This window comes from Narcine bancroftii, chromosome 3 (assembly GCF_036971445.1).
Source record: "Narcine bancroftii isolate sNarBan1 chromosome 3, sNarBan1.hap1, whole genome shotgun sequence".
In the NCBI taxonomy this organism is placed as follows: domain Eukaryota; kingdom Metazoa; phylum Chordata; class Chondrichthyes; order Torpediniformes; family Narcinidae; genus Narcine; species Narcine bancroftii.
The window spans coordinates 187,168,282-187,240,370 of NC_091471.1; the positions used below are offsets into that span (position 1 = coordinate 187,168,282).

At 43.2% G+C, this 72,089-nt stretch overlaps 2 protein-coding genes across 4 annotated transcripts in view; both read left to right on the forward strand.

The window, feature by feature from the left end:
• srp72 (signal recognition particle 72) overlaps positions 1-11,973 on the forward strand; it is a 137,918-nt gene extending 125,945 nt beyond the window's left edge. For all 3 annotated transcript variants that reach the window (XM_069926132.1, XM_069926131.1, XM_069926133.1), the window contains 3 exons: positions 1,936-1,973; positions 2,839-2,998; positions 11,633-11,973. In XM_069926132.1, coding sequence (XP_069782233.1) covers positions 1,936-1,973; positions 2,839-2,998; positions 11,633-11,801 — 367 coding nt within the window. In that variant the 3' untranslated portion in view covers positions 11,802-11,973. The remainder of the gene's footprint in view (positions 1-1,935; positions 1,974-2,838; positions 2,999-11,632) is intronic.
• Positions 11,974-21,370: 9,397 nt separating this feature from the next.
• Positions 21,371-54,700, forward strand: arl9 (ADP-ribosylation factor-like 9). Its single transcript, XM_069926138.1, has 4 exons — positions 21,371-21,591; positions 29,278-29,446; positions 50,454-50,629; positions 54,425-54,700. Exons 1-4 carry the CDS (start codon positions 21,466-21,468, stop codon positions 54,596-54,598), a joined length of 645 nt encoding a protein of 214 aa, XP_069782239.1. The 5' UTR covers positions 21,371-21,465; the 3' UTR covers positions 54,599-54,700.
• Positions 54,701-72,089: the final 17,389 nt, after the last annotated feature.

Below are 72,089 nucleotides of genomic sequence, written 5' to 3' on the forward strand. Positions count from 1 at the left end.
CAGGTAGATGGTGTGGTGAAGAAGGCATTTGGAATGTTGGCCTTCATAAATCGGAGTATTGAATTCAAGAGTAGGGAGGTTATGATGAAATTGTACAAGGCATTGGTGAGGCCAAATTTGGAGTACTGTGTACAGTTTTGGTCACCAAATTATAGGAAAGATATAAACAAAATAGAGAGAGTGCAGAGAAGGTTCACGAGAATGTTGACAGGATTTCAGGGTCTGAGTTACAGGGAAAGGTTGTGCAGACTGGGGCTTTTTTCTCTGGAGCATAGAAGATTGAGAGGGGACTTGATAGAGGTGTTTAAGATTTTAAAAAGGACAGACAGAGTAAATGTGGATAGGCTTTTTCAATTAAGAAAGGGGGAGGTTCAAACTAGAGGACATGGTTTAAGATTGAAGGGGGAAAATTATAAGGGGAACATGAGGGGAAATTTCTTTACGCAGAGGGTGGTGGGGATGTGGAATGAGCTTCCGGCAGACGTGGTCGAGGCGGGATCATTGGTTACATTTAAGGAAAGACTGGATCGTTACATGGATAGGAGGGTACTAGAGGGGTATGGACCGGGTGCTGGTCAGTGGGACTAGTAGGGTGGGGATTTGCTACGGCATGGACTAGTAGGGCCGAACTGGCCTGTTCTGCGCTGTAATGTGGTTATATGGTTAATAGGCACATGATGTAATAAAAATTGAGGGTTATGAACTGTGAGAGAGGGAAGGATTAGATTATTTGTGGAGTAGGTTTTTATAGATTGACGTAACATCGTAGTTCTAAGGACCCACACGGTGTTGTACTGTTTGATGTTCTTTTGGATTTAATATGAATTTTCATGGTTACCTGCAGTCAAATATCAATTAATTTTAATGGCGAGAACGGTCTATTGAATTGAACAGCTCTGCTTCCTTTAACTTCTCAAAGGACAATTGCTTTGTGATGAACTCACTGAATTCCTTAAGCATTGTATGAAATACCCTCTGATCATTGAGTTGTAAATTTAAATTTAAAATTTAAATTTAGACATACAATACAGTAACAGGCCATTTTAGCCCACGAGTCCATGCCATACACTTTACACCCAATTAACCTACACCCCCTGTATGTTTTGAAAGGTGTGAGGAAACCAGAATAACTGGGGAAAACCCATGGGGAGAACAAACAAAGTCCTTACAGACAGCGTGGGATTTGAACCCTGGTCCCAATCGTTGGCACTGTAAAGGCGTTGCACTATCAGCTACGCCAACCTTGCCACCCAACCCGTGTGGTTGACTTTATATTTGAGTGACTGATTTGACAACTGCTAGGTGTAAGGAACAAATTTGATCTGCACCATCTCTGAAAACCTGGCTCTGCAAATTCCACATAAATACCATGTATACGTGTGTAATAGTCAATATTGTGTAAAAGTCAACCCCCTATTTTTGGCCCAAAAATCTGGTATTTTCCAGATCTCGCATGTAAAAGTTGACTCCCCCCCCCCCCTCCAATATTTGGACCCAGCTGCCCCCCTCAGGAGATACCCTGCCTCTGCCACCCGCCTATACAAGCTCTTGACGCCCCGACCGTGGACCCTTGCCTTGGCCACCCGCCCATCAGAGCATCTTACTCTCAAACCACAGACCTTCACTTCACTCGTCTCCCATCCGAGCTCTCAACGTCTCAATCGCGGACCCTCGCTTTGGCTGCCTGCCAATTTGAGCTCCCAAAGCTCTAAACATAGACTTAACAGCTGGTCCTGGCCACCCGCCCATGCATCCGCGCTCCCAAAGCCTCAGTTGACGCCTGGACAAAAGTAGTATGTGTGGAATAGTTGACCCTCTAAATTTTAACATAAAATTTGTCCATAAAAATCAACTATTACTCGCATCTATACTGTAGTTTATTTTTTCTGCTTTGGTATCATTGGACCTTATGGTACTTTTTTTTATATTTTACAGACAAGGTGATACAAAGAAAAAGAAGAAGAAAAAGAGAGGTTTTAAAAGATTTTTTTCAGTCATATTTCGTCAGTGTATTTATTTTGTGATAGATTTTAGAGTTTATTTAATGTTATTTTATTGCTTGATACCCAAACTTAATTTCACTTGATCCTTAAGCAGCATGATCAATAACTTTGTGGAAGTATTAAATAGGAGTATTTTTCAAATGCACCTCCACCTTCCACCCAGCAAGACAATTTATGTCCTCTCACCTACTTAGACATGCAGCTGAGGTGAGAGAAACTCACCCACACCACATGTTTCTGTTTTATTACTGGCCCACCCCCTCCAAACTTCAGAAAGTGGAAACACAATGAGCTCTGTGGAGGCGTGAACTCAAGTGGCTGGATTGCCACTGTGCAAACCAGTTACCAAGTGAGTGCCATATTCATTTCCATATTTAATAATGAGGGCTTAAGATTGTACAATAAGTAGAGTTACTGCCTCGCAGTTCCAGAGGTATTGGTTCAATCCTGACATCCAGTGCTATCTGTGTGATAGTCACACATTCTCCCTCGAACCACATGGTGAAACACTGGGTTCTCAGGTTTCCTCTCATATCCCAGTGCTGTGCTGTTTTGGGAAATGGGTTAGACTTGATGAGTGATAAAGGGGAGGTGTGGGGGGTGGAATTTAATCAGTGGGATTTCTCTCAAAGCAAGATTGGAATTGCAGGGTGGAATTACCTCATATGTCATAACAAATAATGAGAAGTTTATTTATCAGAGCTTTTCAAAAGGATAACAATTTACCTTTTCATGAGAAAGTAGCTAATTTAGATAATCTTGATCTTATTGATTTAGTTAAACCATTGAATGTAAGTTAAGACCATCATGTGCAATTATTTCACTCTTCATATAGGAAAACTACCCAAAAATTATGATCCAAAAGTGCCTCCAGATCCAGAGCGATGGATTCCCATGCGAGAACGCTCATATTATCGTGGGAGAAAGAAGGGGAAGAAGAAAGAACCCATTGGGAAAGGAACTCAAGGTGCAACGTCATCTGGAGCAAGTGAACTGTGAGTCTTTGTTGCGTGTGTCTGTTCTTGCAATGTACCAGTGATCAATACTACAAGTTACCATGGTTAACATAGTGATTAGCACAACGGTATGACAGCGTCAGCAACCTGGGTTCAAATCCAGTGGTGTCTAAAGAATTTATACATTCTTCCCATGTCTGCATGGGTTGTTCCGGTGCTCTGGTGTCAGGTGGGATGCCCTCTTTTGTGACCAAGATCCAGGCTCTTGGATGGTAAAAGACAGTTGACATTTTGGGCCTGAGCCCTCCATCAGGAATGTCAAAAATCATGCAAGTGTCTGAATAAAAAGGTGTGTTGGGGGGGTGGGGGAGGGGGGAAGAGGGCCAGAGTTGGAAAATCTATTTGCAGAATGGGTACGTGAACAGGCTACCAAGTAATAGGTAATAATAGATGGATACAGGTTAAAGAAATAAAGAAAAGGTTCAGAAGGATAGCTCTCTGATTGGAGAAAAGGAATGGGTGGGGAAATAGAGGAAGGGGGACAGAGGAGATGGCTAAATGATATTGAAGGTAGATATTGATGATATCTGGATGGCGTCTGCTGACACAGAATGTTGCAATTTGGCAGTACGAGGCCATGGACAGGCATGTCGGTGTGGCATTGGGGTGTGGAATTAAAGTGGTTGGCCTCTGGGAGGTCCTTAATTTGCAACAGACAGAGCAAAGGTGCTCAACGAAATGATCTCCTGGTCTGCCCAAAGCAGAGGAGGCCTCATTGGGAACACCAGATGCAGTAAAATACTCCTACAGATTCATTGGTATTGGTTCATTGGTATTCAGAAGTATTGGTTCACTTGAAAGGTCTTTTTGGAGCCCCAGATAGTGGTGAGGGAGGAAGTATGGGCACAAGTGCAGCACGTGGTCACAAGGTAGGTACCAAGGGACCATTTGGTAGGAAGAGATGAATGGTTGAGTGGATTGTGGAGGAGCAAGAGGGGAAGGTATGTCCCTGTTACAGAGGCAGACAGCTTTGAGGAAATCCCTTGAGGAATGCAGGAGTATAATGAAGAGGAAAATAAAGGAGGACTAAAAGAGATTTTGACATGATATTGGCAGAGAATGTAAAGGAGAATTCAAAAAGATTTTATGTTTATTAAGAACAATGGAGTCATGAGGGACTGAATAGGTCCCCTCAGTACAATAGGGGAGCTGATACAGTAAGGACATTCAAAATACTCTTTAATAGGCACATAGATGTAAGGAAAATAGAGAGTTATTGGCGAGAGGTAAGGAAAAATTGAATGGTTGAGTAGATTTACAAACGTTGGCACAACATCGTGGGCTGAAGGGCCTGTACTGTGATGTATGGATTTTGACCCCATGGTCCCTCTGTTCATCCACGCTCCAAAGTAACCAACCTTTATCCTTCCAAAATGCATCACCTCACATTTAGCCGGATTGATCTCCATCTGCCACTTTTCCATCCAACTCTGCATCCTGTCTACCGTATATTTCGGCATATGTCAACCCCCTTTTTTAGCCTAATTTTAAGGGTTTTATGGTATATCTGACGTACAAGTCGACCCAAATTTTCTGGTTGCCTGAGGTGCACTGTTGGCTGGTGTACAAGTTGAATCCAAAGCTCGTGATGCCTGAGATGGCCTGTTAACCAGCGTATACGTCAACCCCCACAGATAGCGCAGATTGATCAGCTGAGTGTTGGCTGGAGGTGATTGCTATCATGGAGGGTCCATCGACACAACGCAGCACATGACAAAAATATAGTGAGCTTTAAGTTGGAAGTGATAGAAATGGCCAAGAAAACGAACAACTGTGGTGCTGCAAGAAATTTTGATGGGCATGAGAAGTTGGTAAGAGATTGGAAGAAGAAAGAAGAGACTTTAAGAAAAATACCAAAAAGGCAATGTTCTTTGAGAAAAGGAATCACTCGTTGGCCAGAGTTGGAAAATCTATTTGCAGAATGGGTACGTGAACAGAGGCAAGATTGCTACATAGACACCCAAAATAAAAGAAGAACATTTGCACTGCAGAGGGCCAAGTTGCATCCAGACCCCAGTGATGATTTTGAGGCAACATTGGGCTGGTGGAATTTCATGAACAGGAAAAAAAATCTGGTATTACGATAAAAAACAAAAATTGCACAGAAACTACCAAAAGATCTTGATCATTAAGTTGTACGTTTTCACCAGTTTATTGTACATAACTGTCAGAAACACCAGTTTGCATTGGCAAATATTGGAAACGTGGAATAAACCTCCATGAATTTCGACATGATAGGCAATAGAACAGTGGAATGGAAAGGAGTTAAAACTGTGCAAACCAGAGGTACAGGCCACAAAAAGACCAGGTTTACCCTGATGTTATCGTGCATGGCCAACAGGACAAAGTTAAGACCCATGGTAATCTTTAAATGCAAAATTAAACCGAAAATGAAATTCCTTGCAGGTATTTTTGTACATTTTTATGAAAGAAGGATGGATGGATGAAAATGGTGTAAAACTATGGATAGACCAGTAGTTCTCTACCTTTTACTTCCCATTCATATACCTCTTTAGGTATTCCCTATGCCATAGATGCTCTGATTAGTAAGGGATTGCTTAAGGTGGGTGGGAAGAAAAAGTTTGAAAACCACTGTTTTAATCGTACCTAATTGACTCGTTATGTGCTTGGTTTCATAACTCCAAAGGAAATGGGCCAATGACAATTTTTCTCAAGCAAAACATTTCCATAACAATTGGGTCTAGAGCAGTGATTTTCAACCTTTCCTTCCCACTCATATACCACCTTAAGCAATCCCTTACTAATCACAGAGCACTGATGGGATAGGGATTACTTAAAGTAGCATGTGAGTGGAAAGAAAAAGACTTAGAACCACTGGGATAGACAATGTGTGGAGCAGGCGGCCAGGCAGTTTACGCAAAGAATGGAGTTTGCTGGTTTTGTATTCACTTAACTGAGAAGACTAAAAGTAGATTGCCACTACATAATACTTGCATGACGGTAATCCCGGGTAGTTTGATGTCTATTTTGCAACCTCTCGACGTCTGCTTGAACAAGCCATTCAAAGACCACATGCAAGAGGAATGAAATACATGGATGTCGAGAGCAGAAAAATGATTTACAAAAGGCGGGGCAATGTGTGCTGCATCTCTTGATACACTGTGTAACTTAGTGCTCAAGGCATGGGACAAAGTTAAAATAGAGACTGTGATAAAATCATTTAAAAAATGAGGTATCTCTTGTGCAATTGATGGCACAGAAGATGATTTATTGTGGGACACTGATGACGAAGTTGAAACCTCCTCATCAGATACAGACTGGGACCCATATGATGACTGTTTAAAGAGTAAGAGTATGGATGTGCTTGCCGCCATCTTTGCTTCAGACAACGATAGTTACAATGATTTTGAAAGGTTCCAAATGTGTTGTTTTTTTCAGAAAATGATAGTGATTTTGAAGGGTCGTAATTGTGTTGTTGTTTTCAATAAAAAGCTCAATGAAAATCTGTCGCAGTCAGGTTTTTTTTTGTTTTTCAAGGATGGACATACACAGGATCAGCGCAGATTAGATTTTGAGCTCAATTTAAGGTCTCAAAAGTATATCCAGCATAAAAGCTGACCCCCATTTTTGAGAGTTATTTTTGGTTTCACGACTCAACTTATACAAAAGGTATATCCTTTTGTAATCTATGACAACCTTCAGCGCCTTCCACAACTCCTTCAATCTTCATATCACCTAAAAACTTACTGATCCATCCTTCCAATTCTTCATCCAGGACATTTATAGAAACCACAAAGAGCAGGGGTCCCAGAACTGATCCTTGTGGAACTTCAGTAGTCACTGACCTCCAGGCAGAATACTTTCCTTCCTCTACTACTCTCAGCTTTTGACATGCAAGCCAATTTTTTATCCAGGCAGCCTCATGACTCTTATGAGGGACCTTGTCAAATGCCTATACTAAAATCCATATAGACCACAGATACCACCCTAACCTCATCAATTTCCTTTATTACCTCCTAAAAAATCTCAATTAAACTCGTGAAACATGATCTTCCCTTCACAAATCCATGCTGCCTATCCTTGAGTGGACTATACTTCTCCAAATGCTTATAGATTCTATCCTTAAGAATCCTCTCAAATAGTTTGCACATCACTGATGAAAAACTCAACAGTCAATAATTCCCAGGATTCTCCCTGTTACCTTTTTGAAACAAGGGGACCACATTTGCCATTCTCCAATCCTCGAGCACCTGCCCTGTGCCCAAAGAGAACTTGTAGATCTTAGCCACTACCCCAGCTATCTCTTCCCTCACTTCCCATAGTAGACTGGGGTATGTCTGTTTGGCCCCGGACACTTACCAAACTTGGTGTTTTTAGGAAGATTCAACACTTCCTCTTCCTTAATCTCAATATTGTGCAGCACACAAGCCTGTTCTATTCCGATCTCGTCCTGATTGAGATCCTTTTCTCTTGTGAATACCAAAGCAGAATATTTATTTACTAAGGCTTTATCTATAAACTTGGGGAAGCGGGGTGGGGGGGGGGGGGGTTAATTATCTGTAAAGTTATTGTTCATCTTTTGGGCCATTTTGTGGAGGGGGAGGTACCTGCCCATGCAGCAATAGTTAAATATTTCTGAAAATAAAATAAAATACTTTAAGGTTTATATATTCACACAAGTGAATTTTGTTCAGTGTAAATACAGGAGAGTATTTTTGTCTTTTAAACTGTTTATTCTTAATGCAGATATATTAGTTAAGCATTGTCAGAGTGAGTCTCAAGCAACCAGAAAACCCACTTATCCGGCATTTACAAATCCCATAGATGCTGGATACCATGTGTTTTACTGTATAATATATTCTGAACAAACAATGATAAGGTGGAAAGACTCAGCATTCATGGAGAGAAATTATCAATATGTCCTTTACTTGCTCCCATTCTCACTTTTCTTGCAAATCTTCAAACCCGCTCTTTTCCCATGTCTCTCCACTTATCCCTTTCTTTGACCAATTTCCTATCACCTCGCCCTCTCCAAGCCCTCTCCCCTCCCCCCTTTTATACTCTGCATCCCTTTCCAACTTTATTCTCAACAGAGGGCCCTACACCAAAGCGATGATGACTATTTCCCTCCATGCCAGCTGAGTCCCTTCAGCTTTTCTTTGTTCGCTCAAGATTCCAGCTTCAACATTTTTTGTTCCCTTTTTTTTAAATTTAGACATTCACCACCGTAATAGATGATTTCAGCCCACAAGTCTGTACTGCCCAATTTACGCCCAATTAGCCTACACCCCCTGTATGTTTTGAACGGTGGGAGGAAATGGGAGCCTCCAGGGAAAACCCATGCAGACACAGGGAGAACGTACAAACTCCTTACAAACAGCACAGGATTCGAACCCCGGTCTCGTTCGCTGGTGTTGTAAAGGAGTTGCGCAAACTGCTATGCCAACCATTCCTTAATTGATTATAGTTGGTAAAAATATGATTCTTGTGATTTAAGTTGCAACACTTACTGTATTGTCAGTTCTGTTGAAGGATATGAACTCAAATATTGTCTTTGTATTTTTCCAATCATTCCTGTATTGAGTATTTAATTTTGTTTTAAATGTAGACTTACAGCACAGTGACAGGCCCTTCCGGCCTATGAGCCTCTCTTGCCCAATACACAAGTTACCCTACATCCTATATATTTTTGAAGGGTTGGAGGAAACACACACAGACATGGGGAGAACATACAAACTCCTTACAGACAGCGCCAGATTGGAACCCGGTTCAGTGGCATTGTAATAGCGTTGTGCTAACTATCATAACAAAACAGTTCCTGATTATGAACCATCTGGTGTTTTCAGTCTGTATAATCATGCTGTAAAACAGGTAAGTAGTAAAAACACACAGAGGCTGGAGGAACTCAGCATGTCTTGCGCGTTCGTAGGAAGTAAAGATATATTACTGACTTTTTGGGCCTGATCCCGATCCCTTTCTCCTTGAGATATTGGAAAACCTGCTGAGTTCCTCCAACATTTCTGTGTTTTGTGTAATCATACTGTTGGGTCAAGAGCTGAAGCAACTGGTCCACCTGCAGATTCAGACACATGTTCATCAAAGAAAGACAATTCCGAGCTCTCCATTGACTTGGAATTGGCTTACCTGCAGAAATCAGAAGTTAGTGGTATATGGAACGGGTAGATAGAGTTGAATATAGGACTGAAACCAGAAAGTCAGCAGATGCTATGATGTCTCTTCTTTCTTTGTCTTTGGCTTGGCTTCGCGGACAAAGATTTATGGAGGGGTAATGTCCATGTCAGCTGCAGGCTCGTTTGTGGCTGACAAGTCCGATGCGGGACAGGCAGACACGGTTGCAGCGGTTACAAGGGAAAATTGGTTGGTTGGGGTTGGGTGTTGGGTTTTTCCTCCTTTGTCTTTTGTCAGTGAGGTGGGCTCTGCGGTCTTCTTCAAAGGAGAAGTGCCGAACTGTGAGGTGCCAAGATGCACGGTTTGAGGTGATATCAGCCCACTGGCGGTGGTCAATGTGGCAGGCACCAAGAGATTTCTTTAGGCAGTCCTTGTACCTCTTCTTTGGTGCACCTCTGTCTCGGTGGCCAGTGGAGAGCTCGGTGGCCAGTGGAGAGCTCGCCATATAACACGATCTTGGGACGGCAATGGTCCTCTATTCTGGAGACGTGACCTACCCAATTTTCTGCCATCTCAAGTACTTCGATGTTGGTGATGAAGTTGCTCCAATGAATGTTGAGGATGGAGTGGAGACAACGCTGGTGGAAGTGTTCTAGGAGCCGTAGGTGATGCCGGTAGAGGACCCATGATTTGGAGCCGAACAGGAGTGTGGGTATGACAACGGCTCTGTATACGCTAATCTTTGTGAGGTTTTTCAGTTGGTTGTTTTTCCAGTCTCTTTTGTGTAGTCTTCCAAAGGCTCTATTTGCCATGGCGAGTCTGTTGTCTATCTCGTTGTCGATCCTTGCATCTGATGATATGGTGCAGCCGAGATAGGTAAACTGGTTGACCGTTTTGAGTTTTGTGTGCCCGATGGAGATGTGGGGGGGCTGGTAGTCATGGTGGGGAGCTGGCTGATGGAGGACCTCAGTTTTCTTCAGGCTGACTTCCAGGCCAAACACAAAAATGCTGAAGAAACTCAGCAGGACTCACAGCGTCTGGAGGCAGGTATGTAACTGTTTCAGGCCTGAGCCCTTTGTCATTGTATGAGCAAAAAGCACCAGGTGCCAGAATAAAAAGGCTGGGGAAGGAAGGAAGGAAGGATGAAGGGGTAAGAGGAGTACCGCAAGCCAACAGCCAAGTGACCATGGGTGGACATGGATAGGAGAGCAGGAGGGAAAAGCTGAGAAATGGCTGTGGGAGAGGCGTAGCTCTGTGAATGGAGAGCTGGAAGAAAGGAAACCAGAATAGGAAAAGATGTTGGTGACATCAGAAACCAAGAGTTGATGTTAATGCCATCTGGTTGCACAGTACCCATATAGAATATGAGGTGTTTTTCTTTCTTTTTATTTGTTTTTATGATAAATATAGCACAATGAAGAAAAGGAACGAAACTGAAAATACAATGTCACAGATGTATCAAGATAATGATTCAAGATAAAACTTCAAACAGTATAAACTTGGTCCCCCCCTCCACTGCACTGGATAAAAACAGAAAAGGCATCAAAAATATTATAAAATAAAAAAAACCTACCTAACCTACTCTTTTGGGAAAAAAAAGAAAACTAACCAAAAAAGAATCTGAGCAGCTTATCCTGAGGGTTACATATATTTTGTAGCTTTTGATTCATACCATGAATCAGACTATATCTCATCTGGAGCTCAGACTATATCTCATCTGGAAGAGTGAGTGCATCTAATTACATTAAAAACATTTACATCAAATGAAAATAAGACATAAAACGTTGCAATGTATCTTCAAATTTCATTGATGAATCAAGTACATAATATCTAATCTTTTCTAAACTTAAGCAGGACATAATATGAGAGAACCATTGAAACACTGTTGGAGGTCTAGAGTCTTTCTATTTGAATATGATGACTCTTCCAGCCAACAATGTAGAGACGGCCACAACCCAGGTACAGAAAAACTCCTTATGTCTGTTTCAATAACCTCAAAAAGAGCAGTTACTGGATTGGGTTGTAGCTCCACCTGAAATACAGTTGAAAAGATATTAAAAATTTCTTTCCAATAGATTTCTAAGGATGGATAAGACAAACTAGTATCTACTTACCTAGTTTCTGTTTTGTTCCCCTGGTTCAGTATACATCTATGATACTTCACATGGCCTCCATCACTTCAATAACTTCCAATTCCCTGAACTCAACTGCCTAATCTTTACAATGCACGTCCAATGCACCTCCAAACCCCACACCAAAGGCCTCTGTTCTGGGACACCTGCTGTTTGTGATGTTTATAAATAATTTGGATGAAGAAGTGGGGGGGGGGGTGTCATTAAGTTTGCAGATGCAAAGGATGGAGGTATTGTGAATACTGCCTTGTGTAACTCCATTTGTTATGTTTAGTTTTTTAAAAGATTATAACCTTCATTTAATTAGATTGATGTTGTCTCTGTCTTTACACCTTGTATGTTTAACAGTTGTACTTAGCCCAGGATAATGATGACTCTGCTTTTTATCCAGTGATGCAAGCAAGACTGTGAACAGCCCACCCACATCCCCAAGGCCTGGAACTGCAACAACTATGGTGCCTTCCAGCAACATTGTGCCCCCTCGGCAACAAAAACCTTCAGCAGCTTCCAAGAAAAAACAGCAACAAAAAAAGAAAAAAGGTGGAAAGGGTGGATGGTGACACAGTTTGATTGCATGAAAATATTCCACACATTCAGAAACTTTAAACAATCAATATAAACACAGTATGATGTTCAAGGAGCATTAGTAATAAAAATGTGACAACCTTTCAAGTGCTCAGATATACAGTATTTTGATGATTCTTGAATAAAAAGAAATATATGGGCCATCTACTACTTTGGCAGTCCATGTTTGAGCTCACTTCAAATTGGAAAAACTCACTGTGGTGAGAGGGTGGGACAAGGGATGGGAGGAGGTGAAAAATCTGAAGATATGGTGGATGTTGTGTCCCTTTTGTAATTGGTAGGACAAAATAAAGCACTCGGGAGACGTGATTTATAGCTAACTTTCTTGTTGTGATTACACCATGTTTACTGCCATGTGTAACAATACATTAATGCGTCTGTGCACATGCACCGCTCATAAGTCTGATATGGTCATTACAGTATTCATGCTCCTAGCAACAAAATAGTCACGGGTTTCTTGAGTACACAACATCCCTCCTTTTCAAAAAAAAATTGTGTTTCTTTACTTAAAATGTGAATTAAACATTTTAACTATAAAAATAAAATGTCCTAATTTCACATATTTTCATCAAAATCACACTAGTGGCAGGATGTTGCTTCTCCACTTTGTACATTTTGTTGCAATTGTTGAACTCTGTGATGCTGGTGTTTCTCTCCGTGTTTCACCTGCTTTCTGTGTTGATTACATTTCACTATGTGTTGCCATACTAGTTGTTGATGTGGCAGAAGTTGCTGGTGTTTCTAGTGATGTCGCTCATGTTGCGGCTCTCTGCTTTGCCAGATTTGGTGTCGGGCGGATGTGGTCCCTGTTCCGTCTTAGCCGTCTGCCAGATTATGTCTCGATGATGTAAAACCTTGGTGTCTCAGCTTTACTGATAACCTTTGCTGGGCTCCAGATTTTTATCACTGGCTCTTGAACATGCACATGCTGCTCTCTGAAGAGTTCTGGTAAGGACTGATCATATCTGTTATAGTACTGACGTCCTCCCTCCTGTACATCAGCCAGCTTTTCTCTGGTTTCCTCCTGATTGTTTGGAGGATAGATTTTGCTTGGCAGGGTTGTTTTGTATTTCCTACCATTCAAAATCTCTGCCAGGAATTTCACGTCAGCCCTCAAGGATGTTGCCCGTAGTGACAGAAAAGGAAGGTTAGGGTACTCCTTTATCTCTGCACTTGGTGAGTGTGCATTTGACTGTCTGCACATGTCTTTCGATTAACCCATGGCCCTTAGGGTAGTGTGGGGATGATGTTGTGATAGTGAACCCATATTCTGCAACCAGCTCTCTGAATTCATGTGTTGTGAATTGGGTCCCATTATCACTTGCTCAGGTATCCCCTGTTCTACAGAGTGCCCATCCCACTGAAGTGATGGGAGATGCTTTCAGGTCCTTCACTCTCCTGATGAATGGTAACTGGCCACAATCTGATACCACTCTTGGTTCTCAGTGAACAAGTCTGCTCCCATTGTGTGCCGTGACCTGGCAGTTATTTCAGTGGGAATCTTCTCCTTCTGTTGTGTGTTCCTGTACTTCTGGCAAATGTGACTGACTGTACTCGAAGTTTGCATTTCTCCATTCCCATGTAGCCTTTTATATTATTTTCTGTTCTTATCAATTCTGCTAGTGGTTCTATAGCTAATGCGAAGAATAAGGGTGATAGTGGGCATCCCTGCCTTGTTGATCTGCTTAAGTTAAATTGCTTTGATATCTCTCCATTTACTGTCACTTTCGCCAATGGCCCCTTATATAATGCATTAATCCAATTAATATACTTCTCTGCTAAACTGAATTTTTGCAATACTTTGAATAAATAATTCCATTCTACTCTGTCAAAGGCCTTCTCTGCGTCTAAAGCAACTGCTACTGTTGGCGCTTTACTCCCTTCTACTGCATGAATTAAGTTAATAAATTTACAAATATTGTCTGTGTGCGTCTTTTTTTTAATAAATCCAGTTTGGTCTAGATTTACCATTTTAGATACATAATCTGCTAATCTGTTTGCTAATAGTTTAGCTATTATCTTATAATCTGTGTTAAGTAATGATATTGGTCTATATGACGCTGGTGCGAGTGGATCTTTCCCTTGCTTTGGTATTACTGTAATTATTGCTGTTTTACATGAATCTGGTAAGCTTTGTGTTTTGTCAATCTGGTTGATTACTTCCAGGAGGGGAGGAATTAATAAATCTTTAAATGTTTTATAGAATTCTATTAGGAATCCATCCTGTATTATTATTTGGTAGTTTTTTTATTATCTCTTGTATTTCTACTATTTCAAATGGTTCTGTTAATTTATTTTGTTCCTCTATTTGTAATTTTGGTAGTTCAATTTTAGTTAAAAATTCATCTATTTTGCCTTCTTTCCCTTCGTTTTCAGTTTGGTATAATTGTTCATGGAATTCTCTAAAGTTTTCATTGATCTCCGTAGGATTATATGTGATTTGTTTGTCTTTTTTCCTTGATGCCAATACCATTTTCTTAGCTTGTTCTGTCTTAAGCTGCCATGCTAGAATTTTGTGCGTTTTTTCCCCTAGTTCATAATATTTCTGTTTTGTCTTCATTATGTTCTTCTCCACCTTATATGTTTGTAGTGTTTCATATTTTATTTTTTTATCTGCCAATTTTCTTCTTTTAGTTGTATCTTCCTTTATTGCTAATTCTTTTTCTATATTTACTATTTCCCTTTCCAACTGCTGTTTCCTGATTATAGTCCTTCTTCATCTTGGTTACATAACTTATTATTTGCCCTCTAATGAACGCTTTCATTGCATCCCATAGTATAAACTTATCTTTCACTGATTCCGTATTTATTTCAAAGTACATTTTAATTTGTCTTTCAATGAATTCTCTAAAATCCTGCCTTTTAAGTAGCATGGTGTTTAATCTCCATCTATACATTCTTGGAGGGATGTCCTCTAACTCTATTGTCAATATCAAGGGTGAATGGTCTGATAATATTGTAGCTTTATATTCTGTTTTTCTTACTCTATCTTGCATACGAGCTGATAACAGAAATAGGTCTATTCTTGAGTATGTTTTATGTCTACCCGAATAATATGAATATTCCTTTTCCTTTGGGTGTTGTTTCCTCCATATATTCAAAAGTTGCATTTCTTGCATTGATTTAATTATAAATTTGGTTACTTTGTTCTTTCTGTTAATTTTTTTCCCAGTTTTATCCATATTTGAAACCAAATTAAGGTTGAAATCCCCTCCTATTAATATGTTCCCTTGCGTATCTGCTATCTTCAAAAAAATATCTTGCATAAACTTTTGATCTTCTTCGTTAGGTGAATATACATTAAGTAGATTCCAAAACTCCGAATATATCTGACATTTTATCATTACATATCTCCCTGCTGGATCTATTATTTTCTCTTCTATTTTAATTGGTACATTTTTACTGATTAATATAGCTACACCTCTTGCTTTTGAATTATACGACGCTGCTGTTACATGTCCTACCCAATCTCTCTTTAATTTCTTGTGCTCCAATTCAGTTAAATGTGTTTCTTGCACAAATGCTATATCAATTTTTTTCTTTTTTCAGTAAATTTAGCAGTTTCTTCCTTTTGATTTGGTTATGTATTCTGTTAATATTTAAAGTCATATAGTTCAACGTAGCCATTTCATACTTTGTTTATCTTCCCTTTCCGTTTCTCCATCATCACCTTTCCTTCTTATCCATTTCTGCTTTCTTGTTTTGAACACTTTATAAGACAACATTTCTAAAACATCAAACATTTTCCTTATTCTCCTATTTAAAACTTCTTTAACCCCATTCTCTCCTCCCCCTCCTGAGTTGCCCTTTATCCCTTGTCGGGCAACCACATCTCCCCTCTCCATTTGGATTTGCGAATTCACTCGCAAACGTCAACTGGTTTTGCAGTGACCGTAACTCCTCCCCACCCAGCCCCCCCGAAAAAGATTTCAATTTTCATATATAACAAAGGTCACTCTTTTAATTCCCTCCTTATTCCCTCTATTCCCTTTCATTCCCTTATTAATTCTTATCTATACTCTATATATTTTCCTCTAAATACGGACACATTCATGTATACACACATATACATACACATCTACACACATACATATAGTTCGTGGTCATTTTTACTCTCATTACATGTCTTCATCTCTCTGCTTGTTTTGTAGTTGTTCTGCAAATTTTCGTGCTTCCTCTGGATCCGAGAATAGTCTGTTTTGTTGCCCTGGAATAACTATTTTAAGTACCGCTGGGTACTTTAACATAAATTTATATCCTTTTTTCCATAAGATCGTTTTTGCTGTATTGAACTCCTTCCTCTTCTTCAGGAGTTCAAAACTTATGTCTGGATAGAAAAAAATTTTTTGACCTTTGTATTCCAGTGGCTTTTTGTCTTCTCTTATTTTCTTCATTGCTTTCTCCAATATATTTTCTCTTGTTGTATATCTTAAGAATTTTACTAAAATGGATCTTGGTTTTTGCTGTGGTTGTGGTTTCGGGGCTAATGTTCTATGTGCCCTCTCTATTTCCATTTCTTCCTGTAATTCTGGTCTTCCTAGGACCCTGGGGATCCAATCTTTTATAAATTCTCTCATATTCTTGCCTTCTTCATCTTCCTTAAGGCCAACTATCTTTATATTATTTATTCTATTATAGTTTTCCATTATATCTATCTTCTGAGCTAACAGCTCATGTGCCTCTTTAACTTTTTTATTAGATTCTTCTAATTTCTCTTTTGTCCTCTACTTCCATTTCTGCAATTATTTCTCGTTCTTCCACATTATCCACTCTTTTTCCTATCTCTGATATGATAATTTCTATTTTATTCATTTTTTCTTCTGCACTCTTAATTCTTCTTTTTATCTCATTAAATTCTTGTAATTCCAATTCTTTCACTGATTCCATATATTCTTTAAAAAAAGATATATCCATTGTCTTGCCTTTCTCTTCTTCTTCCATTTCTTTCTGTTCTTCTTCTTCTTCTTCCTCTGGGTTGACCATCTGTTGTTTCCTTGTTTTCTTTTTACCCTCTTCTTTCTTGTTGTCATTATTTTCTCTGTTCTTCTGCACCTGTTGCTGTGTTGCAGGTGTCTCTCTCGGCTGTGGAGATCGACTCTGCAGCTGTTCCCCCATCCCGTCAGTGTGTTTTTTTTCATGCGCATCGCGCATGCGCGACTCCTCGCGCATGCACGGTTGCGCACTTTTACTTGGCTCCTCGAGCCATTTTTGTAGTCCCGAGCTCGGGACTTCCACTGACCTGAGGGAGCGGGCTTCTCTCTCCGCGGCGGGCCTTCTCGGACAGGTAAGGCCTTCACCTTCTTCTTCCGACGTTCTTTCTTTTCTTCCTGTTGTTTTCGACTTTTCTCTCTTCGCTGCCATTTTCTTCTCATCTTTATTTTTACTTTGTTTTAATTTTTACTCTTGTACCTTTGTGTTTTGTGCGTTTTTTTTAACTTTTCCGGAGAGGGCTGGAATTCCCTGACCGGCCACTACTCCATCCCGTGACTCCTCATTCCCATGTAGCCTTGATGTATTTTCTGGAGAATGTCTTTTTGTATTGCCTCGGGTATGATCAGTCGTGACCCTGCCAGCAAAACACCATTCTCCAGCGATACCATCTCTGACAATCCAATGCTGACGTGTTGAAGGCTGGACCTGTGGTCTCTTCTCTGGCCATCCCTGTACCACCTGTTGGGAGAGCAGCTGCAACTCATCATTCTTAGTGGTTTCTTCCCAGTTTCTTGCTGGTCACACTGACAAGGTGATGTACCTTGATCTCCATGTCCTTCATCTCATACTTTTCATTTGGGGAAAGGTATGACAAGGCTTCAGCAAGCACCATTTTGTTTCTTGGTTTGTACTTCAAGGTGAAGTCGTAGCATTGGAGTCGGAGGAGAACCCTTTGCAGTTTAGCTGGTGCCTTGCTTAGGTTCTTTTTCTGGATGTGTTCCAGCGGGCGATGACCACTCTCCACCACAAACTGTCTCCCTTAGAGGAATTTGTGGAATGTTTTACATCCATACATGACTGTCTGCAGCTCCCTCTCGATATTGGCATATCCGATTTCTGCTGTTGTCAGGGCTTTTGAGGTGAAAGCTATTGGTTTTCCTTCCTGCACTAACGCTGCCCAAGGCCTATGGTAGAAGCGTCTACTTGTAATGTGATGGGTTTTTTCTGTCATAATAGTTCAGTCCAACTTCTCTGCAGGTTACGCCTTTGAGCAGGTCAAAACTTCTCTAATGTGATGGTGACCACTGAAACTCCACATCATCTTTCAGCAGCTCTCTGAGGTTGGCTGTGTAGTCTGACGTGGGATGGAGTTCATGTACTGGACCAAACCAAGGAAACTTTTTAGTTCCTCTTTGTCCTTTAGGTGTTCCATCTTGGCAATGGCTTGACCCTGTCAGGTGTGTACACCATTTTGAAGAATTGGCACTCCTTCTTCTTGATGATGCATTTGTTTTCACTGAATTTGATGCTAGCCCCTCTTGTTCTGTCCATTGCTTTGTATAGGTGAGGATCGTGAGTTTTCTCATCCCTACCTTAGACGTGGATGTCATCTGCGATGCCATCAGCACCCTTGCATCCCCTATAGGTCTCATTGATCTTCTTTTGAAACTCGCCTTGGCTCACCGTGAGGCCAAAAGGTAGTCGCAGGAACTTATAACGACCATATAGAGTATTGAATGTTGTGAGCAGTGTTGATTCGTCGTCCAGCTTCACGTTCTAATATCCACTGTTAGCTTCTAACTTGCTGAAGATTTTGGATCCTGCTAGTTCTGTTGTGATGTCTTCAAGCATTGGTGTTGAGTAGTGACCCTTCTTGATGGCCTGATTTAAGTCTTTAGGGTCCAGGTATATCCTTAGTTGGCCATTTGGTTTTTCCTTTACTACTATGGAATTTACCAAATCAGTCTCCTCTATTACTTTTGCTGTCACTTGTGTCTCCCCCATTTCCTTCAGATCTTGTTCTAGCTTATTTTTTAAGCTCTATCAGCATTTTCTTTGCAGCATGGACTACTGGTTTACAATCTGGGTCTATGGTGTGGTATTTGAAGTCTGCAAAGCACCTGACTGTATCATTGAAGCATTCAGGATGCATGTTCATGAGCTTGGCCTTGTTTGTGATGGGGTGGGGGTGGGGAGGGCATGCTCAAGCAGGGTGTCACTGTTGATTCTCTTGGACATTTTCTTCTCATGGTTAATGGAGATTAACTGTAACTCCTGACAGCTATTTGAACCTAGAATTGCTGTTCCGACAGCATCTGCCATGAAGAATATATGTTCTTTCCTTTATGACAGCCTCTGATTTTGGTTTTTCCTAGCTGTTTGATCATGGGTCCACCATAAGCTGTGAGTGTGATGTTTGCACCTTCTAGTACACCTTCCTTTGGGTATTGGTTCGTTAAGTTTTCAGGGAACATCTGGCAGTAGAGTTTGAGTGGAAGGACATTGCGATCGAGTGTCCAGCTTTACTTTCAGGTTGAATATTGTCGGCCTGTTTCTGATCATTCTCTTTACTTGCAACTCATTTCTCTCTCCATTTTCACTCTTTGACATCTCGTAAAGGTGTATTGTTTCTTTGCCTATTGTCATTGCGTTAGAATCCATCGTTGTCATTTCCATCTACGTAATGTATTTTCTGCTTGTATCCTTTATTCATTGGTATTTACGTTTTTTTCATTCCAGACCTGCACATCTTTTCCCAGAGATTGGCCTTCCCACAGGTCCTGCATTTAGAACCATATGCAGGGCATTTTTTGCGGTCATCAAGGGGATGTAGTCTGCTGCAGCTCCTGCAGGTCTTGGGGGTTTATGGCTTTCTTGGTGTGTGCTTTATAGCATCGACCCTTCCATCTCTTTGTTGTGTGTCGGTTTGTTCGGAGAGGACTGCATTTGCCTCTTGGTGGCCTCAAAGACCCGAGTTGTGTCTTACTGCATCTGCCAGCTTGAAGCTATCCTTCCCTATAAGAGCCTTTTGTACATCAGGATGGGCACCTCCCCAAATCAGTTGGTCAACTAGGATTTTCTTCAATGTGCAATTTGTGGCAACGTTCTTCAGTCCTGAGGAAATTATCCACTGTCTCATTGGGCTCTTGCTTTAGGCTCTGGAATTCATATTGTTTGATTCTGTGGTTAGATCTAGGTTCCCGGTGAGAGGAGATTTTCTCAAATATATACTCCAGATAGGCAAGCTCCCAGCTGTTGAATAGGTCTAGCCCTTGTTTCCCCCATCCAGAGAGGGATATACCTAACCTTTTCCACCTGTGTGGACTCTTTGAGGAAGTTTTTGAAGGCCAGTTGCATCTACCAAAATTCCTTGAAGGTTTCTATGACATCATTAGCTTCCCAGTCTATTACCAGGTGCAACGCTGCTTCTGCAGCGATAGCCATTCCTTTCTGCACTGGTGATCAGGTGATTAATTTGTTTTTCTTTGAGCGGATTTCTAGTGTTTGTAGGGATCCAAAATCACCTGTATGGCATGGTTTTTGACATCAGTCACCGCTGCCACCATGTTGTGTCCCAAATCTGACTGCCCAAGGGACAGGAGCCGCAGTGCGCTCAGATGCGCATCCTGGTCCAGCTGTCCCTGAACGACAATTCAAAGGGCCACTTCCTCTTCTTCAGGTGCATCCTTAGCGGAGAATGCACCTGAAGCAGCCTAGTGATTGATTGAAGATCAGTTTGTGTCCAACAAACAACGAATATCTCTCTGAAACTAACAAAGACCTTCCTGAGAATTAACAATTTAACTTAAAGCACCAAGGCCTGGTGAAGATCATAAATATTTAATTCTGTGCACAGTATGAAAATTGCCTGATACTAGTGAACTTAGAGAAGTGAAAAATGAATGATTGGACAGTGAAAAAGAACTTTCCTGAACACAGAAACATTACATTTACGTGCACTTAAAATTAGAAGGGGGTTAATAGGAATGTTAAATATTGATGATATTATGTATTTTTAAAAAAACATTTTTGTTTAAGTAACCATTGAATTTCTGTGCTATTGGTTTTTGAGTCCTTGGGGCTCGTAACAACATGCAGTCCACAACCCATGCAGGTCAGGGCTGTTCAAGTACAGGAAAGGTGATGAGAATTGGCCCATGTCACCCGTTCAGGCAGTGAGTCCTGGACCCTTCTCGACTCCATTCTGGGGAAATAAAATCGGCCATTTGGCTCCTTACACCTGCTCTTCCATTCCAAAATTAAACTGTTTCGAGTTCTGCCCCATGTACTATCACCCATAACAAATGCAAATCGTCTTTATATTTTATTTTGGTCTGTCAGCGGCACCTGGTTATCACGTGTCCGCTTTGCTCACAGAGGGCGTATCGACGCTCGGGGCGGCCGGGGAAGGAGGAGAAGAAGAAGAGCAGGCGGGGCGGCCCGAGGAGGAGGAGGCGAAGAGCAGGCGGGGCGGCCCGAGGAGGAGGAGGCGGCGAAGAGCAGGCGGGGCGGCCCGAGGAGGAGGAGGAGGCGGCGAAGAGCAGGCGGGGCGGCCCGAGGAGGAGGAGGAGGAGGAGGCGAAGAGCAGGCGGGGCGGCCCGAGGAGGAGGAGGAGGAGGCGAAGAGCAGGCGGGGCGGCCCGAGGAGGAGGAGAAGAGCAGGCGGAGCGGCGCGCCCTTCCTATCGTCTTGTAGCTCAACAGGTCTAATGCTGGACCAAGTTTACCGGGCTGGCCTGCTCGGCTTCGCGGCGGCGCTGGGCGGAGGCTTTATTTACGCTGCTTGGTCCAGGTGGTCCAGCGGTGCAGGACCGTTGGTCGAGGTGGAGCCGGAGGTGAGACATGGAGAGCCGGGGCTGCCGGCAGCATTCTATACTTAGTTCTCTGGTTTTGCTTCCTTGGTGCTGAGCTTTGCTGCCATTGGATCAGACAATTCCATGGGCTCTCTATATCTGTGTCCTTGCGCACAGACCGAAATCCTTCAAAACAAGTTTAATTGATGGCCACCAAATATTTTTTGGATTTTTATGTACCATAATTGGTCGGAAAGAAGTATGGAGGAAACCAAAACTTGACTCCTTCACAGGAAAGGGGGACTACAAACTTTAAGCAATCCTAAGGGGCCACAACCAAAACAAAAAGGCTGAGAATGGCTGATGGAGACAATCATTTAAATTGCCTTGGCAGAGGAAACAATGGTTCAAGTCCTGAAAGGTGGGATTAGTGCAGGTGAATGCTCATTAGTCAGCAAGGAAATGGTGGGCTGAATGGCCTGCTTTCAGACTCAATGACCCTTACTCTGGAGGGGAAAGATAGATCCATGGAATATGACAGCACAGAAAACGCCATTAGGCCCTTCTCAGTGTCAAAATATTATTCCGCGAGTCCCATTGACCTACACCTCCAGACCTCTCCCATCCATGTATCTATCCAATTCTTAAAAATTAAGAGTGAGCCTGCATTTACCACATCAGATGGCAGCTCATTCCCGCCACTCAGTGAAGTTCCCCCTAATGTTTCGTCTGAAACTTTCACCCTAAAGCCATGTCCTCTCATTTATCTCTCCTCTTTCTTCTTTGGCTTGGCTTCGCGGATGAAGATTTATGGAGGGGTATGTCCACGTCTGCTGCAGGCTCGTTGGTGACTGACAAATCCGATGCGGGACAGGCAGGCACGGTTGCAAGGGAAAATTGGTTGGTTAGGGCTGGGTGTTGGGTTTTTCCTCCTTTGTCTTTTGTCAGTGAGTTGGGCTCTGCGGTCTTCTTCAAAGGAGGTTGCTGCCCGCCGAACTGTGAGGTGCCAAGATGCACGGTTGGAGGCGATATCAGCCCACTGGCAGTGGACAATGTGGCAGGCACCAAGAGGTTTCTTTAAGCAGTCCTTGTACCTCTTCTTTGGTGCACCTGTCTCGGTGGCCAGTGGAGAGCTCGCCATATAACACGATCTTGGGAAGGCGATGGTCCTCCATTCTGGAGATGTGACCCACCCAGCGCAGTTGGGTCTACTCTCTCCTAATTTACTCTCTCCTAATCTAAGTGGAAAGAGCCTACTCACATTTTCTGTCTATCCCTCTCATAATTTTGTAAACCTCTATCAAATCTTCCCTCATCCTTCTACGCTCCAAGAAATAAAATTCTAATCTGTTTAACCTCAACTCCTGAATACCCAGCATCTTCCTAGTAAATATTCTCTGTCCTCTTTCAATCTTACTGATATCCTTCCTGTAGTTTGGCGACCAGAACTACACACAGTACTCCAAATTTGGCCTCACCAGTGTCTTGTACAACCTCGCCATAACATCCCGACTCCTGTACTCAATACTTTGATTTATGAAAGCCAAGATGCCAAAAGCTTTCTTTGCAACCCTACCTATTTGTGACGCCACTTTCAAGGAATTATGTAACCATATTCCCAGATTCCTTTGCTCCTCTACACTTCTCAGGGCCCTACCATTTACCGTGCATGTCCTATCCTGGTTTATCCTTCCAAAATACAACACCTCAGACTTGACTGTATTAAATTCCATCTGCCATATTCTGGTCCATTTTTCCCATTTGGTCCAGATCCCTCTGCAAGCTTTGAAAGCCTTCCTTGCTGTCCATAACCTCTCCAATCTTCGTGTCATCAGCCAACTTGATGATCCATTTTACTACATTATCATCCAGATCATTGATATAGACAACAAACAATGGTCCCAGCTCCAATCCTTGAGGCACACCACTAGTCACAGGCCTTCATTCTGAGAAGCAATTATCCACCACCACTCAAAGTATTCCCAGCATCAGCCCAGCGAAACTTAGGCCTGCTTCCAACATTTTCCTTCAACAAGGAGACTCACCCTGTGCATGGCAATCAAGTTTTGGCTTTTACACTATTTCCAATATTTCCATATTATAAAATAGAAAAATGCTTTAAAATATTCATGACACTTAAAATTTAATTAAAATATTAATTTGCATTCCATCTTGAAGCTTTTATAATATCCATTATGTTATCATTTTCTCATGTCATATCATTTATTAGCAAATGTTAATGATTACTACCAAAACTATTATTTCTTCAGTTGCACAAGTGAGACAGTTATCAGCTTATACTGAATATGGTATCAAGTTCTATCCAAAGCATTACCATGAATGTGCAGTCAGTGAGGAATGGTGAAGCCAATTATGAAATGGCAAAGATTAACCATGGCAGCATAACTGATGTATAGGAAATTAATTCAAGGATGCAAGTAAATGCAATTGTTTATTAAAATGTCATTCTTTCTGACCAGAAAAAATATTTTTTTACTGTTATTTCTCATCTTGCTACACAAAACCAGGTATCAATTTACTCTGACCTATTACAGATATTGACTAGATTTTGAAAAACGATAGGACTTCAGAATGTTGCTGTCTTTGTTTAAATTCAGGTTCATCTTCATGACCATCTGACTGTACGTAGAGAATACAGGCAGACAAAACAGTGTTTCTCTGGACCATGGTGCACACACAATGCACAGTACATAATAATCACATAGTGTTTATATAAGGATATAATCTAATATATGTGCATGTTTGTCTGTCTGTTTCTGATCTCCATATGGAGCACTAGAAATGTCCAGGGAGATTCAGTAGGGGTAACATTTGATGCTGAAAGTCATGACCACATTGAATTTAACCTTTAAGGTCATTTGAAATTCAAAAGTGTTTTTTGACCAGCTTGCATTACTGTTTATTGTACAAGTATTTACTAACTGTTTACTATAATTGTGGTAACATTTGATGCTGAATGTCATGACCACATTGAATTTAACCTTTAAGGTCATTTGAAATTCAAAAGTGTTTTTTGACCAGCTTGCATTACTGTTTATTGTACAAGTATTTACTAACTGTTTACTATAATTGTGGTAACATTTGATGCTGAATGTCATAACCACATTGAATTTAACCTTTAAGGTCATATGAAGTTCAAAAAAAAATTGAAATTGAGGACACCTCAATTAGTTACAGTGCTATGCCCAGTAAATAGGGGCCCAAAAAAGTGAAGCAACATTTGTAGAAGTTCTTCATAGAGTTAGACAAAGGAGAAAGCAGAGGAAAATCTCAGTCTCGCCTCACTGATAATGCTTCCAGACATGCAACGACCAGACAGCAGGAAACAGCACAGTGCTCAGGCCTCCAGACAGGCAAAGGACAGGGAGCGGGAAACAGAGCAGTAACACCAGGCCTGCCTCAGTGCTCAGGCCTCCAGACAGGCAAAGGACAGGGAGCGGGAAACAGAGCAGTAACACCAGGCCTGCCTCAGTGCTCAGGCCTCCAGACAGGCAAAGGACAGGGAGCGGGAAACAGAGCAGTAACACCTGGCCTGCCTCAGTGCTCAGGCCTCCAGACAGGCAAAGGACAGGGAGCGGGAAACAGAGCAGTAACACCAGGCCTGCCTCAGTGCTCAGGCCTCCAGACAGGCAAAGGACAGGGAGCGGGAAACAGAGCAGTAACACCAGGCCTGCCTCAGTGCTCAGGCCTCCAGACAGGCAAAGGACAGGGAGCGAGAAACAGAGCAGTAACACCAGGCCTGCCTCAGTGCTCAGGCCTCCAGACAGGCAAAGGACAGGGAGCGGGAAACAGAGCAGTAACACCAGGCCTGCCTCAGTGCTCAGGACTCCAGACAGGCAAAGGACAGGGAGCGGGAAACAGAGCAGTAACATCAGGCCTGCCTCAGTGCTCAGGCCTCCAGACAGGCAAAGGACAGGGAGCGGGAAACAGAGCAGTAACACCAGGCCTGCCTCAGTGCTCAGGCCTCCAGACAGGCAAAGGACAGGGAGCGGGAAACAGAGCAGTAACACCAGGCCTGCCTCAGTGCTCAGGCCTCCAGACAGGCAAAGGACAGGGAGCGGGAAACAGAGCAGTAACACCAGGCCTGCCTCAGTGCTCAGGCCTCCAGACAGGCAAAGGACAGGGAGCGAGAAACAGAGCAGTAACACCAGGCCTGCCTCAGTGCTCAGGCCTCCAGACAGGCAAAGGACAGGGAGCGGGAAACAGAGCAGTAACACCAGGCCTGCCTCAGTGCTCAGGCCTCCAGACAGGCAAAGGACAGGGAGCGGGAAACAGAGCAGTAACACCTGGCCTGCCTCAGTGCTCAGGCCTCCAGACAGGCAAAGGACAGGGAGCGGGAAACAGAGCAGTAACACCAGGCCTGCCTCAGTGCTCAGGCCTCCAGACAGGCAAAGGACAGGGAGCGGGAAACAGAGCAGTAACACCAGGCCTGCCTCAGTGCTCAGGCCTCCAGACAGGCAAAGGACAGGGAGCGGGAAACAGAGCAGTAACACCAGGCCTGCCTCAGTGCTCAGGCCTCCAGACAGGCAAAGGACAGGGAGCAGAAAATAGAGCAGTAACACCAGGCCTGCCTCAGTGCTCAGGCCTCCAGACAGGCAAAGGACAGGGAGCGGGAAACAGAGCAGTAACACCAGGCCTGCCTCAGTGCTCAGGCCTCCAGACAGGCAAAGGACAGGGAGCGGGAAACAGAGCAGTAACACCTGGCCTGCCTCAGTGCTCAGGCCTCCAGACAGGCAAAGGACAGGGAGCGGGAAACAGAGCAGTAACACCAGGCCTGCCTCAGTGCTCAGGCCTCCAGACAGGCAAAGGACAGGGAGCGGGAAACAGAGCAGTAACACCTGGCCTGCCTCAGTGCTCAGGCCTCCAGACAGGCAAAGGACAGGGAGAGGGAAACAGAGCAGTAACACCAGGCCTGCCTCAGTGCTCAGGCCTCCAGACAGGCAAAGGACAGGGAGCGGGAAACAGAGCAGTAACACCAGGCCTGCCTCAGTGCTCAGGCCTCCAGACAGGCAAAGGACAGGGAGCGGGAAACAGAGCAGTAACACCTGGCCTGCCTCAGTGCTCAGGCCTCCAGACAGGCAAAGGACAGGGAGCGGGAAACAGAGCAGTAACACCAGGCCTGCCTCAGTGCTCAGGCCTCCAGACAGGCAAAGGACAGGGAGCGGGAAACAGAGCAGTAACACCAGGCCTGCCTCAGTGCTCAGGCCTCCAGACAGGCAAAGGACAGGGAGCGAGAAACAGAGCAGTAACACCAGGCCTGCCTCAGTGCTCAGGCCTCCAGACAGGCAAAGGACAGGGAGCGGGAAACAGAGCAGTAACACCAGGCCTGCCTCAGTGCTCAGGACTCCAGACAGGCAAAGGACAGGGAGCGGGAAACAGAGCAGTAACACCAGGCCTGCCTCAGTGCTCAGGCCTCCAGACAGGCAAAGGACAGGGAGCGGGAAACAGAGCAGTAACACCAGGCCTGCCTCAGTGCTCAGGCCTCCAGACAGGCAAAGGACAGGGAGCGGGAAACAGAGCAGTAACACCAGGCCTGCCTCAGTGCTCAGGCCTCCAGACAGGCAAAGGACAGGGAGCGGGAAACAGAGCAGTAACACCAGGCCTGCCTCAGTGCTCAGGCCTCCAGACAGGCGAAGGACAGGGAGCGAGAAACAGAGCAGTAACACCAGGCCTGCCTCAGTGCTCAGGCCTCCAGACAGGCAAAGGACAGGGAGCGGGAAACAGAGCAGTAACACCAGGCCTGCCTCAGTGCTCAGGCCTCCAGACAGGCAAAGGACAGGGAGCGGGAAACAGAGCAGTAACACCTGGCCTGCCTCAGTGCTCAGGCCTCCAGACAGGCAAAGGACAGGGAGCCGGAAACAGAGCAGTAACACCAGGCCTGCCTCAGTGCTCAGGCCTCCAGACAGGCAAAGGACAGGGAGCGGGAAACAGAGCAGTAACACCAGGCCTGCCTCAGTGCTCAGGCCTCCAGACAGGCAAAGGACAGGGAGCGGGAAACAGAGCAGTAACACCAGGCCTGCCTCAGTGCTCAGGCCTCCAGACAAATCAGGAGCAGAGAGCCGGAAACAGAAAAAAATATATTTATACAGAATTACCATGTAGCTTTTTGGGTATTTTGGTTCAACCATGTAGTCAACAACTGAGTATTTTATTTTGCAGGCAATGACTGGTATCTTTCTAGTTTAAAATAAATGAATATAAAGAAATATTTTGGGATGATTTACTTCGTTACAGGATACTGTTCATCAAACTTACAGCCTGTGGGATGATGCTATTTCCCAGCCTGACTCCTGATCTTAATGCTCCTGCACCACCTCCCTGTTGATAGTGGGTCAAAGAGACTGTGCACTGGATGCAAAGGGTCCTCTATAATTATTTGAGCTCTAATTAGGCAATTCTCCCAGTAAATTTCTTCAGTAGAGGAAAGGGAGACCCCAGTGATCTTCTTGGCCATTTTGATGATACTCTGTATTGACTTCTGGTTTGAGGCTTTGCAGCTACCGTAGGACACTCTCAGTTGTGCTCCTGTAAAATATTGTCAAGATGGGGCCGATTGTCTTGCTTTAGGAAGTGTTGGTGCTATTACACCTTCATGACTTAATGAGGAGGTGTGGGTCTAGGATGGGTCGTCTTTCATATGCACACCAAGGAACTTTGTGCATATAAATTTCAGTCTAGGTGATATCACTCAGACTGCACTGAACTGTTTTTTAAAGAGCTGATCTGTCAGCATATGCTAAACTAAGGAATGTGATGGAAAATAATTTTGTGATTTTTAAAATTTATATTCTGTAAAGACCAAGCTCTAACTATCTAGATCTAGACCATTAAAACATAGGAGCAGAATTAGGCCATTCTACCCATTGAGTCAGCTGTACTTTTCCTTTCAACCCCATTCTCTTGCCTGCTTCCCATAACATTTGATCCCTTACTAATCACATGCTTATCAACCTCTGCTTTAAAGATACCCAGTGACAACCTCCACAACCATCTATGTCTGCGGATTCCACAGATTCGCCAACATCTGAAGAAATTTCTCCATCTCTGTTCTAGAGGGACGTCCTTTTGCATTGAGGCTGTGCCCTCCCCTTCTGAGACTTCCACTACTGGAAATGTCTCCACTATGTCCACTCTATCCAGTCCTTTCAACATTTGGTATTCAGTATTCCCCTCATTTTTGTCAATTCCAGCAAGTGCAGCCCCAGCTCCTTATACATTAATCCTCTACAATGCCAGTGCATCCTTCCTGAAAAATGGGGCTCAAAGCTGTTCACCTCAATATTCCAACCTACTAAGATGGTCTATCCAAAGCTTTAGCTTTACATCTTTGCTTTTATATTCTAATCCTTTTGAAATGGATGTTAACACTATATTGGCCTTCCTTACTACTAACCTAACCTGTAAATTAACCTTTAGGGAATCTTGCACTATAAAGTCCCTTTGGACTTGCATTTTCTGAATTTTTTCCCCCATTAAGAGAATAGTCTTCCTTCTGCCAAAGTACCTGACCATACATTTGCATATGCTGTACTCTATCTACCTCTTCTGTGGTGATTTTCCAAACTGTCCAAGTTCCCTTGTCCACTTCCTGCTTTCTCAGCACTAACTGTCCCACCACCTCTCTTCATATCCACAAAGATAGCCACAAGGCCATCCATTCTGTAATTCAAATCATTAACATACCTTTCTTAAAATTTCTATTCTAAGGATGAAGAAATAATGAAACAAATCCTTGTGGTTGGTCTTGATGGAGCAGGGAAGACCAGTTTCCTGCACAGTCTCTCCACTACCACAGTCAAAAGAAGTGATGGACCTACTGAGATGTTTAACAGTGTATGCATTAAAATTGAAGAAGCTGAAATAGAGTTTCTTGAGAGTAAGTTAAAATGTGATCTGGTTAATTCCATACAGCGTCGAGGATTGTTTTGGGGGAGAAAGATAATTAATATTTAACGGGGCTTAATTCCAATCTGAAGGTTATTACTCGTAGATTTTTAGATCACAAAAACTGTCTTTGGCCTTCCATGTCCAAGGCTTCTGTTTTGCCATTCTACACCTCCTTATTTGTGGCATTAGGTCCATATCTTTGTAATCTTTGCCTCATTATATATCTAAATGCCTCTGATACATATTGTGTCTGCCTCCAACACCACCTTTTGCAGCATGGCAGCTGTCAACCACACTCTGTGGGAAGAATATATACTTAGCCTTGGATTTCCTTCATTCCATGCCCCTTTGTTTTTGATACCCAACATTGTCTCTTACATCATCAATGTTCCTCAAGGGATTCATTCAATTATGGTTGCTTATATGAAAAGTATGAAATGTTTTCTTTTTTCTTGATCAAACCTTCAATATGCTTTGACATCCATCTTCCCTATTCTTGCCGCCTTTGCCTTGCTCCTTTTCTGGAGCACGCTGGCCCTGAAATTTTGCTTTCTTTCAAAAGATCAGTTTGCATCCAGGTGCAATTTCTGTTCTCTACATGTGACTCTCTGCTTTCTGGGACTGCACCCTCTGTGACACCATTCATCTCTTCCCGTTAATTGCGCCCTCAGTACCTAACTCTGACTGCAAGATTCCTTTATTGTCATGTAATAAAACAGATATAATGTTACACAAAATTTGTTTTGGACTATCCTGCAGGGTCGTCTCCTCTGCATCTGCTTCTGAAATGGGGTGGGGGGGGGTGTGTTTTCCCCATTTTCTGGTGCCCCATGCTAATCCTCTGCTTCCCTGGAGTCTAACCTCTCAAGGCTGCTGGTCAATACAAGCAGCCCCATCTTGGGCCCAGACCCTGTGGTTGCAGGATTTTAAAATAAACCACTGTTGGTTCCTTAAACAGGCTGATAAAAGCCTGTACAGAGCCAACAGCTGTTGGACTGGGCGGTAGAACTCTGTGAAGGAGCACTTCTCCCTCATTACCATTCGGGGCCCCAAACAGTCCTTCCAAGTGAAACAACACTTCACTTGTGAATGTGCAGAGGTCATTAACTGCATCTGATGCTCCTGTTATGGCCTCCCCTACATCAGAGAATCTGGATGCAGTCTGAGAGACCATTGCATTGACGACCTTTGCTCTATTTACTTTAATAACAGGGCCAACCATTTTAATTCCACAACCCATTCCTACTCCAACATTTCTATTGTCATGCACTGCCAAGCCAAGGCTGCCTGCAAATTAGGGGAACATCACCTAATAGTTTATCTGGGCACTGACCAACCAGATGGCATTGACATTGACTTCAGTTTCTGTTAAACCCTTCTGAATCTTTCTCTTTGCCTATCCTTGTCTCCTTTCCTGCATATCCCCTTCTTTTCTCTCCATTCAGAGAGCTGTTCCTTCCCCCTGCTTTTTTCTCTTCTACCCTCCCTCCTGTATCAACATGTGACCTCCTACCTGTTAGCCTGTGCTCCTCCCACTGCCCTTTCCTCTCTTTCTCCAACCTTTTAATTCAGGTGCCTGTCTGTTTTTTTTTGCATTGACAAAGGTCTCAGTCCTGAAACATTGGTTACCCTTTACTCCCAATAGATGCTGCGTGACCTGCTGAGTTTTCCAGCACTTTTGTGAATTCCATGTGTAAGGTGTTGCATTTTGGAAGGACAAACAATGGTACAACATTTATGATAAATGGCAGGGCACTGAGGAGTGCTGTAGAACAGAGGGATATGGGAATACAGATATGTAATTCCTGAAAGTGGCTTCACAGGTCAAAAGGGTTGCAAAGAGAGCTTTTGGCATTTTGGCCTTCATAAATCAAAGTATTGACAACATGAGTTGGGATGTTATGGCAAAGTTGTACAAGACATTGGTGAAGCCAAATTTGGAGTATTTTTGTGTGCAGGTTTGGTTACCTAACTACTGGAAATATACCAATAAGATTGAGCGAGGGCAGATAATATTTACTAGGATGTTGCCTAGGACTTGAGGAACTAAGTTGTAGGGAAAGGTTGAACAGGTTAGGACTTTATTCCTTCGAGCATAGAAGAATGAGGGGAGATTTGACAGAGGTATACAAAATTATAGAGTAAATGCAAGTTAGGTGAGATACAAAGCAGAAGACATGGGTTAAGGGTGAAAGAAGTTTTGGGGAACATTTGGGGGAACTACTTCACATCGAGGCTAGTGGGAGTGTGCAATGAGCTGCCAGCTGAAATGGAGAATGCTGGCTTAATTTTAACATTTAAGAAAAATTTGGACAGGTACATGGATGGGAGGGATATGGAGGGCTATGGACTGGGTGCAGGTTAGTGGAACTCAGCAGAATAATTGTTTAGCACAGAATAGAAGGGCCAAAGTGCCTGTTTGTGCTGTAATGTTCTATACGTCAATGCTTATTTTCCTGAACTACCTATTGGCGAGAAGAGGCTGAGGTGGGGGTTCAGAAGCTGAGATAAGGACATCAAAAAGGGTTCAGCAAGAAGGCATAGGTAAGGGCAGGTTTTTATTGTACTTTTTTCTCTATTTCCTAGATAGTGGGAATGGCAGCCAAGGCAGGGGAATGCTCCTCTTGCAGAATGTGGGTCTTCAGGGAAGGCAGCAGTACACCTGATGACTTCATCGGCGAGAAGTGCATCTAGTTGCAGCTTCTTACCAATTGTGTAAGGGAATTGGAGCTGGAGCTGGATGAACTCTGGATAATTTGGGAGGCTGAAGAGGTAACAGCCAGGAGTTACAGGGACACTATCACACCTAGAAGGCTGGAAGAAGATAGGTAGGTGACGGTCAGGAGAGGGAAAGGGAACAAGCAGGCAGTCCATGGTATCCCTATGGCCATTCCCCCTCAATAACGTATCCCATTTTGGATACTGTTGAGGAGGATGACCTAACAGGGACAAGCCATGGGGGTTGGGTCTCTGGCACAGAGTCTGTCCTTGTGGCTGAGATGGGAAGCAAGGAGGAGGTGTTCTGTCATGATAGGGGATTCAGTAGTTAGGAGACCAGGTGGGAGGATCTGTGGAAGAGATCGAGAATCCAAGATGGTATGTTTTCTTCCAGATGCCCAGATCCGGGATATCTCAGATCAAGTTCATAGCATTGTCAAGAGGAAGGCTGAGTAGCTGGATGTCATGGTTCATGTAGAGACCAATAATGCTGGTAGAAAGAAAGATGAGGTCCTGCAAAGAAGGTTCAGGAAGTTAAGTGCTCAATTGAAGGACGGGACCTCCAGGGTTGTGATTTCAGGATTGATACCTGTGCCATGTGCTAGTGATTTTGGAAATGAGAGGATAATGAAGCTTTGCATGTAGCTAAAGAGATGGTGCAGGCAGGAGAAGTTCAGATTTCTGGATCATTGGACTCTTTTCTAGGGAAGGTTGGATCTTTACCAACAAGCGGTTTGCACCTGAACTGGAAGGGAACCTTGCTGGAAGGTTTGTTAGTGTTGCTTTGAAGGTTTAAACTAGTTTGGCAGGGAGATGGGAACCAGAGGGAGAAGGCAGAGAATAGAGCAGATGGTGGAAAGTTGATGCAAAGTGTCATGAATTTGTGAGGATAGACAGGCAGTGGAGGGGGCTGGAGGGTTTGAAATGTGTTTATTTCAATGCAAGAAGTATTGGGAATAAGGGAGAATGAACCAGTACATAGAATTCTGATGTTGTGGATGTTACAGAGACTTGGCTGGCGAAAGGAGAGGATTGGCTGATGCAGGTGCCTGGATTTAGATGTTTCAAAGGAAGAGGAAGGGAGGTAAAGGGATGGGGAGCATTACTAATCACGGATAAGATCACAGCTGCAGTAAGGGAGGACATTGTGGAGAGATTGGCAACTGAGTCAGTGTGGGTGGAAGTCAAAAACAGGGAGAGAGTGATCACTATTGAGGGTAGTCTATAGAACCCCAATAACTCTCAGGGGACTGAGGAACAGATAAGTAGGCAGGTTTTGGTATGGTACAGAAGTAACAGGGTTGTCGTTATGGGAGATTTCAACTTCCCAAATATTGATCGGGACCTCCTTACTGCAAGGGGAATAGATGGGGTATAATTTGTCAGGTGCGTCCAAGGATTCCTGACACAGTATGTGAACCAGCTGACTAGAGGAAATGCCATACTGGGTAATGAACCTGGTCAGGTGACAGACCCTTAGGTGGGGGAGCATTTTGGTGATAATAATCACAACTTTATCTTTACCATAGTTATGGACAGGGATAAAAGTAGACAAAATGGGAGTGTTTAATTTGGTAAAGACTAAATATAATGGGATTAGGAAAGAAATGGAAGAGTAAATTCAAGATTCCATTATTGTCATGTAATAGTACAGAACAAGTAATATTACATGAAATTGCCTTCAGCCTGCTATAAGGCAGACAAAGAGTTGCTGTTAGTGTTGCCTGGGGCCCCTTACAGTAGGTGAGAAAGAGAAGCAAAAGAAACTCCCTTCAGAGTCGCTGAGTGTCCGTGGATTTGCCTCCAGTGCTCTTGCACCCGCACAAACTCCTATTCAATCCATTGGCAGTTTGTTGCATTGGCAATCAGCAGTAAATTGGGAAATGATGTTGGGGAAAAGAGAAGTAATGTGGAGGATGCTTCACTTGTGTAGGGTTCTGGATAGGTTTGTCCCACTGAGACAGGGAAAAGATGGTAGGATAAGGGAACTGTGGATGTCAAGAGATGAGACAGCGAGTTAAAAGGAAGAAGAAAGCATACAGAAGTTTCAGAAGCAAACAGGAAGTGCACAAGAGGTAGCCAGGGAGGAACTTAAGAAAGTACTTCGGAGAGCTGGAAGGGGGCATGTGGTATGTTGGCAAGTAAGATTAAGGAAAATCCTGAGGTGTTCTATGCCCACATGAAAAGCAGATGGATGACGAGTGAAGTTAGAACTACTTAAAGATAAAGGAGGTAAGGTGTGCCTGGATGGAGAGGTCCTAAATTAATACTTTGCTTCAGTATTCACCAAAGAAAAGGATCTTGGTCAAGGTGAGGTCCGAATAGAACAAGCTTGTGGGCCAGAACATATTGAAGTTAGGAAAGATAAAATGCTAGATCCTCTTAAAATCATTAGTATGGATAAGTCCCTGAGACAAGATATACCCCAGGTTACTATGGGAAGGGAGGGAAGAGATTACTGGGGCTTTGGCAATGATCCTTGCATGCACCCTGGCCACAGGGGAGCTACTGAAGGATTAGAGAATGACAAAAGGTAATAGGTAGAATTCTGGGAGTCATAGACCAGTGGGTCTTCCATTAGTGGTGGGCAAACTATTGGAGAGGGCTCTTACGACAGGATTTATGAGCATTTAGAGAAATTTTTGTCTTGGGGATAGTCAGCATGGGCTTGTGAGGGGTAGGAGCCTAATTGAGTTTTTTTGAAGAAGTAACAAAAGAAATTGATGAAGGCAGAGCAGTTGATATGGTGTATATGAATTTACTAATACATTTGACAAGCTCGCTCATGGTAGACTTATTCAAAAAGTCATGAGGCATGGAATCTATGGAAATTTGGAAGTGTGGATTCAGAATTGGCTTGCATGCTGAAAGCAAAAGGTAGTAGTAGATAGAACACATTCTGCCTGGAGGTCAGTGACTGTGGAGTTCTGCAGGGATCTATGATGTAGAAGGATGGGTCAGTAAGGTGTTTGGAGAGGGTAGAAGGTTGTCATAGGTTACTCTGAGATATAGACAGGATGCACAGTTGGGCAGAAAAGTGGCAGATGGAGCTCAATCCTGATAAGTCTGAAATGATACATTTTGAAAGGTCAAACAAAAGCAAAGTACGTGGTTAATGGCAGGATTCTTAACTGTGGAAGAACAGAGGGACCTTAGAGTCCAAATCTCAAGGTTGCTGCCCGGGTCGATAGGGTAACGGTATGCTGTCCTTTTTTCATTGGGAGATTGAGTTCAAGAGTTGTGAGGTAATGTTGCAGCTCCATAGAATTCTGGTTCGACCACACTTGGAATACTGCGTTCAGTTCTGGTCGCTTCATTACAGGAATAATGTGGAATCTTTGGAGAAATTGCTGGAGAGATTGAGGGTAATGCTAGATTGGAGAACGTGACTGTTGAGGAAACATTAGTAGGGCTGGGACTTTTCGCTTTAGAGCAAAGAAGGATGAGAGGTGACTTTATAGAGGTCTACAGGATTATTAGAGGCATAGATAGGGTGACAGCCAGCACCTTTTTCCCTGTGCAAGAGAAGAAAAAAAAAGGACGTCTATACAAGGTGAGAGAATGAAAATTTAGAGGAGATGTCAGGGATGTTTTTTTTTTACACAGAGTAGTGGGCATTTCGAATGCATTGCCAGGGATGGTCGTGGAGGCTAGAACAATATGAACGTTACAAGAAAAATAAAGGGTTTTGGGTATGAGGTTTGAAAGGTTTTCTTTGTTGAGTAGGTTTCTCACAGTCAGCACAATATTGTGGGCTGAAGGGCCTGTTTTACGTTCTTAAAACTTCCAGAATTATTGTCACTGTCTACAAAGTGCTTCTTCACCAGTACTTCCATTACTTGCCCTATTTTATTTCCAAAGGAAAGGTTGTGTATATCCTTGTATCTCATTGGACTATTCGTATATGGTATCAAAACATTCTCTGACATGTACTTAACCATTTACACCCCATCTCACCCCTTGCATATGATAATCCCAGTCAATATTGGGAATGGTAAAATCCAACGCTACTATAACTTGAATGGTCTCCTACACCACCTCTTTGTTTATGGATGGTTCTTGGTTTATTTTCATTGCTTGATTTTCTGCCAATTGTTATTGAAAGGAAACACAAGGGAAGTTGTTCAAGTGCAGGCTACTTGCTATGAATCAGCTGAAAATTTGGATGCAGTTATTCTTTTCCCAGGGTGAGAGGAGCACACACCAGAGGATATCCGTACAAGGTGAGGGGAAGAAGGTTTAGAGGAGACATCAGGGGTGTTTTTTTCACACTGAGTGCAGAGGGTGCCTCAAATGCATTGCCAGTGGTGGTGGTGGAGACTGGTATAATAGGGACCCAAGATCGTGTTATATGGCGAGCTCTCCACTGGCCACCGAGACAGATGTGCACCAAAGAAGAGGTACAAGGACTGCCTAAAGAAATCTCTTGGTGCCTGCCACATTGACCACCGCCAGTGGGCTGATATTGCCTCAAACTGTGCATCTTGGCGCCTCACAGTTCGGCGGGCAGCAACCTCCTTTGAAGAAGACCGCAGAGCCCACCTCACTGACAAAAGACAAAGGAGGAAAAACCCAACACCCAACCCCAACCAACCAATTTTCCGCTGCAACCGTGTCTGCCTGTCCCGCATCGGACTTGTCAGCCACAAACGAGCCTGCAGCTGACGTGGACATTTACCCCCTCCATAAATCTTCGTCCGCGAAGCCAAGCCAAAGAAAGACAGGCACGTGCAAGAAAAATGGAGGGTGACAGGTGTGAGGTAGGGAAGGTTTAGTTTGTTCAGTAGGTTTCTGGAGGTTGGCACAAAATATTGGGCTGAAAGATCTTTACTTTGTTATGTTTTTTTGAATATTTTATTTATGTTTGCACACAAACTCCAACAATTGCCAATATTGTAGCGGAAGGAACAAAAGAGACCAGCTGTTGGTGGGCTCATCCTCACTCAAAAGCTTATTTTTCTTTCGCGCACTCTGCTTTAAGGTCACTGGAAGTCCTGCCCCTACGCCGGAAGCTGCGACCATGTTACGCCACCGTGTAGTCCATTTGTATACGGGCTTGTAGCCTATGCCAGAGGAGATTAATGTGTGGCTGCATGCTTGATGCGGCTGATCTGCTGATGCATGCGTGATACATGGAGCTGGTTCGTCTGTCCATTAATCATGCACAGCCGCACAAACCCAACCCCCCCCCAAAGAACTGGCATCAGTGTACATACTTTGAAGGGGCTTTAATTTGGGGGGGGGGGGGTCTTCCCCTGCGCTTGGCCAGCAGGGGTGAAATCGGTTGGCTTAAGTCCAAGAGAACAGGTTTCAAGCGGTCATCGATGAAAACTTCTTCCCTACCTCCAATGTCCAAAGTGAATGTAGAGCCGTTGTTGCGAATTACCTTGTGAAGGCCCTCATAAGGTCGTTGTAGGGGTGGGAGGTGGGCACCCCTGTGAATGAACACAAATTCAGTGTATTTTAAGTCTTTGGATATGGAGGAGGGGCTCTGACCGTGGTGGGAAGGTGGGGATGGCGTGAGCTTACCTAACTTGTTGCAGATCCGTTCGAACACTGTGGCGGCCTGTGGCTCCTGGTCACTTGTCGCTGGCAGGAATTTTCCTCAGAGTTTGGGGGGGAGGGGAAGCGTACAACATTTCGGCTGATGACATCTGAAGGTCCTTCTTTGGGGCTGTGCGGATCCAGATGAGGACCCAATGTAGCTTGTCCACCCTGTTGGGGCCAGTCAACCAAGTCATAAGGGCTGATTTGAGGTGCCCGTGAAAACATTCGACAAGGCCATTGGATTGCGGGTGGTAGGCCATCATGTGGTGTAGCCAACTCTCTCCATAGGGCTGAAATGAACTGCGCACCTCGGTCAGTAGTCAAATGTACAGGGATTCCGAAGTGGGGTATCTGTGTGGACAGCAGTACTCTGCTGTGGTCTTGCTGATGGGGACTACCTCTGCCCATTTTGTAAACCGGTCGATGATGGTAAGGAGGTAGCAGTAATCTCTGGAGTCTGGAAGTGGGCCCTGATATTGACATGTATATGTCCGAACCTCTGACTTGGTGTCTTGAACTGCTGAATGGGTGCCTTGGTGTGCTTGTGGATCTTGGCGGGCTTGCAGTGCACACATGTATGTGCCCATTCATTGTCCTGCTTGTGAAAGCCGTGCCAGATGAAATGAGCAGTGACATGCATGCCGTTTTGATGGATGGGTGCAAAAGGCCACCCTGCACCTCCGTGGAGTGTGGATCACTGGATGAGGATTGCCGATGGACACCTCGCAGAGTAGTGTCTTTCCGTTCTGCGCCAGTTGGATGTCCCATCGCTGTAACCCAGTGATGGGAGTACACAGAGCACGAGTCTCAGCATCTACTTCCTGTGCTTGTGGGAGTTCTGTGTCGTCTATACCTGGCGTTAATGTTTGCACTGCGTACCTGGATAGGGCCTCCGCCGCTACATTTTCTCTGCCAGACAGATATCGGATGTCCGTGGGGAATTCAGAGATGTAAGTTGTGTGGCACTGCTGCCAGGCTGACCAAAGCTCTGAAACGTTTTAAAAGGCGAACGTTGAGTTTGTGGTTGGTGAATACTGTGAATGGCCTCACCTCGAAGAAGTATCTGAAGTGGTGCACCGTGAGGTAAAATGCCAGCAGCTCTCTGTTGAAAGCACTATATTTGAGTTCTGGTGGCCTCAAGTGGCAACTGAAGAAAGCCAGAGGTTTCCAATGCATGTCTATTAACTGCTCGAGTACCCCACCGATGGCGAAAGCGGATGTGTTGACGGAGAGGGTGGTGGGAACGTCTGTCCTCGGGTGTATGAGTAACATGGCATTGGCCAGGGCATGTTTGGTTTGTTGGAACACCTCCGAGGCTTTGTTGTCCCACACTAGGTCTTTCTTCGTCGCGGCAATCATGACAAAAAAGTGGTCGCATAATCTTGGCAGTGGTTGGAATGAAGCGGTTGTAAAAATTGTCCATACCCACAAATTCCTGCAGGCCGTGCACCGTGTTTGGTTTGGCTTCCACTTTGGCCAGTAGGGGTGTTGCGTCGTCCATGGCGATCCTGTGGCCCAGGAAACCGATGATCTCCAATCCAAACTGGCACTTAATGATGGTGTGGTCAAAAGCACTGAGGCGGGCATACAGCTGGCACAGGTGGAATTCATGCTGCAGGTGATTTTTTTCTGGCGATGATGATGAAGATGAAATCCAAATCCATCAGGTGCTGAGACGTCTGTGCTGCATTCCTAAGGCCAAAGGGCTTGCACAGGAACTCGCAGAGGCCAAAAGGTGTGATGATAGCCATCTTGATGTCAGGATGCACATGGATCTGATGATACCCGCGGACTAATTCGTATGGACGATATCCAATTCCTCCATACTTTTGAACTCTTTCTTCACCAGTGGCAGCTTGTCTGGAGGCAGGCGACAGGAGCATGCATGGAGTGGGGGTGGGGTGGGTTGGTCCGGGTGGTAATGTGGTGTTGAACGCCATGCTTTAGCATGGAGGATGTGAATTAAGCCTTCAGGATTGCCGAGAACTCAGCCAAATGATACTGTACCTATCAGTGTGGATCGATATCAAGGAAAGTTGTGGGGATTGTGTTACTGCGTCCTTGAGTGGGAAGGTCTGGAAAGTTTGAGCATGGACTGGTCGTTTGGATTTTAAATCAATTAGCAGGCTGTGTGCTCTCAGGAAGTCTGCGCCCAAGAGTGGTGTTTGTATTGATGCAAACATGAAGTCCCTGAAGAAAGTATCGTCTCCAAGTTGGACTGCCACCTGCTGTTTGCCAAAAGTCTTGATAGAGGTGGTGTTGGCTGCTGGCAGGGTTGGGCCACAGGGTCTTGTGCGGGTCTTGAGTGTTGTCGGTGGGATCACGCTGATTTCCATGCCTGTGTTGATCAGAATCCTGGGGCCTGCGAACTTGTCCGTGATGTGGAGGAGGCTGTCTATGTGGCCAGCCGCTGTAGCGGTGGCTGGCCTCAGCGTTTTCTGGAAGCGTGGATGGCTGCTGACATTTTTGGGCATCAGCCCCTCCACCTCTGGTGGTAGAAACACCATTTGATGCCTGTTCCCTCGTGTGGCCTGCGGAGATGTTGTTGGTCTTGGGGTGGTGGTGGTGGTGGGGGTGGGGGGGTTTGTTTGCAGCTCCGATTGTGAGCGGGTCAATTGGCTGACTGACAGACTAGTTTTCACGCTTGGTCTGCCAAAGTTTGTCTGCTTTGGCCGTGACCTTTCTGGGATCGCTGAAGCCCGTGTTGGTCAGCTGCAACTAGATGTCGTCCGGCATCTAAAAACGCCTGCTCAAGCATAAGGCATGGACTGTGGCATTTGGTCTCCCAGGCTGTGCAGGTGCATGAGCCTGGCTGCCCTCCTGGGCCTGGGGGGCCTGTTTCGTGCTGATGAGCATTGACTTAAGCGCATTATATCTACCTCCCTCCAGTGGGTTTTGTTTGAGGCCGTCTACCCTGGCTGCAGTTTCCTGGTCCAAAGAGCTGATGATGTGGTAATATTTGCTGGAGTTGGAGATTTGCTTTATCTGGAATTGTCTCTTCACCTATCCGAACAAAGTGCGGGGGTGGAGTGTCCAGTGATTAAATAGTTTTAGAGCTACTGTGCTAACTGCTGCAGCATCCATGATGAGGGGTTCATAGACTTTTATGGTGTAGCGGAGTGCTAGCAGAGTGAACAAAAGAGGTCAGCAGTTGGTGGGCTCATCTTCACTCGAAAGTTTATTTACTTTCGCACACTGTTCTTTAAGGACACTGGAAGTCCAGCCCCTACGCCAGAAGCTGTGTCTGTGTGAAGCCACAGGCAGTCCGTGCATATGTGGGCCTGGAGCCTCCACCGGAGGAGACGAACATGCGGCGCCGTGCTTGATGCGACAGCTCTGCTGACGGGCTCGTGACACACGGTGCCAGTTCACCTGTCCATCAATCATATGCATTGCCACAATATCATCAATATCATTATCAATGATATCCACATGAATTACATTTTGTACTTGTTAATTCCTTAGTCGTCTCATGGAGTTTGAGTGTTTATTTTTTTAATACCCTTTGCCCCCCCCCCCCTGCCCAGATTATAATCCCTGGTCAATTTTTCCATAGGGGCCCTGGCTCCCTTTCCATTCCATAGGAATCAACTCACTCCCGCAAGTAAATTCTTGAAGAATCCCCGGGGCAGTGGCATGGGCGGTGTCTTGGCAATTCATTCATCTTAATACAATTAACCCTGCCCACTAATGTAATGGGCAGGGACATTCACCTAATTAGATACTCCTCAATTTTCCCAACCAAGGGAGGGTAATTTAGCTTGTATAAATTACTCAAGTTGTTATCTATTCTGACTCCTGGATATTTGATTCCATTTTGTGGCCACTTTAATTGACTACTTTCTTGACATTGACTGTAATTCCCCTTCATAAGTGGCATAATTTTGCATTTATCCTAATTAATCTTGTACCTGGAGATCTTCCCATAGTCCTCCAGAGTGGAGCACAGCTTGGGCAATGAGTTTGCCGGGTCTGTCAAATATATCAGTACATCATCGGCAAACAAATTTATTTCATACTCTTCCTGGCCTATTCTGAAACCTTTAATGATTGGATCCTGGCAAATAGCCTCGGCTAATGGCTCCATGGCTAGTATAAACAAATAGTGGACATCCCTGTTTACTTGATCTTGTCAGTGGGAAGGCTGGGGAAATTGTCCATTGGTCACAACTTTAGCCTTGGACGCATGGTAAAGCGTCCTTATCCAATTTATAAAAGTTGACCCTAGCCCTAATTTTTCCAGCACTTTAAACAAAAGTCCCACTCTAACCTGTCAAATGCCTTCTCTGTCTCCAGGGCTACAACTAAGCCCTGCTCTCTATTTTGCACCAGATACATGACACTCATCAGTTCACCAATGTAATTCGCTGCCTGTCTCTTTTGTATAAAGCCCGCTTGGTCCTTATTTATTAGCTTTGGAAAATGTTTTGCCAATCTATTTGTCAGAGCTTTGGCCAATATTTTGTAATCTGTGTTTAACAGAAAACAAAAAAAAATCCTCTGTAAGAGGATGGCATTAGCAGATCTTTGTCTTTTTTAAGTATTGTTGTAATGATTGCTGTTGAAAAAGATTCTGGGAGGGTTTGGGTCTCCATTGCCTTGTCCACCACATAAGTCTTTAAACTCTTTATAGAACTCAGGTGGAAACCCATCTTCCCCTGGAAATTTGTTAGTTTGCAGTGAACTCAATGCTTTACCTAACTCTTCCTCTGTAAAGGGATCTAACCCATCTTTTTCTTCTGTGTCTAAACTTGGCAGTTCTAATTTAGACAGGAACTCGCTAGTTCATAAAATTCTTTGAAGGTCTGGTTAATCTCTTTTGGTTTATACGAGATCCTTTCCACTTCCAGTTTGTATTTCATTGATTATCTTTGAGGCCTGTTCTGTCCTCAGCTGCCAAGAGAGGGGATTTTGTGGGCTCTCTCTCCCAATGCATAGTATTTTTGTTTTGACTGCATTGTGGGTTTTACTATACTATACGTTTGTAATGTATTGTACTTCAATTTGTTTGTTTGTTAGAGCCCTTTAGTGGTCTTCTGAACCTGATTTTTGGAAGTCTTTTTCTATGCAAGTAATCTATTCTAATTCATTGACCTCCCTCATATATTTTTTAACTGTCTTGGTGTACCCAATTATCTGACTTCTCAAGAATACCTTGAGAGTATCCCATAAAAGAAATTTATCTAGAGTAGAGGCACAGTTGATTTTGCAGAACATATCTATCTGCCCTCTTACAAAACTACAAAACTCTGGCTTCTTTAACAGCAATGCATTAAGACTCCACCTGCATACCATTATTGTGCTTGTCTGGCATATCTGCTGTTAATAATAGGGTTGAATGGTCTGAGAGGAGCCTCGCTGCATACTCCGCCTCCATGATCCTACACTCTATATGGGCTGAAGCCAGAAAAATAACCTATAGAGTAGGAATTGTTGATTTGAATAGAAGGAATAATCCCCCTCTCTGGGATGCTTTCACCTCTATACATCTATCTGATTCAGCTCCTTCATATCTATCTGCCCTCGCCATTTTTGTTTAAGTTATTTTCTTAGATGATTTATCTAAAACAAAGTCCAGACAAAACTTAAAGTCCCCTCTAACCAAAATTTCTGCCAATTTTAGGAAGATTTCTTGTATAAATTTTCAACATCAAAGATAGGAGTGTAAACATTCATTAAGGTTCAGGGTTCTGACTATATCTGACAGTGTTCCATTACAAATCTCCCTGCTTTATTTGTGGCCACATGCTGCACATTCAACCAGACATTGCCCCTGTGACTGCCAGGCTGGTGTCACCACTGTACCCTCACTGCCCCAAGTTCACCATCCATCCAACCTTCTTTCTTCAGCTTGTGGCTCCCGCTCGAAGGGTCCATGACAAACCCTGGGAAAATTATAGAAACAATGGAACCAAAAAAAGACAAGAGAAAAAATATCTAACCAGAACGCCACATTAGCCTTTAACTCTATCCCCATCCCTGACTCCTCATCACATTCCTTTGTCCTTTCCCTCCTCCTACTTCTCCCCCTGCTGGCCATTTCTTTCCTGCTGATGCCATATCCTTCCATTACTTGGTCCCTATGATCCGCGACTCTCCCTTTCATCTTCCTCCCCTACCACCACCTCACAGTTCTCCCAGATCCCTTCTCCCATTCCTGTTTCATATTTATCATTTTTTAGCCTACATTCGTGCCCAAATATTTAACAGTTTACAGCAACTATGTACAATATCTTGGGTTAGGACCCACGTTTGCTTATAGCACTCTTTTTCTTGTCTCCCTGGAGCATTGGCAGCTCTGTATCGAACTGTTGCACCTTACTTAATTCTGATTAAAAACATTTCCCCTCCCCCACCCCCAGTAATACAACTTTCAGGGTGGCAGGGAGAATATCTTGTGCCCCCTCTTTTCCATCAGCCCCCCCCTCTTTTCCTCGCACCACCTGCTCCTAAAGTTTTCTCCCTATCCTGGTAATGTACCAGTTTTATTAAAACTGAATAGGGGTTTCTGTCTAGGGCCAGGGTTTTGGAGAGGTGACCTACTCGCTCTCTCCACCTCTACTTTTTCCCCCAGTATATCCTTCAGGGATCCATTGGTGGAAAAAGTCTGTTGGGTTTCTCCCCACAGCCTTAATGTTCCTGCAATTGTAATTCTCCACGGCATCTAGCTTCCCCAGACTTGCTCTCTTTACCTGGGCTTCTAGTTCATCCTCCACTTTTGCTTAACTTGTCGTCACTGCCCCCCACTCTACTTTCCATCTCAGTGATTCTCCCTGTTGCATGGTATTCAATTTCTGGGCCACGTCCTGGACTCTCTGCAGCCTGAAATAATCTGCTCTCCATGTGTCCCAAGGGCCTCCAACATTCTCAGGGAGGACTCCGAGTCCTCATTACTGGGTCCCTGGCCTCATGGCATCTGCCATTACTGCTGCCTCCGACTCCCTTGCAGTCTTCCTCCCGCTCACCGTCGTCGCAGCCCTCACTGCTGCTCATTGCGTCTCCGGTCCCGACGCTAGATTGTCCTGGGCTCGTCACCCTGCGGTGCGCATCCTCCCCCACACTTCCCGGCCTCTCGCTATTTTTAGCACTATTGTGAGTGCCAGTACGAGTGTCCAACCTGGCGTCCTCACTGCAGGAGAGGGTCCCGAATCTCCTCCTCTTGTGCCTTTTCCCGGGGCTCCTACCACCAGCCTGTTGGTCTAGGGCAGGGGTCACCAGCCTTTTTTAAACTGCGAGCTACTTCAAGGGTACTGAGTAATACAAAGAGCTACCAGTTTAGTACATACTTTTGAAATAACAACGTTGCACGGTTTACCTTTAATTATATTATTAATGATTAATGATATTCATCTATGTGAAGACACGGATCACGTTAATGATTCCTCACAATAATTATTAACAATGATTTAACAATTGGAAACAGTAGGAAACAGATACGTTTCAACATGCAACACGTTATTTCTATTAATCTCTGCAACTGTTTCATTTTCAAATGATCACTTTTGCAACATTTCATAGGAAATCCTCATGTTCCATTTTTACTAGCCATTAATTCTAACAATTTTTAACAAATCATGAACTATGTACCTTCTTTGTACAAGTTATCAATTATGTAAGATTTAACAAAAATCAACTCTTTCAGATTTTTAAATAAATCTTATCACATTTTGTACTAATCACCAAATCTGCAGCATTTTTAACAAAATCATATCTGTCACACTTTTGAATATTTGAATTTGTTGGAGTCAGTAAAAATAAACATTAAAAGATGGGTAATTTAATATAAAAACTTAACAACTCCAACAGAATTTAACTTTGCTATGGCACTGCCATGTTGCCACTGACAACATCTGGTATCTGTTTTTTGTCTGTTAGTGGGAAGCCAGGCATTGCACGCTGCTCACCAGTGTACTGTATGTAATCTGGGGTGTAACTTGACACTGCAACTCTTGAATCTTGTAGATCTGGATCAGTGAAGCGTGTTCTTTGTTTGTTCTTGATGAAGTTCATGTCAGAAAAGGCTGATTCACAAAGATAGGTTGAACCAAACAGGCTGGCAACCTTCACAGCTGCTGTGCATATACCAAGTTTCCGGACATACCCAAAACTCTTCTAACCATTGTACTTGCCCCAAGTTGGACCGGAGAAAGTGGCTATGACATCGGCTTCATTCTTCTCATCTTTAAACGCAGTGTTTGCAATTATCATAATTGCTTCATTGAAAACCTCCCCGTCTGAAAATGCCACCTTCTTTATCAAAAAACGTGTAGCTCTGAATGAGGCTTCAGTCGTTTTTCGGGAGTTTTTCACCGCCCTCGTGAAAAAAGACTGCTGTTTGTCCAAAGTTGCCTTTAAGTCGTGGGCTTTTTCTGCTCGTAGTGCGCTGCCCGGTGGTTAGTTAGCATGGTAGCTTTTGTGACACATACTGAAGTGTCTCTCCACGTTGTGCTGCTTTGGCATCACCACAGTCGCCCCGCAAATGAGACACACACAGTTTTCTTTCACAGTAGTAAAAAAGAACTCTTCCTCCCATTCACTGTGAAAATGATAAGTTTTCTTTCTTTTTTCTGCCATATTTTTGGGAGTAGAAACCGCATTTAGCTCGTCATCTTTGTAGCGCCCGCTAGTTTATTCAGCAAACACTGAGGGTTGTCAATCGCACAATACTGACCTTTGAACCAGACTAGATCAGAGTTCATGTATATTAAACATTTTTATTTTAAAAAATGTTTTTTTTAATACAGGGGTATTTTCGTTTTCAAATCTACATCAATGCAAAAAGAATAGCAATACAATTAAATTTTAGATGGAGCTCATTGGTGACTAGTGCTATTTTTAGAATAGGCCCGCGGGCGACTCGTGTGGTCTCTGTGGGCATCCTGGTGCTCGTGAGCACCGTGTTGGTGACCTCTGGTCTAGGGTGATTACATCACCCAGCTCTTGGTTCTCTTTCTGGATGGGCTCCATCAGTCGTGTGGATTGGGTAGCATCTTTTTCCACGGGGTTTGAGGCAGACTTGCCATTTCTTCTTCACGAGGCACCTCGATTCAGTTCTCTGATTTGGAATCGAATCCTTGCTGTTTTTTTGCCATTGCCTTATTTTTCTTGGTCATTTTCTTCTTCCTAGTGCCTTCCCACACCACTAGGAAACATTTTCATTGTTTTATCTGGCTTATTTTTGTGTTTTATCTGGGAACTCTGGCGTTCTGCCTCCTCTTACTCCACATGCATCATGTGAACTTCTACTGTGTTATATTCTAAGGAAATGAGGCAAAAGAGAGGAAACCATTGTCTGGTTAGCCTAACTTCAGTGGTAATCAATATCCTAGGGTTTATTTCTCAGGATGAGGTTTCAGGGGACTTTAAAACACAACATGAAAGAGGTTGAAGTCGATGTGGATTCCTTCAGGGTAGATCTGGATTGACAAATGTATTGGAGAGTCAAAGGAGAATCAGTGGATGCTGTATATTTGGATTTTCAGAGGACCATTGATAGGATGCCGCACATGAAGCTGCCAAGTTGGATACAAGCGTATGGTATTATGGGAAAAGTATTATTGTGAATAGAAGATTGGCTGAGTGGCAGAAAACATAGTTGGTTCTTGCTGCCTGCCAGTGACTAGTGATAATCTTCAGGGGTTGGTGGTGGGTCCATTACTTATCATGTTGTGCCAGTAATTTAGATAATGGAATTCATGCTTTTGTGGCCAAGATTATGGCTGCTTCATTGATGGGTGGAGGGATGGGTGGCGTTGAGGATATATTTTTGGAATGCTGAATAATGCAGGTAAATGGGATTTGTATTCAATACAATAGGCAGCATTAATGTGGTAGACCCAAAGACCTTTTTCAGTGCTGTGCAAGTATGAATCTTAAGTACACAGTTAGAAAAGTCCTGGACTTGGACCACATCAGAACTTGAACTTGCTAATGTCACTCCAGAACTTCTAGGGTTCTCCATGGGAGCAGGAGATGAAGCTTGCCCTGCCTGTACAGTTACTGTAAGGCCAGGCAGTAGATTTTCACTTCTTTATCATATCTGGATCTTAAGATGGAAATGGTATTCCATAGAAGTTGTTGTTTCTCCTCAATCTCAGTGACAATGTACATGATTGGCAGGTGCTCCACCAATACATCTTTCTTCCCTAAACTAACTGATGTTGGTTTTTCTATTTTATCTCTGTAATTTCATTGTAGTGTCAATATTTTAATTAGTGCAAATGAAATTCAACTAAATTCTCAGTTGGAATGCTGTATTTTCAATTTTTAATTCTGCTTAATATCTGTAATATGGAGCAAAAAAGAAATTGCTGCAGGAACTCAGGAGATCAAGAAACATTTGTGTGTTGAGGGTGGGGGGGTGGAGAAATAGGTGATGTAGGTCAGGATGGTTCATTTCCCACTGCTGCAGCTTAGCCCACTGAATTCCTCCAGGAGATTATTTTCAGCACCTGCAGTTTTGGCTGAAAAATTGAGAACTGCATTCCAGCACCCCCCATTAAGGCTCAATCAAGAAAGACTTGGGCAAAAAAAAAGGATATGATATTCTTTGAGTAGTTAACCACCACCAATGATAGAATGAATTTATTTGATGTTTGCTATTGAATAATTTGATTTATTGGAATTGCAGAAGATTTCTAATTTGAGTGAACAGAGTGAGACAGTTTGCTGCAGGAAGCAAACACATCCATAAAACTGTAAGAAACAAATGATGGTCTCTACATTTTTTTGCAAGACAAAGAAGTGATGCTGAAGCTTTGTATCAAATTGGTCAGCCACAGATATTATTTTTTAATGTTTTTTTCTGAGGAAGGATGTCAAGGCGAGGGAGATTTGCTGCATACCAAAAGGCTGAATAATTTTAGTAATAAAATATAAAGGAACAAGATGAAAACCCAATCCTGCAGGTGGTGAAAAGTGAGGGCAGGAAAGATGCTGCATCTCGGTGAGAAATCAAAAATGGTTGCCACAACGGCACTGACAGAAGTGATCTTTACTTGTATGATTGATGAAATAGCACCAGAAATGGCAGTGAAATCGACCACAACAGCTTTTAAAGAGGAAATGACCCAATACTGTGCCCTCCATTGCGTTTGGGACAAAAAATTATTTTTCCCTTGATTTGCCCCTATGTTCCACAGTTTTAAATTTGTAATCCAACAATTCACATGATTAAAGTGCACATTCTATTATTAAAGGGTATTTGTTTACATTTTGGTTTGACCATATAGAAATTGCAGCACTTTTTATACATGGTCCCCTCATTTCAGGATGCCATAATATTTGGGACATAGCAATGATATGTATATTGAAGTTGTCATATTTAGTACTCTTGTATGCAATGAGTGCTTGAAGTCTGTGATTCATAGACATCACCAAGTACTGAGTATCTTCACTGGTGATGCTCTGCCAGGCCTCTTCTGCAGCTATCTTCAACTTCTGCTTGTTTCGGGGGCTTGCCCCTTAAGTTTTCTCTTCAGCATATGGAAGGCATGCTCAGTTGGATTTAGATTGGGTGACTGACCTGGCCATTCAGGAATTTTGCAATTTCTTTATTGCTTCACCAGTATCTTTGGGATCATTGTCTTGCTATGTGATAAAGTGCCGCCCAATGAGTTTGCAGGTATTTGCTCGGACTTGAGCAGATAAAATGTTTCTCTAAACCTCAGAATTCATTTTGCTACTGCCATCAGCAGTGAGGTGCACCCATGCCTACAGCAAGGCCATAACACTGCCACCACTAGGTTTCAGTATGCTTTGGATCTTGCGCAGTTCCTTTATGTCTCCACACTTTGCCCTTACCATTACTTTGATACAAGTTAATCTTGGTTACATCTATCCACAAGACATTTTACCAGAATTCTACAGACTCTTTTAAATACTTTTTAGTAATCTGGCCATCCTGTTTCTGGTTTTCGTCTTGCAGCATGGCCTCTGTATTTCTGTTCATGAAGTCTTCTGTGGACACTAGTCATTGACATATCCACACCTGACTCCTGAGGAGTGTTTCTGATCTGTCAGTCAGGCTTTTGGGGATTTTTCTTCATAATGATGAGAATTCTCTGGTATCAATAGTAGAAGTCTTCCTTGGGTTACCAGTTCCTTGTAATTACTGAACTCACCAGTACACTCTTTCTTCTTAATGATGTTTTAAACAGTTGATTTTGGTAATCCTAAGGTTTGGGCGATGTCTCTTACTTCACAACTCTGGACCTCATGTTGAAAGATGACAACTACAGACTCCAAAGGTTATCAAAAGCTTCAAAGCAGGCCTATCTATTATTACCTGCACCAGTGAAGCAATTAAACATACCAGAGCTGTGAAGCCAAATGCACCAAACATTACGGTGCCCTGAAATGGGGGGACTATGTCTAAAAAGTGCTGTAATTTCTACATGGTCAAACCAAAACGTATACAAAAAACATTGAGTAAAATCTGGAAAGCGGATTTTAATCACATGTGAATTGTTTGATTACAAATTTTAAACTTTGGAGAAATAAAGGGAAAATATGTCTTTGTCCCAAACATTATGGAGGATACTGTACATTCAAGGGGATATTTAAAAGCAAGAAAAAGACACAAGTGTGTTGATATCTTGTAGATAGCACAATTAACATGATATTTGCACTAGAATTTAGGTGATGCTAACTTTCAAAAAAGAGAACAAATTTCTAGATATTTTAATTTGCTTTTAATTTTAACTGTACAATTGTTCTATTTTGTTTCCAAGTTGGTGGTGGTGAATCTTCACGTCATTGCTGGTCTTCTCATCTTCCTGGATCACAGGCTTTAGTTTATGTGGTGGATTCAGCAGATCATAATCGGATGCCACTTGCTAAACAGGCACTTCACCAATTAGTTCAAGACAATGCAACGCTTCCAGTTGTTATTGTGGCCAATAAGCAGGTTTGTTTCATTGTGCACAAAGATCATTGGAGCTCCTAATGTTTTCTCACTAGACAGTACCTGGTTTCTGTACGTTAAATTGTTCATCCTCTTTCCTGGTGAGTCTCACCATAAAATCCATGCCATTTGGTGATGAGTTCCATTGAATCTTTGGGACCTACAGGTTTCGAAAGGACTTTTTAGAAATGATTTAAAATTGATCAATTTGAGATTTTAAGTCATAAAAATAGGAATTTAATATTTTGATCGATTTTCCTGACCTTTCTCAAGATGTTTCACAAGAATATCTGAAATTGAAACTGGGGTAGGCTACATTCCTTGAACTTGTTCCATCCCTTGTGATCCTTCACCTCATCATCATTCTTGTTCAAACCATAAATCTCTTGATTCTCTCTGTGTTCTTATGTTTTATCCTTCCACATATCGTTTAAGGTGAGTAATGCATTGCTGGGGTTGCTGGTGGAGGCTGGTACAATGGAGGTATTCAAAGACGTAGATGTTTTAAAAATAGACAGTTATGGTTGTGAGATAGAGAAAAAATAGATTCTTATGAAGTTGGTTTTCATAGGTTAGCATTGTATTGTAATATTGTTTGGTTGTTACGTGAGATTTAAATTGGGTTCAGTGGGTTCACAGAGAAGCGAGTCCAGATATAGGCTAAACAAACAAAGGATGATCTTTATTACACACTCAGGAAACAGCAACAGGGAAGACACAAAACAACACTCGGTACTTCAAATAATATACGCAATCACATCGGATATAACGATGGCTGCTAATTATCAGTACAGTAATATTCAGTAACTAGTGCACTCTTACTATACAGGGACTTCAAACACATACTCCTGGTTCTCTGTTCCAACAGGGTATGACTCAGTGATAAGTATTCCCCTACAATACTACGGTCCCACTCTCAGTTTAGTGCACACCTTACCAATGACTCCTCCAGCAATGTCCACCGTTCACGACCTGGCGTAGAGCAGTGTTCGTAGTCAGGACCATGGGGCAAAGAGAATGATCAGCTGCACTTGGTAGGCTTTTAAAGTGCAGTAAGCTGGAGAGTCTGACCCAGTTAATCAGTGAATGATTTAAAGGGTTCAGGTTCAGGTCTGCACTACTGAATGGGCAGAGTCCAACCTTGATTGGCAGGTAATACGACATCCAACCAGGGTCCAGGTGACCTTTCACAATCCATATTCCCACCAGGTTACAGAAGAAAAGGCCACATGTCCTCTACAATCCACACTACAATGTTCCATAACATAAAAAGACATTTAGACAGATAGAGAGACAGGAAAACTATCATTCTGAGTGTCTTCTGTCTTTGAGATAGCAAATTCACAAACTTGCACATCTTTGAGATGTGAAAATAAAACTGGAGCGTCCAGAGGAATTCCAAGCAGTTGCAGAGAGAGAGCATCTAAATCCTACAGAGGTCAGAAATGAGCCTACTTTGCTGGACTGTGAGGCAGCAACTCAACACAGTGCGACCTTAATTTGATATAATTGGTGGTGTATGTATCCCAGCAATTTGTAAGTACAATATGAAAGTCTGTGGATGCCATGGTTGAAGTAAAAACACAATGCTGGAGAAACTCAGCAGGTAAAGGTGCACAAGTAACATTTTGAGCTTGAGCCCTTCATCAAGGTATGTGTTGAGTTATTCAGCAATGTGTTTTTCAAAACAATATGTAAATAGCCTTACTAGAAAGGGAAATACTGAATCCATAATTGAGAATGAGACAGGGCAAATGACTGAATTGCAAGTTTGGGGAATATTTTGGGATCAAAGACTATAATTCTATTAGTGTTTAAATACTTACATAAAAAGATAGAATAAGAAAATCCTAAATTGAAGCAAGGCTTCAAGTCTCACTGCTGTTGAATTGAAGGTTGCACAAACATATGCAGAATGTAATCAATCTAAAACCAGTGTACGATGCTTGAACCACAACAGGATAAAGGAGGAGTTTGCTCGCGTAGACTAGGAACACGAGCTGCGTGATGGGACAGCTGAACCATGGAAGATTTTTAAATAGATTTTTCACACTGCTCAACAAAAGCATATTCCAGTAAGGGTGGGGTGAGCCAGCTTTGGATAACCAAGGAAATAAAGGAACTGATCAAGCTAAAATCTCATATGTATAAAGTTGCCAAGAGTAGTTGGAGAACTTTTAAAAAGCAATAACAAACAATGAAGCAAGTGACAAAGATAGGGAAGATGAATGAACAATATACAAAGACAGGTTTTATAATTATGTCAAGTGGAAAAGGATGGCTAATGTGAATGGAGGTCCCTTAGAAGGTAAGAAGCTGGAATTAATATTGAGTGATGAGAGAATAGCTCAGGCTTTGAACAATTAATTTGTGTCATCCTTCACTGTGGAGGATGTCTAATGTGCCAAAGAGCTGTTATGGTTGGGATGGTGAGGATCTCTTAGAACCATCACTGAAGAGGTGGTGATGAGCAAATAAATGAGCCTGAAGGTAGTTAAGTACCCTGGTCCTGATAGAATGCAATCCAGGGGAGTGAAAGTAATGTCAGAAGTTGTAGTCGAGGCATTTGTGATAACTTGCCAAAATTCTTAGGACTCTGAGCAAGTCCTGGCAAATTGAAGACAGCAAATGTCATGATACTGTTATAGGCCAGTTAGCTTTACGTCTGTAGTCAGGAATATGCTTGAAGCCATCATTAAGAGACATCTGAGTAGAGATTGCACCATCAGGCAGATGCAGCATGAATTCAGAAAGGGAGGGTCGAATATGACAAATTTACTGGTGCTCTTGAGAATATAACAAGAGCAGTGGATAGATGGGAACAGGTGGATGCTGTGTATTTGGATTTCCAGAAAGTGTTCAATAATGTGCCACATACAAGACTTATTCATAACCTAAAGATGCATGGGGTTTGGGCTAAAGTATTAACATGGAGGGAGGATTGGTTAACCAATAGAAGACAGTGTTGGGATAAATGAGTATTGTTTGCAATCAGTGGTGAGTGCTATATAGATAGGTTAAATGATTGGATGAGAGTCTGGCAGATGAAGTATTATGTTGGTAAATGTGAGGTCTTCCACTGAAGGAAAATTAGATCAGATTATTACTTAATGGTCAAAAATTGCAGCATGCTCTTGTGCAGAGGGACCTTGAATTGCTGGTGAACCAACTGCAAAAGGTTGGATGCAAGTGGGTAACCAACAGTCGAGACTCTCTGTCCTGTTATTCCCAGAATTCTCCATGACCTTTTTGGAACAAGGGAACTACATTTGGTGTCTGCATTGGGGATTCATCTCTCCCAAGGATTTTAAGGAGCCATAAAGACATAAGCTCAAGATTTAGGACGGAGATGAAGAGGAACTGTTTTACTCAATGATTAGCAAATCTGCGGAATTCTTTGACCAAGGATGCAGTAGTGAGTGTCTCATTAAACATATTTAAGATAGATCTAGAGTGATTTTTGCAGTCGGAGAATTCAGGGAAATGGTGGAAAGGTAGATAGGTGGAGCTGAGTCCATGGCCAGATCACCCATAGAACACTATAAGCACAGAAACAGACCCTTTGACCCATCTACTGTGCGATGACCTATTTATTCCATGGAGTCCCAGTGACCTGCACCCAGACCATAGCCCTCCATCCACGCACTTATCAATCTTCTCTTCAATGTTGAAATTGTACCAGCATTCACCACCCCTGCTGACAGCTCGTTCCACACTCACCACCCTCTGAGGGAAGAAGTTCCCCCTAATGTTCAATGATTATTGATGTAAATATTGTACTCTTGTAATTGTTTTTAGGATATCAAAGGGGCCTGTACCATTTTAGAAATTCATGAGCAGCTTTCCCTCGACAAACTTGGTGATGAAAGGAAGCTTTTCCTCATTGGAACCCACGTTGCAGAAAATGGGTCACAAGTACCAACGAGTGTACAAGATGCCAAAGAACTCATTGGCCAGTTAGTGATCTGCTGAGGATTGAACTTTCTTTGGATTCTCTCATTTGCCGATAAGTTACTGGTTCTTCATCATAATCTTTAATGTAATATTATTAAATCACAGCCATGTCAAATTTGATTGTGTGATGTAGAATTTTATTTAATTTTAAGAAATAGCTGTAATAACAAGTTTAGGTTTGGAAAATGGGGTTTTCCCCAGTGATTCTATACTGTATTTTCCACCTGTTTTTATCTGTGAGATTTTGATATTGGAAACTTTTAATTTTTTTCAATATTTTATAATAAATGATCACTATATATTTCCATTTTCTTGAAAAACAACTTTTAATACTGCATTCTTGGTTTGGTAAATACTGTCAGCTGATCCCCTGAAATTGACTGTGTCCCAGTCTCCAGCCAAATGAGTTCATTTCCTTCTGATCACCACTGACGAGCGCCGTTGCATGCTATGCTTCACACTTTCCACTCTTGAACGTGCTGTTTAACCGAAGGGTTTCTCCATCCACCGGGTGGTCCACATGGTGTCTCAGGTAAGGTAAGAGGCAGAGAGATCTGTTTCCCAAATAACTTATGGTGGTCAAATGTGGCAGTCCTGATGAGCTCCTGCTCCATGGACCTGGAATATGCAAGGGTGAAATACCATCCCTTCCACCTACTGCAGGAATTCACCTTGGCTATTCCAACAGCAGTTCACCTCCCATCCCATGTGGATGCAAGGTGAGCATTTGATGAACTGTGAGATGACATCAAAAGCCTTGACATGACGTATCCCAAGATCTTGTTCATCGTAGCTGAAGGCCAACCAGGCCAACTTTTAGAATCGTCAACCTCCACAGCACAGAAACAGCCCCTGTGGCACAAAGCCAGTCTCCTTTTCCTGTGTTCAGACCATCTCCCTCTGTCTAAACCTTTCCTATTCATGTACCTGTCAAAATATATTTTGGAGCATAGAGTAATGAAAAGGTACAGCACAGCAACAGGCCACTCGGCCCACATATCTGTGCTGAACATAATGCCTGAATCAAACTAAAACTAAACTATTTTTTTACTTCATGTGTCTATCTGGAAGCATCTCAAATTTTATTACTGTGTCTGTTTCCACCTCTTCTCCAGGCAACCATTACACTTTGCCTCATACATCACCATTAGCCATCCTCCTTGCCTAAAAGGTGCATCCTCTGGTGTGTGATGCTTTTATCTTGGGGTAAAGATCCTTTCCATCCTTGCAATACCTCTCAAGATTTAATTAAACTTCTATCAGGTCATCCCTCTGCCTCCCATGCTCCAGAGAAAACAATCCAAGTTTGTCCAACCTCTCCATTAACTCTCATAGGACAGGAAATTGATGCCCATAATGCACTCAGCTGTTTTTGCTACTTTCTGCTTTCCTGGGCACTAGTTTATAAACAAAACTGATGCAACCAACAGAGCTGCAACATCAGCGCCTGACTCTCGAATCTAATCCTCCAAAAAATGAAGGTCAGCACACCATATGCCTTCTTAACCACCTTATCAACTTTTGCGACCCCCTTGAAGGATATATGGACCTGGACCCTAAGATCTCTTTTCCTCCATACTGATGAGGATTTTGACATTAACCCTGTACTCCACCTTCAAGTTCAACCTTCCAAATTCCATCACTTTACACATAAAGGGATTGAACTCCATCTGCCACTTCTCTGCCAAACTTGTAACCTATGGCAAGTTTCTATAGTTTCCACAACCTCTTCAAATTTATTATCATCTGCAAACTTGCTGATCCACCCTTCCATATCTTCATCAGTCATTTATAAAAGTCACAAACAACGGGTCCCAGAACAGAATTGTGCAGGACATCACTAGTCCCTGACCTGCAGGCAGAATACTCTCCATAAGACCAGAAGACATAGGAGCAGAGAGGGATATTCAGCCCATTGAGTCTGCCCTGCCATTTAATCATGAGCTGATCCATTTTCCCCACTGCACAGCCTTTCCCTTTAACCTTTGATGGTTCGGCTAATCAAGAACCTATCAGTTTCTATTTTAAATGCATCCAATGACCTGCCTGTGGCAACAAATGCCTGAAGAAGTTCCTACGCAGAGGAGTCACGTGATGGAGTAGTGGCCGGTAGGAGAATACCAGGCCTCTCCAGAAAAGAGGGAAAAAAGCAAAGCCACAGACACACAAACCACAACAAATAAAAAATAAAGGTGTGGAGGAAATGGCACCAAAGAAAGAAAAGCCAAAAACAATGGGAAGGCAAAAAGAAGAAGGAAAGACGCCGGAAGAGAAAGGTGAAGGCCTTACCTGTACGAAGAAGCAGGGACCGGCCGTGGAAAGAGAGCCCACTCCCCGAGGTCAGTGGAAACCCCAAAGGGTCGCGACCCACTGAATGCAGGACTACAAGGATGGCTCATGGAGCCAAACAGAGGCGCGCAATCACACATGTGCGATGCGCACGACAAAGACAACACCGACGGGAGGGGGGACCAGCTGTGGAGTTCCACTCCACAGCTTGAACAGCTGAGAAAGACCCAACAGCAGGGCTCCCAGCAGGAAGATATAGAAAATAACGGGAACGGGAGGGAGGAGAATGAAAAAAGGAAATCAGAAACACAGCAGATGACCAGCCCAGAGGAAGAGGACCAACATCAAGACACCATTAATATATAACAAAAATACCCAGCAAACTGAGATAAACAGCCCAACAAGAAAGTCAGAAGAAACACAGATACAAGGAAGAGAGATAGAGGACACAGGCCCTGGAGCGAACACAGGGGAAGAGGAGGGAGACCATCAAGCTCTGCACAGAGAAATGGAAGATGAAGGGAATGGACAGTACATGGATAAAAAAAATTTCAAGAATTCCGTGAAGCATTAAAAGAATGGCTGACATGAAAATTTAGTGAAATAAAAAAAGGTACAGAAGAAAAAGTGAGTAGATTAGAGATGGTCATGACAGAAATAGGGAAAAGAGTAGACAAGGTGGAAGAACGAGAAACAACCGTAGAAATGGAAGTGGACGACTTAAAAAGGAAATTGGAAGAATCTGATAAAAAAAAGTTAAAGAAATACAGGAATTGTTAGCTCAGAAGCTGGATATAATGGAAAACTATAATAGGAGAAACAATATAAAGATAGTGGGCCTTAAGGAAGATGAAGAAGGCAAAGATTTGAAAGAATTTATAAAAGAATGGATCCCCAGGGTCCTAGGAATGCCAGAAATACAGGAAGGAATGGAAATAGAAAGGGCACACAGAACATTAGCCCCAAAACCACAGCCACAACAAAAACCAAGATCCATTCTAGTAAAATTCCTGAGATATACGACAAGAGAAAATATATTGGAGAAGGCAATGAAAAAAATGAAAGACAAAAAAACCACTGGAATATAAAGGGTAAAAAAAAATTCTACCCAGACATAAGTTTTGAGCTCCTGAAGAAGAGGAAGGAGTTTAACGCAGCAAAATCGATCCTATGGAAGAAAGGCTATAAATTTATGTTAAGATATCCAGCGGTGCTTAAAATAGTTATCCCGGGGCAGCAAAGCAGACTGTTCTCGGATCCGGAGAAAGCACGAGAATTTGCAGAACGCCTGCAAAACAGACAGAAGAAGAGATGTAACAAGAACAAGAATGATGACAAACTTCATATAAAGAAGAAAAATAATGTACAAGTAAGAACTAAGAAGGGGAAGAAAGGAAGTAAGGGGGGAAATTAAGAGGGTGAGCTTTGTTATATGTGAAGATAAAAGTCTTCTGGAGGGGGTTGGGTGGGAGAAAATAACAGTCACTGCGAAATCAGTTGACGCTTGCGAGTGGGTTTGCAATCCAAATGGTGAGGGGAGATGTGGTTGCCCGGCAAGGGACAAGGGGCAACTCAGAGGGGGGGGGGACATTTGGGGTTAAGGGAATTTTAGATGTGGGAATATTTTATGTTTTAGAAGTGTTGTCTTACAGTGTGTTCAATAAAAGAAAACAGAAATGGATAAGGAGGGAAGGTGGTGATGAGGAAATGGAAATGAAAGGCAAACAAAGTATGAAATGGCCATGTTGAACTATATGACTATAAATATTAATGGAATACATAACCAAATCAAAAGGAAGAGGCTGTTAAATTTACTGAAGAAAGAAAAAATTGATATAGCATTAGTGCAAGAAACACATCTAACTGAAGTGGAACACAAGAAATTAAGGAGAGACTGGGTAGGGCACGTAATGGCAGCATCATATAATTCAAAAGCCAGAGGAGTAGCTATATTAATCAATAAAAATGTACCAATCAAAATAGAGGAGGAAATAATAGATCCAGCAGGGAGGTATGTAATGATAAAGTGTCAGATATATTCAAGATATATTCAGAATTTTGGAATTTGCTCAATGTATATGCACCTAATGAAGAGGATCAAAAATTTATGTAAGATATCTTTTTGAAGATTGCAGATACGCAGGGGAATATATTGATAGGAGGGGACTTTATCCTTAATTTGGACTCAAAGATGGATAAAACTGAAAAAAAAGACTAGCAGAAAGAACAAAGTAACCAAATTTATGGTTAAATCGATGCAGGAAATGCAACTTTTGGATATATGGAGGAGACAACACCCAAAGGAGAAGGAATACTCATATTATTCTGGTAGACATAAAACATACTCAAGGATAGACCTGTTCCTGTTGTCAGCCCACATCCAAGGGAGAGTTAGGAAAATGGAATATAAAGCTAGATTGTTATCGGATCACTCACCCGTGTTAGCAATAGAGCTGGAGGACATCCCACCGAGAACGTATAGTTGGAGATTAAACTCCATGCTACTTAAAAGACAGGATTTTAGAGAATTCATTGAGTGACAGATTAAAATGTACTTTGAAATAAATACGGAATCAGTGAAAGATAAGTTTATACTATGGAATGCAATGAAAGTGTTCATCAGAGGGCAGATAATAAGTTATGTAACTAAGATGAAGAAGGACTACAATTGGGAAATAGAACAGCTGGAAAGGGGAATAGCAAGTACAGAAAAAGAATTAGCAATAAAGGAAGATGCAACAAAAAGAAGAGAATTGGTGGACAAAAAAATAAAATATGAAACACTACAAACATACAAGGTGAAGAAGAACATAATGAAGACAAAACAGAAGTATTATGAGCTAGGAGAAAAAATGCACAAAATACTAGCTTGGCAGCTTAAGACAGAACAAGCTAAAAGAAGGGATTTGGCATCAAAGAAAAAGGATAAACAAATTACATATAACTCAACGGAGATCAATGAAAACTTCAAGGAATTCTACGAGCAACTATATTGAACTGGAGAATGAAGGGAAAGAAGACAAAATAGATGAATTTCTAGCTAAAATTTAACTACCGAAATTGCAATAAGAGGAGCAAAATAAATTAATAAACCCATTTGAAATAGAGGAAATACAGGATATATTAAAAAAACTACTGAACAATAAAATGCCGGGAGAGGATGGACTCCCAATAGAATTCTATAAAACATTTAAAGACTTATTGATTCCTCCTCTCCTGGAAGTAACGAACCATATTGAAGAAACACAAAACATGCCAGATTCATGCAAAACATGCCAGATTCATGCAAAACAGCAATAATTTCAGATATACCAAAAACGAGGAAAGATCCACTAACACCAGCATCATATAGACCAATATCTCTACTTAACACAGATTAGAAGATAATAGCTAAACTATTAGCAAACAGATTGGCCGACTGTGTACCAAAAATAGTAAAACTAGATCAAACTGGATTTATTAAGAAAAGACGAACAATGGACAATATCTGTAAGTTCATTAACTTAATCCATGCAGTACAAGGAAACAAGATGCCAACAGTGGCGGTTGCCTTAGAAGCAGAGAAAGCCTTTGACAGAGTAGAATGGAACTATTTATTCAAAGTACTACAGAGGTTCAACCTAACAGAGAAATATATTAATTGGATTAAAGCATTATATAAGGGACCATTGGCGAAGGTGACAGTAAATTGACATATATATCAAACCAATTTAAATTAAGCAGATCAACTAGGCAGGGGTGTCCACTATCTCCCTCACTGTTCGCATTGGCTTAGAACCACTGGCAGAACTGATAAAAACAGAAAATAAAATAAGAGGGATAAAAATAAAAGCGAAGGAATATAAAATCAGTCTATTTGCAGATGACATCATAGTATACTTAACAGAACCAGAAATATCAATAAAAGAATTACATAAGAAATTGAAGGAATATGGAGAAGTATCATGGTACAAGATCAACGCAAATAAAAGTGAAGCAATGCCAATGAATAATGCGGATTTCACAAAGTTTAAGAAAGAATCACCATTTAGATGGAAAACACAAGCAATTAGATGCCTAGGTATACAACTAGATAATAATCTAGGCCATCTATACAAACTAAATTATCAGCCATTAATGAAGAAATTACAAGAATATCTTCCCAAGGATACAATACCTATTTCAGTCGTTACCAATTCACCTAACAGAAATTCCTCAAGGAGCTAAAGAAAATAATAATGAAATTCTTATGTAAAGGGGGGAAACTGAGGATAGCGCTAGATAGAATGGTACAAACAAGGGGGCTTACAGCTACCAAACTTTAAGAATTATTATGGAGGAGCACAATTAAGATACCTATCAGATTTTTATCAAACAAGGGAAAAACCAGATTGGACCAGACTAGAGCTAGATAAAATAGGGGAGAAGGTACCTGAACAGATACTATATAAGTGGGATGAAAAGCTGGTGCAACATAGGAATTCACCAGTACTGCACCATCTGCTCAACATTTGGAAGAAGATTCACGTAGAAAGGAATAAAACAAATTATCAACTACCAAACTAATATTGACACAAAATCAACTAATCCCTTTTACAATAGATAACCTTTCCTTTAGAGAATGGGAGAGAAAAGGGATCAAAAGAATAGAAAATTATTTTTTGGGAAATAAATTATTGAACAAATGAAGGACAAATATGGTATAACTCACGGTACAATGTTTACATACCACCAACTGAAAACCTACTTGAAGGACAAATTGGGAAGCAGGCTGAGGTTACCAGAAGGAAGCAATTTTTAATATGTGATTACAGACATGTACATCAAACTGCAAGAGAAAGAGAACGAGGAAACAAGCTGTAAACTCAAACAAAAATGGGAACAAGATCTAAACATAACGATAAAGAATGAAACATGGGAAAAGCTATGCTCCGGAACTATGAGAAATACAATAAACACGAGGTTACGCGTGATACAATATAATTGTATCACAGGCTATACACCAAGCCCCAAAAGTTAAATAAATGGGACCCAACAGTATCAGACAAATTTTTTGCTGTAAGAAGAAAACAGGAACAACAGTACATGCAATTTAGGCATGTGAGAAAGTGGAAAAGTTTTGGGAAGATCTAAACCAGGTATTAAATAAAATCACAAAAAGCAACATACCAAAAAAGCCAGAGATCTTTCTTCTAAGTAATATAAGAAATAAAGAACTTGGACTCCATTTGGATGGAGCATAAAAAAGATATATTATGATAGCCTTAGCTGGAGCAAAAAAAATGTATTATGTCAACCTGGAAATTAGAAGATAGCCTGAGAATACAGTAATGGTACATAGAAATGAATAAATGTATTCCATTGGAAAAAAAATAACATATAATTTAAGAAATAACATCACAGTATTCTAACAAATTTGGGAACCGTACATGGAACACAACAGAGAAGTCTTACCACAGACCTCCACTGCCTAAAATGACAGGAGAAGAAGACGAAATGAATTGACCCAGTAGGTAAAAGTAGAAGACACAAATTTCTTGTTTATTTTCATTGTGTGATGACATTGTTTAATGGGTTTAATGTATCATATATGTTGAATGTTGAGTGGGTTGTGGGGGGTGAAGGAGGCAGGGAAGGGAGGGGGAAAAGGGGAGAAAATGACACTATATTCAAGAGGGAAATGTTTGTGTGTATTTTGGTCAGTATGGTTCATAGTGTGAAAATTTTTTTAAAAATTAAAAAAATAAGTTCCTACGCATTTCTGTTCTAAGTGGACGCCATTCAATCCTGAAGTTGTGCTCTCTTGTCCAAGACTCTCCCACCATGGAAAATAACCTTTCTGCATCTACTCTGCATATACCTTTCAATATTTGAAATGTTTTAATGGGATCCCTCCTCATTCTCCTAAATTCCAACAAATACCGGCTAAAAGCTGATTACCTTTTCTTTCCCAGAATCATCCCAGTGAACCTCCTTTAAAACCCTCTCCAATTTCAGCACATCTTTTACTAAATGAGGATCATAATTACTGCCCATGATAATCCGTGAGGTCTCATCTGTGCCTTATAAAGCCTCATTATCACATCCTTGCTCTTCTATTCCTCTCGACGTGAATGCCAGCATTACATTTGCATTAAGGCTATCCTGCATGAGGTCTCCCAGGTTCCTTTGCATCTGGGTATTTTCAATTTTCTCCCCATTTAAAAAAGATAGTCTGCCTGTTCATTTTTTTATACCAAAATGCATGTGGCAAGCCATTGTTATGTATAATTGTCTGGTCAGGTATATCTATTGGCCAGTTGTACCTGTGGCCCCTCCCCACAGGCTCCTGTATAAAGGTAACTGTTCCACAGTCCCCTCCAGCTCAGTGCAGGACAACCAAACAGTATGGATGTGCTTGTGTTCTTAAGTGAATAAAAACCTATTTGTTTCTCTACAATAGTCTTTTGAGTTGATTGATGGTGCACCAATTTTGTTTCACAATGGAGCAGGTCCTCAAGCCACAAAAGCTGGAAATCAACCCTCAGTTGCCTGAGGCATCCACCATCTTCGATCTTTGGCTATGCTGTTTTGAGGCATTCCTGCAGGCCTCCTCTACTATTATGAGATCAGAGACTGACAAACTGCAAATGCTGCACTTCTGGATCAGCACCCTGATGTATTCCATGATCAGGGATGCTACAATGTACCAGGAAGTCATAGACATTCTCAAAGGACAGTATCCGCATAAGATTAATGTCTATGCCAAACACCTCCTTGTGACTCTAATTCAATGATCCAGTGAGTCCAACGCTGAAATAATCTTCAGGCTCTGCGAGTAATCAGTAGGGCCTGTGAACACATGGCCATGCCCGCCTTGGAGTACACAGAGGACCTGATCTGGGATGCCTAAGTTGCGGGGATCAGGTCGAACTATGTCCAACAGAGACTCTCAGAGCAAGGGGAGCTCAGCCTGCGGAGAGCAGTTGAACTGGCAGGTACATTGGAGGTGGCTCTCCAGAGCACAGAGGCCTACTCATCTGACAATGCGCCTGCCTTGTGATTACCCTGGGCTCTGCCATCTTTGAACGTGCCGCCACCCCCTCACTCCACAACCAGCTTGACCACAGCAGCAGTGCTCCGTGACCACCTCCCACCACATTCATCAGGCTCCAGTGGCGACCCGAACATAGGCACGGTGCTAAGGGAGTACCCAAAGTGCTACTTTTGCAGACTGGGCAAGCATCATAGGAAATGCTGCCCAGTGAAGGATTCAACACTCCAGCTGTGGGAAGAAGGGCCACTATACCAAAGTGTGTAAGTTCAAACCCCTTCCTAGCAGCGCCGCATGCAGATTGTGGGGGCCAGCTTCCCAGACACTACAATGACCCAGGGCCAGCAGTACCATGTGCAATCTGTGGGGGGTGCCATCTTGGGGACCCAGGAGCACCACTTGCAGGCCCTGGGGGCTGCCATTTTGAACACTTTCACCACCCACCACAGTGATATGCAGCGACCCAACCCTGGCCTCCATCATGCTCGACCTGTATAGCCCACATCAACTCACCAGGTTGAAGATGGATATACAGGTAAACAGCCATGTGATGAGTTGCTTATTTGATAGTGGAAGCATAGAGAACTTCATCCACCTAGACGCAGTGCGGCGCTTTTCACTCACAGTACTACCAGTGAACCAGAAGGTCGTCTTGGCATCCAGGTCACACACAGCAGACGTCTGGGGCTTCTGCGTAGTGATTCTAATGGTGCCGGGCACTGAATATAAAGACTTTAGACTAATGGTAATGCCGCACTCTGCTGCTGTACTGTTGGGACTGGATTTTCAGTGTCACCTTAAAAGTGTGACGATGGAGTTCAATGGCCCCCATCCACCCCTCATTGTATGTTAAAGTCTTCAAACCAGCAGCCCCACCACTCACAACCTGTGGTCTCTCCACACTCAAAATTGCCCTCCCATTGCTATTCACCAACCTCACTCCCAACTGTAAACCCATTGCCACCAAAAGTAAACATTACAGTGCTGGGGACGGGGTCTTCATCCGGGCAGAGGTACAGCACTTACTTAAGATGGGGGTCATTGAAGCCAGCACCAGCCCCTGGAGAGCACGGACAGTGGTAGTACAGAACAGGGAAAAGAATAGGATGGTCATCAACTACAGTTAGACCATCAACTGATACTCGCAATTGGATGCATGCCCCCTCCCACGCATCACCGACATGGTCAACCAAATTTGACCATTGACCTGAAATTGGCATACCATCAAATCCCTATCTGCCCAGAGGACCACCAGTATACAGCATTGGAGGCTGATGGCCAACCCTACCACTTCCTGTGGGTCCTCTTTGGTGTCACAAATGGCAAATCGGTCTTCCAGCGGGAGATGGACTGCATAGTGGTTCAGTACGAGTTGTGGGCTACCTTCCCGTACCTCGATAATGTTACCTTCTGCAGCCACAACCTGCAGGACCGTGACACTGATCTTCAGAAATTTCTCAAAACAAGGCCAAGTGTGTGTTTCGCAAAACCCGTCTGGCCATCCTTGGCTGTGTCATGGAGAATGGAGTCATCGGACCAGATCCTGACCACATGCGGCCCTTCCTTGGAGTTTCCCCTTCCACACAGCCTCAAGTGCTCAGTGGGTCTCCAATTATGCAGACAAAGCCTGCCATCTCATCAAATCCATAATCCTTCCCCTGGCAACAGAGGCCCATGTTGCCTTCAATCACATTAAGGCGGATATCACAAAGCCCCCAATGCATGTTGTGGACGAATCCACCCCATTTCAGGTGGAGGGTGATGCATCGAAATTCACCCTAGCAGCAAACCTTAACCAGGCAGGCAGGCCAATGGCCTTCTTTTCATGTACCCTACAGGGCCCCGAGATTCAGCTCTCCTCAGTCGAGAAAGAGGCCCAGACTATTGTTGAGGCAGTGCAGCACTGGCCGGTAAATGATTTACCTTGCTGACTGATCAACGCATAGTTGCGTTCATGTTTAACAATCAGCAGTGGGGCAAAATCAAAAATGACAAAATACTGCAGTGGAGGATTGAATTGTCCACCTACAATTGTGATAGTCTGTATCGGCTAGGGAAACTTAATGAGCCGCCAGATGCCCTGTCTTGTGGGACCTGTGCCAGCACACAGATTGACTGACTGCAAAACCTCCACAATGATCTCTGCCATCCCAGAGTTAACAGGTTTTTTTCACTGTCAAAGCACACAACCTGCCGTACTCCATTGACAAGATCAGATCAATGACAAAGAACTGCCAGGTCTGCGCTGAATGCAAGCTGCTCCTCTTCCGGCCAGACATGGCACAATTAATTAAAGCAACTCGCTCTTCGACCGACTAGGTGTCAATTTTAAAGGACCCTTGCCCTCCCCTCCACCCCCCACTGACCATACTGTGTATTTTCTGAACATCCCTGCTCGGACATGACAGCTGGATCAAGTCATCAAGACCCTGTGCAGCTTCTTCACTCTGTTTGGCTTCCCCAGTATTATCCACAATGACTGGGGGTTGGGGGTGGGGCGGGGTGGGCATCTTTTATGAGTGATGAGCTGCGCCACTACCTATCGGCCAAAGGCATTGCCATGAGCAGAATCACGAGTTATAACCCACAGAATAATAGGCAAGTGAAGAGGGAGAATGTTAAGTTTTGGAAGGCAGTCCTTCTGGTCTCCCAATCTCCCACTGGCACAAGGTCCTCCCAAAGGCACTCCACTCCATCAGCTCCTTGCTATGTATGGCTACAAATGCCACACTTTATGAACATATGTTTTCCTTTCCCATGAAATCTGTGACTGGGACCACACTACCAGTGTGGCTGACGTACTCAGGGCCTGTCCTACTCTGGAAGCATGTGAGGAGCCATAAGTCTGACCCTCTGAGCGAAAGGGTCGACCTCCTCCGTGCCAACCCCAAATACACCTATGTGGCATACATGAATGAACATGAAGTCACCGTCTCTGTCAGGGACTTGGCTCCCTCAAGGGCCCTGGAGACCACAGATGTTCCCCCCCCCCCAACATCCCCCTCACCGTGGAACGCACATGATGTACTTGCCTCTGTTCTGAGGGAGATTGCACTGATGAGTACGTACAGGTGCCAGAGACTATCCAGGACCCTGCCACTGGACCGCAACTGGTCCTACGATGACCAGACCACCTGAAATACTGAGATTGTGACTGAATTGTAACCTTGTATGTTCCACTTTACCCCGCTGGACCCTTTTTAAAAACAAAGGGTGAATGTGATAAACCGTTGTTAAGTATAATTGTTCGGTCAGGCAGACCTAATGACCAGTTATACCTGTGGCCTCTCTCCACAGGTTCGTGTTCCATAGTCCCCTGCAGCTCAGTGCAGGACAACCGAACAGTATGAATGTGCTTATGTTCTCAAGTGAATAAAAGCTTATTGGTTTCTTTACAATAGTCTTTTAAGTAATTGATTGAACATCAGTGCATGACTTAACACTTTCTGGCATTATATTTCATTTGCAACTTCTCTGCCCGTTCTCCTAATCTAAGTCCTTCTGCAGCCTCCATGCTTCCTCTACACTACATGGTCCTCCACCGACCTTCGTATCATCTATAAATTTGACCTCAAAGCCATTCATTCCATCATCCAAATCATTAATGTACAACCTAAAAAGAAGCGGCTCCAACACCTACTGAGTGGAACACCACTAGCAAATGGCAGCTAATCATAATTTGAGCTTTGCATTCCAACTCTCTGCTTCCGGCCCATCAGCCAACGATCTACCCACGCTAGTATATTTCCTATTATACCATGGGTTCTTGTTAAGTAGCCTCTTGTGAAGCACCTTGTCAAATGCATTCTGAAAATCTAAATACACAACATCCACGATTTCTCCCTTATCCAGCCTGCCACTTCCTCAAAGAATGTCAATAGTTTTTTCAAACAAGATTTGCCCTTAAGGAAACCATGGCTGACTTTGGCTGATCCTATCATGTGCCTCCAAGTACTCCGTGACTTTTCCTTGACAATTGACTCCAACATTTCAACCACTGACGTCGGACTAACTGGCCTATCATTTTCTTTCTGCGGCCGCCCTCCTTTCTTGAATAATGGGGTGACATTTGTGATTTTCCAGTCCTCCTGGACCACACCAGCAACTAATTTGTAGTAGTCTCATCTACTACTTCCCTCTATTTTCTGCAAGCAAACCAATTCTGAATCTACACAGCCAAGATTCCTTGGAACCCATGCCTCATAGCTTTCTGCATGAGCCTACCATGGGGGATCTTGTCAAATCCAGTACACCATATCCACTGCCTTACACTCATCAATTTCTTTATGCCTTCCTCAAAAATCTTGATTAGGCACATGAGGCATGACTTGCTGCTTGCTTAAAGTGCAGTGTGAGGAGTTGCACTTTAAGTCGAACCAGAGCATAGGGTCCTGGAGAGTTGTGGAACAGAGGCCTAAGGGTACATATATGTAGTTCCCTGAACAGGTTCTTTGATCAAGGTTCACCCAGAGAGTGAGGAAGGTTTTTAAAGCTTGCAGCAGGATCTGGACCAGATGGAAAAAAGGCAGATGGAATATATTGCAGACAAGTGTGAGGTGTTGCACTTTGGGAGGACGAACTGGGGTAGGACTTGCACAGTAAATGGTAGGGAACAGTGCAGTGTGGTAGAACAGAGGAATTGAGGAAGACAAATACATCATCTCTTGAAACTGGCATCACAAGAGGATAGGGTTGAAAAGAGAGAATTTAGGACATTGGCCTTCATAAGTCAAAGAATTGAGTACAGGAGTTGTTAAGTTGAAGTTGTAGAAGACATTGATGAGGCCAAATTTGGAGCATTGTGTGCCGATGTAGTGACTCACTGACAGGAAAGATGTATTTTTTAAAAATGGTTGTGCTGCCACTGATGTGGGGAGTGGAGACACAGTGCTCCTCCACAGTGTTCCTGTGCCCAGTCCAACTATCAACAGTTTTGTACAGGCTTTAAATGGCCCATTAAAGGAGCCGACGGTGGATACAGACTCTGGGGAAGCAGAGGACTGGCACCAAATAGTGGAAAGAACACCTCCCCCCCCCCACCCCTTTTAAGTGGGAGACGCAGAGGAGATGACACAACGGAAAGGTGACTATGGCGGCGAACCAGCGAGGGGCACTGTGGATGAAGAACACACAGGCTGTTGTTGACTCAAGGCGAGGAACCCACACAGGCTGCGGGCTACTGGTGACTATGGACAAGGACTGCTGGAGATGGCTGAAGGGATACTAGATATCGGAACCACAATATGAGAGGGTGCCAAGGGCGCTGAAGGATTCCTGATCATTTCAGATGTTTGGATCTGGAGCTTGGGTTGCTGATGGTTTGAACTGAACTGGAGGCTTGTGCAGCTATTAGAGGCTGTGGGAGTGCTGGAGACCAATCCATGGATACTCAGTGATTCGGTGGGGGAGGGGGGGGACTTTCATTTGCTTCTCTTACTCTAACAGTGGATGGTGAATCTGTGCCTTATGGCAGACTTCAGGCAATTTGGTGTAATATTATACTTGTTTTATTACATGACAATAAAAGAATCTTGTAGATTGAGAGAATGCAGAGAATTTAAAAAAAAATTTTGCTGGGATTTGAGGAGCTGCGTTATAGTAAAGGTTGCCTCATTATTTCCTGGAGCATTGGGGAATGAGGAGAGATTTGATAGATGTAAACAAAATTACAAGTGGTATGGAGGGGGTAAATGCAATCAAGCTTTTTTCACTGAGTTTTAGTGAGGCAAGAATGAGAGGACATATGTCAAGGGTGAAAGGTGAAATGTTCAAGGGAACATTAGTAGTGAGTGTGGAACAAGCTGTGCAAATTGGATTTTGATATTTAGAGAAAATTGGATAGACACATGGATGGGAGGGCTATGGTCCAGGTGCAGGTCAATGGTATGAGGTAAAATAAATGGTCAAGTCAAGTCACCTTTATTTGTTGTTCATACCATGCATTGCATGGTAAAGACGGGATAGTGTTTCTTCAGGACCATGGAGCAGATTTCCATAAATATGTTAAAAATATACAGACATGTACAGTAAAAGTCCACAGTACACTCTCCAACATATGTTCTGGGAATTCAGGAGCCTGTTGCCCAATCTGGACGTAAGGCCAGAATACCATGATACTTCCTGCCAGATAGTAGGAGAAAAGTTTATGAGGGGTGTGTGAAGTCATTCACAATGTTTATTGCTTTCTGCATGCATCGAGTGTTGTAGATGTCCATCATGATAGGAAGAGAGCTCCCAATAATCTTTTCCACTGACTTCACTCCAAGGTGGTACAGCTTCCAAACCAGGCGGTAATGCAGTTACACAGGATGCTCTCGATACATCCTCTGTAGCATGTAGTGAGAATGGAGGGTGGGAGATGGACTTTCCTCAACCTTTGCAGGAAGTAGAGGCGCTGCTGGGTTTTCTTGGTTATGGGGATGGTGTTAAGGGACCAGGCGAGATTTTCTGCCAAGTGTACTCCAGGGAACTTGATACTCTTGACGATCTCAACAGTAGATCTGTCAAAGGTCAGTGGAGAGTGGTTCCCCCCAGGCCCTCCTGAAGTTGACAACCATATCTTTTGTCTTATTAACATTAAAATACAGGTTGTTGGCTCTGCACCAGTCCGTTAGCGACTACACCTCATCTCTGTACACTGACTAATAAGGTCTACCATGGTCATATCATCAGCGAACTTGATGATGTAGTTCGAGCTGTGTTTTGCTGCACAGTCATGAGTCAGGAGAGTGAACAGCAGTGAACTAAGCACGCAGCCTTGCTCCTTCCCCCCCCCCTTTCCCAAACCTGTGCTCAGTGTGATGGTCTTGGAGGTGTTGTTTCCGATCCAGACTGCTTGAAGTGTCCCCGACAGGAAGTCAAGAATCCAATTGCAGAGGGAGGTGTTTAGGCCCAGTAGGCTCAACTTCCTTATCAGGTTCTGAGCTATGATTGTGTTCAATGCCGAGCTGAAGTCAATAAACAGCATTTGAACATTCACGTCCTTATTTTCCAGGTGGGTGAGGGCCAGATGGAGGGCGATGGTGATGGCATTGTCCATAGAGCGGTTGTGAACTGCAGGGGGTCCAGCAACAGGGACAGCAGAAGCTTGTACCCCATGATGGTAGACATGAGCGTGACAGGGCAGTTGTCATGGAGGCAGGACACAGACAACTTTTTTGCGTGTGGTGGAAGCTTGGAAGCACGTTGGGACCATGATGCTTCTCAGGGAGATGTTAAAGATGTTGGTGAGAACATCTGCCAGCTGAGCAGCACATTCCCTGAGCACTCTGTTGGGAATGTTATCTGGTCCAGCAGCTTTCCGTGGGTGGACCTTGCCTAACTTTCTCCTCATGTTGGCCACTGTAAGACACAGTACCTGATCATTTGGAAGAGAGGTGGTCTTCACCATCACAACTGATCTCCAGCATCACCCACAGCTCACAACCTGGATCGGATCTTTTATAGCTGGTCTTTCAGAGTCACCCGTGGCTCACAACCTGTCACGGATTGTCTTGTGGGAGCAAGAGCGAGAGCTGCTATGTGGTGGGTTTTCTAGTGCAGCTGGCTGGGTGGCTAGCTCAGATGAGCCCAATTGCGTAGCAGCCTCACCTTTGGGTGGATCTAACCTTAATTGGTAGGGGAGGTGAGTTCCGACCAGTTTCCAACCAGAGAGGTCAGGTAATGTTCCGCACAACAGCTACAGAGCCTGATCTATGTAGCATGATAGAGTTCCACTAATTCCATCTCTCAAATCTGATCCTGTTCTCTCAAACCTTCCTTCACACCTGTTGTCCATCCACCTCTCCCATACAATTTTGAACCAGTATCCTATTCCCTTGGCCTCCTTATGATTTGTTATCTCCCCTTCAGAGTTTATTCTTGATACTGGACCCTGACTTAAAACGTTGACATAAGGCATCGAACATTTCAACGCAGTAGATGCCCTTCACCACATTATGCTGTGCTGACCAATGGAATCCTACTCCCCATTAATCTTATCCTTCCCAACCTTGCACGCATAACCCTCTATTTTTCTTACATCCATGCGCCTATCTCTTTCAATGTCCCTGTTGTACCAGTTTCTACCACCACCCTGGGCAATGAATTCCAGGCATCCACCACTCTTTGTAGAACAAAATGTATCTCTGATGTCTCCCTTAAGCTTTCCTCGCCTCACCTTGACCAGATGTCCTCTGACACTGGCCATTGTCGCTCTGGGAAAAGGAT

Bases quoted from the DNA above. Each gene is read 5' to 3' on its own strand.
- arl9 (XM_069926138.1), top strand. From the start codon at position 21,466: ATGCTGGACCAAGTTTACCGGGCTGGCCTGCTCGGCTTCGCGGCGGCG. The intron at 21,592-29,277 runs GTGAGACATGGA...TTCTATTCTAAG, and splicing joins TGGTCGAGGTGGAGCCGGAG to GATGAAGAAATAATGAAACA. The intron at 29,447-50,453 runs GTAAGTTAAAAT...TTTGTTTCCAAG, and splicing joins TGAAATAGAGTTTCTTGAGA to TTGGTGGTGGTGAATCTTCA.